Here is a 72,089-nt window from a genome sequence, read left to right on the forward strand (position 1 = left end):
CCAAACCAGAGTGGCTGGACACGGGACTCCCTAAAAACACACCACTTCGATACAGCTACAACCGGAAGTGAGTTTTCATAGCAGGTTAGGAGGGCATTTTCGCAACACTAACCTAATTCTCCTAACCTGCTACAAAAAAGTAACTTCCGGTCATAGCTGTATCAAAGTGTTTTTTAGGAAATATCGGCTAGACACACCCTTCCTTTTATCAACTCCAAACAGGAAATTGCCTCAGATTAGCCTTGAGAGTATAGCTACTGCCATCTACTGGTATGGAGAGTGATGGTGTGGTAGTGCTATCTTAACTAATTGCACTCAAAACTGCCAAGCTAGGCATACATCAGACTACACAAGATACAACAAACATTTCTGGCATGTCAGAAACATAATCGGGACCTAACATGCGGATTGGGAAAATGCAAGACCCATTATCGCACGTCTTTCACCCGCTCACTTTATGCGACCTATGACGTCTTGGTCGGCGCCTACGACCGACGTTAGGATTTAAGTCGGCTGCACACTACACAATTTTGGCCCCGATTTAGCTGTCCCAGACACATTTTGGAGATTGGAGACAAAATCCCCATGTCGTTGCCTACCCGTCACCGACAATCGTTTTATGTGAGCGGGTCAGAGCATTTGAGCAGTCCCAGACATCCCTATATTTTCAAACATGTTTGATGTTGTCAGCACAAAATCTGCAATACTCTTGTAGTGTGATGTGCAACGACAAGATTTGAGAACGATGATCAGCAATAGCCAATGAGAGCTCGCCAGAGAAGAAACCAGTGAGCTGATGACGTCTTTTCGCATCACGCAGAATGTGTAGACAAGGGATGGGCAACTTTGATGATATGAACTCATCATGAGGGGCCGCAGTGGCTTCCGGGTCTGCGTTCCCACATCCATACCACACCCCCCACCCCCACTCCCCTACCGAGTGAGCATAAAAATGTAGTGACCCCCCTCTTGACAGCAGAGACATTTGTTTGGGGGTTTTTCATGCAATTCTACATACACATTTTGACATGGGGCATAGAGAAAATGTTGCCGTTTTAAAGCACATTTGCTGCAATTCTACACATTTTGCCATGTGGCGGAGAGAAGATTTTGCAATTTTATAACTCATTTCATGTAATTCTACTCGGCGGAGAGGGAAATTAGTAGTTTTACAGCTAATTTCCTGCAATTATACACGTTTGTTATATGCTATTTACATTTACGTCATTTAGCAGACGCTCTTATCCAGAGCGACTTACAAATTGGTGCATTCACCACACACTATCTGAGTGAGAGTGACTAACAAAATCAATGGAGAACCCCCCGTTTGGTAATTCGACAATGATTAGGCCTGATACAATTTTCGATAGCTGGCCGCTAGACTAATTTACCTATCTCCTAAAAATGTTTAGCTGACATGGGCTAATTGAGTGACTATCAGTGACTGACTGATGCACAACCAAATTTCGAAATTGCATCTTGTGTATTGTACTATTCTAACTCGCAACAGTAAGTTGAGACCCTGACTGCGTCTGTGGGCCGCCAGTTGCCCATGCCTGGTGTACTCTCGAACAATGACTACTATTAGTATGCGTTTGTTCTTGCCTTTATCCAAAGCGTCAAATCATTACAGCTCTGAAGTTCACAAGCAATGTTATTCAATTCAAAATGTTGGCTAGATATTTCAACTCTGTATGGCAAGTGTGAATGTCTGACTGAAAACATTTGAGGCACATCATTGTTTTCGCGAGACAGCGTGGTATCGAATATCTTCACAATCAATCAAGAATCTTATAGTGTGTGACACCCTGTCTGTGCCAGATCTTTTAGTGTGCACACCACCACGTCGTCAAGACAACAAATTACAGGAAAGAAGGTTGTTTAATATGAGAGGCTCAGCGATGTTAGGATTTTGAAAGTCGTGTAGTGTACACCCGGCATTACATGCAAGCCCAGAAATGTGTGATGAATCCCAAATCACAGTTTAAAATAGTGTAATGTATGGCCACACAACATTCAGATCTAAGGCTGCGTTTACACAGGCAGCCCAATTCGGATTTTTTCCACTAATTGGTATTTTGACCAATCACATCAGATCTTTCAGAACTGATCTGATTGGTCAAAATTCCAATTAGTGAAACAAATATTAGAATTGAGCTGCATGTGTATTACATTTCAAACATTCTGAACGTTTCATAGTCTATATTTCATATACTATTGGCTAATCTGCAAACAAAAAGGAAAATTTAAACTAGCTGGATGACTTCAGGTGGAAATTAAAATGCATTCTGCCTGTTACAGTTAAATGTATATAAAGGTTTCCCTATACATCTTTATTAAACAAGTTCACACAGATTAACACCACATCTTCTGGTCTGTTCTTCTCAATTTGTCAGATATCAGAAATGATTAATGATAACATGTTTTGTGGAAGGAAAAGGCTTGTCATTAATTATAGGTGTTCATCAAGGCTACCAAGAAATCTCAGGTGTTGCAGTACATCCACACCTCAGAAAGGTGCAGCACATGGGTGATCTTTAGTGGACTTCAGCATCATTTCCATCTACAGGGAAAACCCAACTTGATATCTTCAGTAACCACGTTTCCATTCACAGTTTTTATACAAGTAAAGTCACTCGTTATAAAAAAAAAAAGATAATGACAGCTGTGATGGAAACCTCCTGTAGCTCAGTTGGTAGAGCATGGCGCTTACAACGCCAGTGTTGTGGGTTCGATTCCCATGGGGGGCCAGTACGAAAAAATGTATGCACTCATTAACTGTAAGTCGCTCTGGATAAGAGCGTCTGCTAAATGACTAAAATGTTTTAAAAAATTTCATAACATTTGTAGTCCCGTGTAGCTCAGTTGGTAGAGCATGGCGTTTGCAACGCCAGGGTTGTGGGTTCGTTTCCCATGGGGGACCAGTATGCAAAAAAGTATGCACTCACTAACTGTAAGTCGCTCTGGATAAGAGCGTCTGCTAAATGACTCAAATATAATGGAAACATTATGCAATAAATGGTGGTGGGAACACCTTTATGTGCAAATAATGATATAACCATCATATCGAAGTAAACTTGGAGTCACGTGATGATATTGTGTGTGTGGTCCTCCCACTATGACTTGGGAAACCATGCAGTTTATTAGGCTACAGATGAAATAACTTATGAACTTCTCAGGGTAGTGAAAGGTGATCTTGATGCTCCTTTCCAATAAATATCGAAGGTCTTAGTCTGGTGACGTGACGATTGATGCTTGACTGCCATTTGACAAGTACAAATATTCTCACTTTTATCCATAATAATCTCATCACGTAGACAAGCCTAACCGCACTGTATCTGGGAGCTGTTGGCTAGAGCGCACGTGCCAAGACCAGAGTAGGCACATTTCCTATTTAATGCTAAATAAATTGTGACAAAACTATTGGTAGAGTTGAAAATGTGATGGAAACGCACCACTGGTGGGAAAATTCACATTTTCCTTACGCAGATTTTAGAATATTTGCATGAAAATCTGTTGCCAATTGGATGGAAACATTGCTGGTGAGAATTAACGATGCACTCTGAAACTTTAGTATAATTTCAGCCAGTAGTTTTGAAAGTGGTGCTCAGGAGCCAAAAGTGGTCCCTCTTTTTTGTGTAGTATGTCAAATTGTGTACTAAGTCATCCATATCGTAAATTACATCCAGAATAAAATTGTTACTCTTTTTTTTTTTGCAATTCGGGTGATTTGTTACGAATCGAATTCGTACGATATGTTACGAATTTGTTGTGCTTAAGATCCTGGAGTGCATCTTTAAGAGGTTTATCTTGATGTGTTCTTTTGAATGGCTCATGGAAAATAAGTATCTCTTTATCACCATTGCACTGCAAATTAGTCTGGTGGGGCTTGATACTGATGTAAAAAGCTTCTCTGAAACAGTAGTTTTGAACAAGACTACAGGCATCAACATCCATTTAAAACAGAGGAATCTCCATTTCCAGAGTTAAGACAACATACTTTACATTTATTTACAGTCATCTTTTGTACCATGTTCATAGGAGCGGGACAAGGTGCCAAAGCAAGGCATTCAGTCACACCTAATAGACCTCCAATGAATACAAGTACAGTTTTACATACACTTTATCAAGGCATCTTGATGTGCTTAAAAAGAAAATACAGGTTTACATGAAGAATATAATATTGTGACAGAAATAAACATAAGAATACTACATAGATCTGCAATACCAAAAGTTTTACGAAACTAACTTAAGGCAAATTATCGTATTGGTCAACTTCGACCAACTTAGGCTAAACCAATGAAAAATAATGAACTGAGATTCAATGAAGGAAACTACAACACAATTTTTTTTTGCAGTTTTAAAGTTAATTTCGTGCAATTCTACACATTTTGCCAAGGAGCTGAGAGAAAATGTTGCAGTTTTAAAGATGATTTCCAGGGATTCTACATATTCTGCCATGTGGCTGAGAGAACATTTAGCAGTTTTAAAGATAATTTCCTGCAATGCTATGCATTTGGCCATGGATAATACGGTCTTATTTTGCTGAAACTTAATAACAAAATCAATACTGTTAAATTAATTGTTTTGGTAATTTTAAATTCCCCTGACTGTTCAGCGTTTATTTTGATGATTGTTAGTTCTCAAAGATTTATTTGTTTTTTGCTGTTTAAGTTTACAATGAAAGAGTATTTCCATTCAGAAAATGTATTATATATAGTACCAGTCAAAAGTTTGGACACACCTACTCATTCAAGGGTTTCTTTATTTTTCACTATTTTCTACATTGTAGAATAATAGTGAAGACATCAAAACTATGAAATAACACATCTGGAATCATGTAGTAACCAAAAAAGTGTTGAACAAATCAAAATCTATTTTATATTTTAGATTCTACAAAGTAGCCACCCTCAGAAATTTACCAGCCTCAGAAATTGCAGCCCAAATAAATGCTTCAGAGTTCAAGTAACAAACAAATCTCAACATCAACTCTTCACAGGATGCGTGAATCTGGCCTTCATGGTTGCTGCAAAGAAACCACTACTAAAGGACACCAATAAGAAGAAGAGACCTGCTTGGGCCAAGAAACACGAGCAATGGACATTAGACTGGTGGAACTTCGGTCTGGAGTCCAAATTGGGGATTTTTGGTTCCAACTGCCGTGTCTTTGTGAGACACAGTGTAGGTGAACAGATGATCTCTGCATGTGTATTTCCCACCGTGAAGCATGGAGGAGGTGGTGTGATGGTGCTTTGCTGGTAACACTGTAGGTGATTTATTTAGAATTCAAGGCACACAACCAGCATGGCTACCACAGCATTCTGCAGCGATATGCCATCCCATCTGGTTTGGGCTTAGTGGGACTATCATTTGTTTTTCAACAGGACAATGACCCAACACACCTCCAGGCTGTGTAAGGGTTATTTTACCAAGAAGGAGAGTGATGGAGTGCTGCATCAGATGACCTGGCCTCCACAATCACCTGACCTCTAACCAATTGAGATGGTTTGGATGAGTCGGACGGCAGAGTGAAGGAAAAGTAGCAAACAAGTGCTCAGCACATGTGGGAACTCCTTCAAGACTGTTGGAAAAGCATTCCAGGTGAAGATGGTTGAGAGAATGCCAAGAGTGTGCAAAGCTGTCATCAAGTCAAAGGGTGGCTACTTTGAAGAATCTAAAATAGATGTCGTTTTTTTTTTTTTACACTTTTTTGGTTACTACATGATTCCATATCTGTCATTTCATAGTTCTGATGTCTTCACTATTATTCTACAAGGTAGAAAATAGTACAAATAAAGAAAAACCCTTGAATGAATAGGTGTGTACAAACTTTTGATAGGTTATATCATCCCACTTTGTTACTTTACAGCCTTATTCTAAAACTGATTAAAAAAAAAAAATCCTCAGCAATCTACACACAATACCCTGTAATGACAAAGCGAAAACAGGTATTTAGAATGTTGTACACATTTTTTAAAAACATCTAAAACAGAAATACCTTATTTACATAAGTATTCAGACCCTTTGCTATGAGACTTAAAATTGAGCTCAGGTGCATCCTGTTTCCATTGATCATCCTTGAGATGTTTCTACAACTTGATTGGAAAATTACATTGATTGGACATGATTTGGAAAGGCATACACACCTGTCTATATAAGGTCCCACAGTTGACAGTGCTTGTCAGAGCAAAAACCAAGCCATGAGGTCGAAGGAATTGTCCATAGAGCTCCGAAACACAGATCTGGGGAAGGGTACCAAAACATTGCAGCATTGAAGGTCCCCAAGAACACAGAGGCCTCCATCATTCTTAAATGGAAGAAGTTTGGAACCACCAAGACTCTTCCTAGAGCTGGCCGCCTGGCCAATCGGGGGAGAAGGGCCTTGGTCAGGGAGGTGACCAAGAACCCGATGGTCACTCTGACAGAGCTCTAGAGTTCCTCTGTGGAGATGGGAGAACCTTCCAGAAGGAAAACCATCTCTGCAGCACTCCACCAATTAGGCCTTTATGGTAGTATGGCCAGACGGAAGCCACTCCTCAGTAAAAGGCACATGACAGCCCGCGTAGAGTTTGTCAAAAGGCACCTAGAAACTCTCAGAGAAACAAGATTCTCTGTTTTGATGAAACCAATAATATAATAATATAATATGCCATTTAGCAGACACTTTTATCCAAAGCGACTTACAGTCATGTGTGCATACATTTTTACGAATGGGTGGTCCCGGGGATCGAACCCACTACCCTGGCGTTACAAGCGCCATGCTCTACCAAGATTGAACTCTTTGGCCTGAATGCCAAGCGTCAAGTCTGGAGGAAACCTGGCACCATCCCTACGGTGAAACGTGGTGGCAGCATCATGCTGTGGAGACTAGTCAAGATCGAGGCAAAGATGAACAGAGAAAAGTACAGAGCGATCCTTGATGAAAACCTGCTCCAGAGCGCTCAGGACCTTAGACTGGGGTAAAGGTTCACCTTCCAACAGGACAACAACCCTAAGCACACAGCCAAGACAACGTAGGAGTGGCTTTGGGACAAGTCTCTGAATGTCCTTGAGTGGCCCAGCCAGAGCCCGGACTTGAACACGATCGAACATCTCTGGAAAAACCTGAAAATAGCTGTGCAGCAACGCTCCCCATCCAACTTGACAAGAGCTTGAGAGGATCTGCAAAGAAGAATGGGAGAAACTTCCCAAATACAGGTGTGCCAAGCTTGTAGCGTCATACCCAAGAAGACTCAGTGCTGTAATCGCTGCCAAAGGTGCTTCAACAAAGTACTGAGTAAAGGGTCTGAATACTTATGTAAATGTGATATTTCAGTTTTTTATTTAAATAAATTAGCAAACATTTATAATAACCTGTTTTTGCTTTGTTATTATGGGGTATTGTGTGTAGATTGATGAGGGGAAAAAACTACTTAATTTTAGAATAAGGCTGTAACGTAACAAAATGTGGACTAAGTCAAGGGGTCTGAATACTTTCCGAAGGCACTGTGTGTGTGTGTATATATATATATATATACTTTTAAAAAATACAGTTTGGACTTAGGCATCCCGAAAAAACAGAAAAGTCCGTGGCAGCTACGAGTGTGCTGCTGTTAAACATACAAAATATCAACAAAAAGCCTCCTAGTATATCCTCGGTAAGAAAAGTAAAATGGTGCATAAAAAAGCACGTTTATCAAATTGTAAACTTTTTGGGGGGTATTTCAATTCTCATGGGTATTCCACCCTACAAGGTATAGGTTTGTTTCAGGGCAGATATGAATGAGATCATTTTGTCTTGAAATCATATTGCAATTGATTGAATGAAGGCAATTGTCTGTGTTGAAGCTTTGGTTTCAATTGGGTAGCAGATGAAACTTCGCAACAGAATTTCAACAAACGCCATGGAAGCGGAAAGGAAAAACAAACAACCAAACAAAAACAAACTCAGACGACAAACTTGTTCTTGGTGGTGGAACCACTCTTGGTGGCAGTGTCCGCGTGCGATTGGTATCCTATGATCACCTTGTGTGGCACGCCTAACCTCTCCTTCCACCCTTGTCTACAGAGAAGGGAAAATACAGTCTAGTAAACAATATCTGGATATGGATAAAAACAAGAGATGCTCAACATCTTTCAGGGATAACTAAATGGTACTGCGACGCCGGCTCACCCTATGTGTGTAATGGCATCCTTGTTCTCATAGTCTGTTGTCCATATCGCAAGTTTGTCTCCTTTTGTTCGGATGTTTACTACTGCCCCGCATACATCATCACTGTGGTCATCGAAGGCTTCGCCCACAAGGCACAGGAGCTGCAACGCACATGGAGAGCCAAATGTTTTAACACTTTAATGACAGCTAAACATAGTCAACTTTCTGAGACATGTAATGCTTTTGTAGATGTCCTTCTGGGAAAAAGTGCGCATTTAGGCTGTGTGAGTATATCTAAGAATTATTTTGTGTTTGTGTGTGTGAGAGAGAGAGTTCACTAGATAGCAGAGTTATGTCCCACACACTTTAACATGAGTTAAATACACAAGCTTTTACAGAGTATGGTTACATACAAATAGTTAATATATCTTAGTGTAGTTCTTCCCTTTGTGCGTGTAATCAGACCTGTAGGGTTGGGGTACTAACCGTTTCCAGCCAGAAGCGGTCGAGGTCAGCCCTGCGCTGCTGTTTGGACAGTGTGATGAGCCACCTGCCGCCACGCTTGTTCCTCTCGTCCTCCCACATGGGCTCGATTCCATCCTGCAGTACAAAAACAGACCCGGCTCAGGGGGCAAAGGTAAAGTCCCTAACTTTTTTTTTTTTTTTTTTTCCTCTACACAGTGTTTGCCATTATAGGTCAGGGGTTGCTTGTCTGCACAGATCAGGCTGTAGGGGCAGAAGCCTCGACAATTGCTTGTTTTGGTTGCAGAACTTGAACATGATAGACGGGCTTTGGATTAAACTGGTTTTCAGATAAAGGGATTAAGCTGTACCGAAGAACAACTCTGTTCTCAGTTTCTGTATGTTTGGCTGTTACTTAAAGGGGAATACATGAAACCTAAATCTGAAATCTAGTTCGACATTAGGAACGGAACTGAAAGCGGACTGAAGTGAAAAGCAGCCAACCAATACTGGTAGAATATCATGACATTGAATTATGACTGATATAGGCTGTTCAACAGTCTGAGTAGTGGTCTATTTAGGGCAGACTGACCTCCTTGGGAGGGGTCATAACCCTTGCAGTGAAAGCTAAAGCCACAGGCTGAAACGAGACCTTGGGAGATGTGACAACTCCCTGTCATAGTGTAGCCCTGTCTAAAAGGCACTGAGCAAGTCAATAACTCAACTGAATTTCAGTGAATTAACATACTTTTTTATGGACAATTCATTGGTTGTTGCTACAGGCCACAACCTGAACAGACAAACATGTGCTGTTATGGATGTAGAAAAGTGTATGGAAGAAAAAAGAGCATGTGTGAGATTACAGATATGGAAAATCATCCTTACCTTGAAAAGTGAGTAGTCACAGCCGGAGATCAAGTTACTTGATAGTTGGATGTGATTATACAGACTGGGGAAACAGGAAGCAGTAAGACCCTCAGAGTCTGAATATATGTAGGATGTTGTAGGTGACTTTCTACAATAAAATACTTACGCCCAGAAGTCTTCCACTGTGTCAAACTTGGAGATGAGACGGAGGTTTGCTTGCCATGTTTTCATTTTGTCATTCTTGAAGAACCACAGAGCCCATCTGCATTGCAAACAAAATACAAAGACTGTCAACACTATAGACGGATTGGCTGACAACGTCACGAAAATAATGTGCGCCCATCGATGTGGCCGGAAGCAGTGATTTGTTATGATTCTGAACGGTCAGATAGCTAGCAACAATGACAAGAAGCTGCCATGTGGGGAATCATAGGTGGCTCGTTTCAGCTAGTTTTATCTTGCGCTTGATACCATGTCTTGTTTTGACTGATTTCATGTCAATGCTAATATAGCAAGAATTGACTAGCTAGCTAACCAACAACGATGTATTTGAAAGACAAGTGCTTATTGTGCAAATGTATTTGTTTTCAATAAACATTTGGAGTCTAAATATAGTTTACATGTCAACAGTCTAAGCCAACCCTGTCTGTTTTGCCCCACAGTTGCGCACGTGTCGGTTTTGTTGCTGAACAACCAACCTGTCTATAGCCTATAAGCGTATATTGACAATGCATCAGGCAAAGCACACTCCCAGTCAACCTTATGACAGTTCAGCGTACTATGTATGTTTCTTACAGATTGTGTAGCGATTGAGGGGGAAGATGTTGGTCCTGTGTGGCTTAGTCGGTAAAGCATGGCGCTTGCAACGTCAAAGGTTGTGTGTTCGAGTCCAGCTGGGGCCACCCATATGTAAAATGTATTCACACATGACTAAGTCAAAGCAAGGGCAAGTGGATAGTGGTGCAGATCAGAGGCCACAGTATACTTTTAGTGCTTCCTGTAAATATTTTTACCCATGCCTGTCAAGACTGGTAGAAATCATATTCAGGCATTAACATTAGTGCATACTGATATAGCTAGCTATGTATTTTCATGTGTAACTAGCTAGGTTAAGCAGCTACAGTATTTACCTATTTTGTAGTGGGTGTTTGATGTAATCTTCAGGATTCACAACTTCTTGACCAGTTGTTTCACTTTTTTCTTCCTCGGAATTTGGGGGATTCAAAGTTGATTCCTGGAGAGATGGGGAAGAGAGGTTAATAAGCGACCTAGCATTTAAGATCAGCTTTTCCTTTACGCCCAACTGGCGCAACTTGCCCCTGGAAAGCACCAAGAAGGTAATCTCGCTAGCTACTTTTCTTGAAGGGGCGGTGGCGAGCATGCCTGTTGGGTGTTCCTAGTACTGTTAACACTGCTGGGCATGGATATGTTTCACCTTCAATACTTATGAAGTTATAGTGACTAACATTGAGACGTCTTGTGACTTGTTATATGCCCAACTCCAGCATGCACATGCTATATGCCCAGTATGCACAACTCCAGCATGCACAATCGATTAGCTAGCTAGCTGTGGTTAATTTAGGAGCCCTCGAAGTCGAACATTCCAACAATCATTCTCACATTTGCTGTGGTCATGCACTCGCAGCAACACCCCCATACATTTGAATCACCAGCTAATATATCTCATTTCATAGATTTGAGATTAACTGTAACCTAAAACTGCCCATTGTTATACAAAATGTAGAGTTAATGCAATCTCTCACCGACTCAGCTGTCGCCATCTTCTGATGATCTGATTCACAATTCTGTAATGTGAAACATATAAACGGATTGGATTGCGCTTTCCAACGTGACAACCAACTACGGTAAACCTAACTGCGCATGCTCACAGATGTGAGCGCTTCAACTTCAAAATTGCATGACACACTTGTAAAGTACAGTAATTAAGTCTATGACCACTTTATTTATTTTGTGAATATATTTATTTTTACACTAGTTTAAGGCATTAGGTTTTACCCACCTTTTTACTACCACTTCATCTGTACACAATGCAGACATTTTATTTATAATAATAATAATATGCCATTTAGCAGACGCTTTTATATTTAGTCTCCATTACACAACAGTGCATGCATTTTCATGTGCTTTGATACCAGGGTTACTCAGTGACAATCTTACTACATTAGTCTATGTCAAAACATGCCGATACTCTGCTCAAAATAGTGCCTAAGTCGTTTTGCTCCATCATCTTTTACCTGTAAAGTCCCTATCAATGATGTATCCATGATCAATCAAATCAATGTCGCATAAGTAAACCATTTGGCTGTGTAGCTCTGAATGATTGCCAGACTTCAATAGGATTAAATGTCTGTTTAGTATGGAAAGTCCTTTGTTCTAATTTCTCAGTCATCCACTCCATACTATAGCAACATAGTCATTGTGATCAATGTGAAATGGAAAAATAAGTATATTTTCAAAAGTATAGCTGGTACCTATGACACATTTAACTTCAAACTGGAAAGAAAACATAAGAGAGGACTACTGCTTTTTGACACATTTTATTGATTCTAATTGACATGGACAGTGCCACATATGTACACAACTGGACTGGAGATCTAATTCTGAAAGTTGAATGACATTAAGTGCTACAGTGTATGAAAGGTGATTGTTTTATAAGGGCCGGAGCTGAGTGTGAGGCTCAACATGGCAGGGAGGGACTTCAGAACTTCAGGACGGTACGGATACTGGAAAGGACAAATTAAAATATGGTGATTAGCATACAGCTTTAAAGACCTTTAATATACTTTGTGTTGGAATTTATATATATTTTTTAAAATAAACTAACATCACTTATTGATGTAATATGATGCAACACCTGCTCTATTTACCTCTTTCCAGCGTGCATGAGGTCAAAGCCCTCGTTGATCTGGTCAAAGGGCAAGGTGTGGGTCACAAACTCATCCACCTTCAGCTTCTTGTTCATGTAGTCAGTCACTAGTTTGGGGACGCTCTCCACACTCTTCCAGCCTGGGACAGAGGAACAGGAAAACATCATGAGGAATATATGCATTATCATACTTCCATAAAAAATAAGTATCATAACTAGTGCCACATTGCTGCTCATTTATCCCCAAAATATAGGTGACTATACAGAGTAAAATATGTTGACGTCAGAAAAGGCAAGGATCCTCATGAAAATCATCCACGACATTTACCTCCAAATGCTGTGCCCCTCCACACACGGCCGGTAACCAGCTGGAATGGACGTGTGGAGATCTCCTGTCCCGCGCCTGCCACCCCGATGATGATGCTCTCGCCCCAGCCTTTGTGGCACGCCTCCAGAGCTGCCCTCTGAAACAACAAATTGAGCATCATCAGAAGATAGCTTCCCTAAATACTCATCTGCTTAGCAAAGTGACATGTATTTTGCTGTTGTGGACAAAGCCTGAAGTACCACCTACAGTGACCTCTGGTGGTGAAGAGTATAACACCTTCCATATCTGAGAGCAAAAAAGGGGCCACTGTTCAATTACTTTCCCAGTTTCCTGCCTCACCATCTTAGCAGGAGTTATGGAGGGTTCATGGGTAGCAGGGGTGTGTTCAGTGAGCGAAAACATTCAGAACGTTGCAGACAGAATTGCAATGAATAGAACTGATCCGATTCCCTATTCTATATGACAGAATCTGAACTGTTCTACTCCACACATTTCTATCGTTGCACCCTTCTGAACAGCCCCCATGAGCTCAGTACTGAACTAGCGCTGCAGGCTCTAGCATTAGCTCAAGCTACTTTCACCACTCCCCTGTGGTCCCCTGGCCAGTGTGCCTTTGCTGGACATAGCCTTTATTTTGTTTGACAACCATAAGAACTGAGGACAATGTACATAACAATAGACAGACAGACACGATACAACAAGACAGTTATCAGCAATGCCATGGTGTAGCATAATACAAAAATAAATAAGGACAAAACATTGTTAGCTTACATTCCATGGCATATGGAACATTTTGCCCTTATAATAACACACAGTATATATGCTTTAATTAACATTGTTTAATAGAACTCTAGTCAACTTAGTCAAATAAATATGCCTAAAGAGTTACCCAACACTCCACCTTTCTTTGATGCTGTTGAATTTTGTGATTTCTAATAGTAATTGTACTTTCAAGGATGAATATGTGTCTTCACAAATTGTTTAAAAAGGTTGGGTGTTTTGAATATGAATATTTAACCTAGCAGAAATATTGTGTTGTTAATTGAAGCACTATGGACATTGAGGTCACCAAAGACGATAAACTTAGGGTTAATATGTAGTTTGATGGAGTGATGGGAAAGCCAGCCTTGAAACTGTAGCAAGGACGGCATACAGTTCTGTTGTGTTTTTCTTTCTTCATCTTAAACTTTCCATGTGGGGGGTATAGCAGACACCAACTGAACATATGTAGGAGTCCCCATAGGTTCTACACAATGTTCCAAAATCAAACAACTTTCCATCCTTGTCCACAATGTCATTTAGAAAATAAATGTGTTTTACAATAAAAAGGTTGCCAACAAAGAGGTTGTCCATCAATTTCAATATTTGAGTTATACCAAATAAGTTGCTGAAGAATTTTCTCAGGGGTTTCAGGTAGATAGAATTGTAAGTGTAACCATGATTTTATTGCCTCCTGGAGGAATGGAGATGCATTGCTGAAAATACTGTTGTTTTGGTAGAGAAATGTTTAAGTTGAAGAAACAAGGTGGTTTTGTGTAAAAATCAGAATGGCGCATTTAGTTAATTTAGCTGAAATCCAGTTTGGATTAGAATATAGTTTCTGTATCCAGGACACCTTCAAGGTGGCATCCAGGGCCTATAAACTAGTCAGTCAATCTTAGCCCACCCTCTTGAAATCAGTAATACAGTGGCTTGCGAAAGTATTCACCACCCTTGGCATTTTTCCTATTTTGTTGCCTTACAACCTAGAATTAAAATGGATTTTTTGGGGGGTTTGTATCATTTCATTTACACAACATGCCTACCTCAAGATGCAAAATATGTTTTATGTGTGAAACAAACAAGAAATAAGACAAATAAAACAGAAAACTTGAGCGTGCATAACTATTCACCCCCCCCCCCCCCCCCCCCCCCCCCACCCCCCCAAGGTCAATATCTAGCCCCTGGGATTTTTTCCCATTCTTCAAGGCAAAACTGCTCCAGCTCCTTCAAATTGGATGGGTTCCACTGGTGTACAGCAATCTTTAAGTCATACCACAGATTCTCAATTGGATTGAGGTCTGGGCTTTGACTAGGCCATTCCAAGACATTTAAATGTTTCCCCTTAAACCACTTGAGTGTTGCTTTAGCAGTATGCTTAGAGTCATTGTCCTGCTGGAAGGTGAACCTCCGTCCCAGTCTCAAATCTCTGGAAGACTGAAACAGGTTTCCCTCAAGAATTTCCCTGTATTTAGCGCCATCCATCACTCCTTCAATTCTGACCAGTTTCCCAGTCCCTGCCAATGAAAAACATCCCCACAGCATGATGCTGCCACCACCATGCTTCACTGTGGGGATGATGTTCTCGGGGTGATTTACATTTACATTTTAGTCATTTAGCAGACACTCTTATCCAGAGCGACTCACAGTTAGTGTATACATTATTATTTTTTATTTTTTCATACTGGCCCCCATGGGAATCGAACCCACAACATGCTCTACCAACTGAGCTACATCCCTGCCGGCCATTCCCTCCCCTACCCTGGACGACGCTGGGCCAATTGTGTGCCGCCCCATGGGTCTCCCGGTCACGGCCGGCTACGACAGAGCCTGGATTCGAACCAGGTTCTCTAGTGGCACAGCTAGTACTGCGATGCAGTGCCTTAGACCACTGTGCCACTCAGGAGGTTATGATGAGAGGTGTTGGGTTTGCGCCAGACATAGCATTTTCCTTGATGGCCAAACGCTCTATTTTAGTCTCATCTGACCAGAGTACCTTCTTCCATATGTTTGGGGAGTCTCCCACATGCCTTTTGGCGAACACCAAACGTGTTTGCTTATTTTTTTCTTTAAGCAATGGCTTTTTTCTGGCCACTCTTCAGTAAAGCTCAGCTCTGTGGAGTGTACGGCTTTAAGTGGTCCTATGGACAGATACTCCAATCTCCGCTGTGGAGCTTTGCAGCTCCTTCATGGTTATCTTTGGTCTCTTTGTTGCCTCTCTGATGAATGCCCTCCTTGCCTGGTCCGTGAGTTTTGGTGGTCGGCCCTCTCTTGGCAGGTTTGTTGTGGTGCCATATTCTTTCCATTTTTTGATAATGGATTTAATGGTGCTCCTTGGGATGCTCAATGTTTCTGATATTTTTTTTATAACCCTGATCTGTACTTCTCCACAACTTTGTCCCTGACCTGTTTGGAGAGCTCCTTGGTCTTCATGGTGCCGCTTCCTTGGTGGTGCCCCTTGCTTAGTGGTGTTGCAGACTCTGGGGCCTTTCAGAACAGGTGTATATATACACACTGAGATCATGTGACACTTAGATTGCACACAGGTGGACTTTATTTAACTAATTATGTGACTTCTGAAGGTAATTGGTTGCACCAGATCTTATTTAGGGGCTTCATAGCAAAGGGGGTGAATATACAGTGCGGAGAACAAGTATTTGATACACTGCCGATTTTGCAGGTTTTCCTACTTACAAAGCATGTAGAGGTCTGTAATTTTTATCATAGGTACACTTCAACTGTGAGAGACGGAATCTAAAACAAAAATCATTGTATGATTTTTAAGTAATTAATTTGCGTTTTATTGCATGACATAAGTATTTGATCACCTACCAACCAGTAAGAATTCCGGCTCTCACAGACCTGTTCGTTTTTATTTAAGAAGCCCTCCTGTTCTCCACTCATTACCTGTATTAACTGCACCTGTTTGAACTCGTTACCTGTATAAAAGACACCTGTCCACACACTCAATCAAACAGACTCCAACCTCTCCACAATGGCCAAGACCAGAGAGCTGTGTAAGGACATCAGGGATAAAATTGTAGACCTGCACAAGGCTGGGATGGGCTACAGGACAATAGGCAAGCAGCTTGGTGAGAAGGCAACAACTGTTGGCGCAATTATTAGAAAATGGAAGAAGTTCAAGATGACGGTCAATCACCCTCGGTCTGGGGCTCCATGCAAGATCTCACCTCGTGGGGCATCAATGATCATGAGGAAGGTGAGGGATCAGCCCAGAACTACACGGCAGGACCTGGTCAATGACCTGAAGAGAGCTGGGACCACAGTCTCAAAGAAAACCATTAGTAACACACTACGCCGTCATGGATTAAAATCCTGTAACGCACGCAAGGTCCCCCTGCTCAAGCCAGCGCATGTCCAGGCCTGTCTGAAGTTTGCCAATGACCATCTGGATGATCCAGAGGAGGAATGGGAGAAGGTCATGTGGTCTGATGAGACAAAAATTGAGCTTTTTGGTCTAAACTTCACTCGCCGTGTTTGGAGGAAGAAGAAGGATGAGTACAACCCCAAGAACACCATCCCAACCGTGAAGCATGGAGGTGGAAACATCATTTTTTGGGGATGCTTTTCTGCAAAGGTGACAGGACGACTGCACCGTATTGAGGGGAGGATGGATGGGGCCATGTATCGTGAGATCTTGGCCAACAACCTCCTTCCCTCAGTAAGAGCATTGAAGATGGGTCGTGGCTGGGTCTTCCAGCATAACAACGACCCGAAACAAAAAGTCAGGGCAACTAAGGAATGGCTCTGTAAGAAGCATCTCAAGGTCCTGGAGTGGCCTAGCCAGTCTCCAGACCTGAACCCAATAGAAAATCTTTGGAGGGAGCTGAAAGTCCGTATTGCCCAGCGACAGCCCCGAAACCTGAAGGATCTGGAGAAGGTCTGTATGGAGGAGTGGGCCAAAATCCCTGCTGCAGTGTGTGCAAACCTGGTCAAGACCTACAGGAAACGTATGATCTCTGTAATTGCAAACAAAGGTTTCTGTACCAAATATTAAGTTCTGCTTTTCTGATGTATCAAATACTTATGTCATGCAATAAAATGCAAATTAATTACTTAAAAATCATACAATGTGATTTTCTGGATTTTTGTTTTAGATTCCGTCTCTCACAGTTGAAGTGTACCTATGATAAAAATTACAGACCTCTACATGCTTTGTAAGTAGGAAAACCTGCAAAATCGGCTGTGTATCATACTTGTTCTCCCCACTGTGTATGCACGCACCACTTTTCCGTTATTTATTTTTCGAAACTTTATTTTTTTCATTTCACTTCACCAATTTGGACTATTTTGTGTATGTCCATTACATGAAATCCAAATAAAAATCTATTTAAATTACAGGTTGTAATGCAACAAAAGAGGAAAAACGCCAAGGGGGATGAATATTTTTGCAAGGCACTGTACATATATTTTACTACAATTTACTCAGGTTTATTGTTCCATATAAATATTTTCTGTTCATATTGTTTGAAAAAAGTTATCTGGCGAAGGAAGAGACATAAGAAGATAATTGAATTGAGAGACGGCTAAAGAATGTATTAATGTGACATTATTAACTTTATTATGGACAGTCTTACCATGATGCCCACGTTGCCGATGCATTCAAAGGAGTAGTCCACCCCACCGTCGGTCATCTCCACCAGCACCTCCTGGATGGGCTTGCTGTGGTCCTTGGGGTTCACAAACTCGGTGGCCCCGAACTCTTTGCCCTTGTCAAACCTGTCTGGGTTTATGTCTACGCCGATGATCCTGGTCGCCCCGGCAACCTTGCAGCCCATGATGACGGCAAGGCCGACGGCTCCCAGGCCGAAAATGGCACAGGTGGAGCCAGGCTCAACCTGCAGGTAGGTTGGGAACGCAAGAGTTACAGAATGGCTTTTGTCAGTAAAACAATGTGATACAATTTTTGTGTCAGATGTGTTATTATGATCATTGCCAATTAATTTGCTTTCCTAAATTTGAAACCAGTGGTCATATTTACTAAGTATTTACACCAGTGGAAAGTTAATTTACAGAGGATATAAAACAAAGTGATACAACCAAATGACACAAGCTGTGTGCGACTCTTCGCTTGTGCTTTCCACTTCTAGACGAGGTACTTTGTATTCCATCCTGGCGTCACCCACCAACCTTGGCAGTATTGAGGGCAGCGCCGTAGCCCGTGGAGATGCCGCAGCCCAGCAAGCACACCTTGTCCAGGGGGGCCTTCTCATCCACCTTGGCCACAGAGATGTCGGCCACCACTGTGTACTCAGAGAAGGTGCTAGTCCCCATGAAGTGGTAAAGCTGCTTGCCCTTGCAGGTGAACCGCGAGGTGTTGTCAGGCATCAGACCCCGGCCCTGGGTTATCCTGGAGAGAGGGCAAATAATTATCAGTAACAGCCAGTTGTAATAGTAGAATGCACAAGGTGCAATTTCGAAATTGGGTAGAGCAACATTAGTTGCTCGTCATGTTAGTCATTGCATACCTTAGAGAGCTATTTATAACTTATCAGAAATGTCCAGATCAACTAGCCCATGTCAGCTAACGTTTTATATTTAGGTTTTTTAGCCCACAGATAGTTGCAATTTTTTTGTCACCCAAATATCACATGAATACACATTAGGCATTGCAAAATGTATAGAATTGAAAGAAATGTTGCTTTAAAACTACATTTTCTTTGCACCCCCATGACAAAACACGTAGAATTGCAGGAAATAAACTTTAAACCTGCAAAATTCTCTCCACCAACAAGAGGGGTGTAAACAGTTTGTGTCATGAACAGTGCTTGTGCCCATAGAAATAGACGTGGTGCGTGCGCACACTCGCAGGATGTTCATTACAGATATGCTCAGTCCTTCACTGCCTACCTGGCTGACTTTGAAAATAGAATGAGCTTGACCTCAACCTTCCAAGCAATAATTGACGCATCCTGCGCTAATGACAGGCCAGATTCCATTCTAATTACCTGATCTTCTGGCAGAGGTTGGTCTTGGGGTTTTTGCAGAATTTGCACTCACCACACTGTGGCACATACAGTGGAAGGACGGTGTCACCTTGTGAGAGAAAAATGACATCTAATGAGGAGACAGTTCAGGAGGACGATTTCATTCAAACCTAGTCCTGGGGACTGACTCCGTGTACGGGGTTTTGTTCCAGCCCAGAACTTAAACATCTGTAAGTCGCTCTGGATAAGAGCGTCTGCTAAATGACCAATTTATTATTATATTATTATTATTATCTGATTCAACGGATTCATCTGTTTCAACTGATTATCTGATTCAACTGATTATCTGATTCAACTGATTAAGTCCTTGTATTATTTGATTCTGGCATGTTAGTTCTGGGCTAAAATAAATAAAAATATATGTTTTATTGTCACATACATCAATCCACATTTTGTTGTGTTACAGCCTGTATTTAAAATGGCATACATTTAGATGTTGCGTCACTGGCCTACACACACACACACAATACCCCATAATGTCAAAGTGGAATTATGTTTTTAGAAATGTTAACAAGTTAATGAAAATGAAAATATGAAATGGCTTGAGTCAATACGTATTCAACCCCTTTGTTATGGCAAGCCTAAATAAGTTCAGGAGTAAACATCTGCTCAACAAGTCACATAATAAGGTGCATGGACTCACTGGACTCACTCTGTGTGCAATAATAGAGTTTAACATTATTTTTGAATGACTACCTCATCTCTGTACCCAACACATACAGATAATTGTAAGGTCCCTCAGTCAAGCAGTGAATTTCAAACACAGATTCAACCACAAAGACCAGGGAGGTTTTCCAATGCCTCGCAAAGGGCGGCATCTTTTGGAAGATGGGTAAACATTTAAAAAGTAGCCATTGAATATCCCTTTGAGCATGGTAAAGTTATTAATTACACTTTGGATGGTGTATCTATACACCAAGTCTCTACAAAGATACAGGCGTCCTTCCTAACTCAGTTGCCGGAGAGGAAGGAAACCGCTCAGGGATTTCACCACAAAGCCAATGGTGACTTTAAAACAGTTAAAGAGTTTAATGGCTGTGATAGGAGAAAACTAAGGATGGATTAACAACATTGTAGTTACTCCACAATACTAACCTAAATGACAGTGAAAAGAAGAAAGCCTGTACAGAAAAACATGCATCCTGTTTGCAATAAGGCACTAAAGTAATAATGCAAAAAAAATTGCCAAAAAAATGTACTTGTCCTGAATACAAAGCCTTATGTTTGGGGCAAATCCAACACAACACAGAGTACCACTCCTCATACTTTCAAGCATGGTGGTGGATGCATCATGTTATGGGTATGCTTGAAATCGGCAAGGACTAGGGAGTTGTTTTAGCATAAAGATAAACGGAATAGAGCTAAGCACAGGCAAAATCCTAGCGGAAAACCTGGTTCAGTCTGCTTTCCAACATACACTAGGAGACAAATTCACCTTTCTGCAAGACAATAACCTAGTTACAGTTTTGACTTAAATCAGCTTAAATGTATGGCAAGACTTGAAAATGGCTGTCTAGCAATGATCAACAACCAACTTGACAGAGCTTGAATAATTTTTTTAAGAATAATGTACACATATTGTACAATCCAGGTGTGCAAAGCTTTTAGAGATTTACCCAGAAAGACTCACAGCTGTAATCGCAGTGAAAAGTGATTCTAACATGTAGACTCAGGGGTGTGAATACTTATGTAAATGAGGAAAAAAATCTATTAAATCAATTTTGAATTCAGGCTGTAACACAACAATATATGGAATAAGTCAAGGGGTATGAATACTTTCTGAATGCAGTGAAATGTATTGTTGACAGGGTCAGCCATAGTAGTACGGCGCCCCTGGTGCAAATTAGGGTTAAGTGCCTTTCTCAAATACACAGACAGATTTTTCACCTTGTTGGCTCGGGGATTCGAACTAGTGACCTTTCGGTTACTGGCACAACGCTCTAACCTCTGTTTTAGGGAGAATACATTTGTTGATATTCACAGTCTCTCACCTGGTTTGAACTTGGTGACTCCCTCTCCCACGCTCTCGACTGTCCCTGCGCCCTCATGACCCAGGATGACAGGGAAAAGTCCCTCGGGGTCACTGCCACTCAAGGTGTAGGCATCTGTGTGACACACCCCTGTCGCAAAGACCTGAAAGACAACATTGCCATTAGTTAATTCATTCATCACCACCAGTAGGCTATGAAGCATGTGTGCCAACTAGCCTAAAACATCCCTAATTGTTGAACCACATCCCAACCCTCTAGGACTATTCCTACAGTACAATACCAACTACTGCACCTGCTATGTTGATCATAGAAAATATCACATGGTTGTGTCTCAATGGTGCAAGACAGACAGCTAGTATAATAGAGGAATGTGGTAAAATACTTATAGAGTATACCATGATGACGTTCTCTAGTCTAAACACTGGGCCAGATAGGCCCTGTTGAACATATTCCAAAGATGTCTTCCTCACAGCTGGCCCACCAAATCTATTTGGGCAGGGAGACAGGAAAACACAGGACGCTCCCCACAGTATTCCAGCTGCTGAACAGTTCATCCCCGCCGAAGAGCGGCCTGCCTCAAACAGTATGTCTTTTTGTTTTACAGATCGAGAGCTCACTGACATTGTTCTAGGAGGAAGATATATTGTATCACACACACAAACCAAAGATAGAGCAGTCTGCTGCAGGCTGGGGTTGTTGGTTATGTTGTTGCTGGACATGTAATGCAAGTGCAAGTACAATACAGGAGCATTAGTCTTAGACATTTTTGGCAAAGGGAAGGGTTACCTTGATGCGCACTTCGTTGGCCTTCGGTGGGGCCACCTCCACCTCCTCAATGGACAGAGGTTTCCCAGCCTCCCAGGCTACTGCTGCCTTGCACTTGATCACCTGGAAGAAAGAAGCTCAATGTGTCAACAGTCAACTTCATACACATAAATTATGAATTGGAAGATTGATTGGGGTGTCTGTGGTGAGTGCAGTTGAAGAGAGGAGGGTGGTCAGTGATTGAATATGGAATGTGCAGTGACTGGGCCTCTTAACAGTTGGAAGGACTTTAATCTGTAGTCTAGTGTAGTCTAAAGCCAGTATAACATCTCTTTAGTTTAATCTGGAGGGGACTGGTTCACACATTAGACAACTTGAAACAGCAACAAACCCTTCGCGATTCTAGCTGATATTACTCTACTGAGGCCAATGCGACGTAGTCTCTACTACTCTCTATTTCAGTTATGTCACAAAAATACCCATAATAAATTATAGTATACTGAACAAAAATATAAATGCAACATGCAACACTTTCAATGGTTTTACTGAGTTACAGTTCATATAAAGAAAATCAGTCAATTGAAATAAACTCATTAGGCCCTAATCTATGGATTTCACGACTGGGAATACAGATATGTATATGTTGGTAACAGATACCTTTGGACCTCACGATGGATCTCGTCTTTGTATTTTTGTGCATTCAAATTGCCATCGATAAAAAGCAATTGTGTTCATTGTCCGTAGCTTATGCCTGCCCATACCATAACCCCACTCTGTTCACAAAGTTGACATCAGCAAACCGCTTGCCCAAACAACAGCATCCACGTGGTCTGCGGTTGTGAGGCCGGTTGGACGTACTGCCAAATTCTCTAAAACGACATTGGAAGCGGCTTATGGTAGAGAAATTAACATTCAATTCTCTGGCAACAGCTCTGGTGGATAATAAGTTATATAGGATGAGCCATGACTAGAATACAGTATATACATATAAAGTGGGTGAAACAGTATGTAAGCATTATTAAAAAGTGACCAGTGTTTAATGTCTATGTACCAGAGGAGGCTGGTGGGAGGAGCTATAGGAGGACAGGCTCATTGTAATGGCTGGAATATAATCAATGGAACGCTTTGTTTCCATGTGTTTTAATTGGTACCATTCCGTTGAATTCATTCCAGCCATTACAATTAGCCCTTCCTCCTATAGCTCCTCCCACCTGCCTCCTCTGCTATGTACATAGGAGAGCAGTCTCTAAGGTGCAGGGTAGAGTACCAGGTGGTAGCAGGCTAGTAACAGTGACTAAGTTCAGGGTAGGGTACTGGACGGAAGCTGGCTATTGGTGAATATTTAACAGTCTGATGGCCTGGAGATAGAAGCTGTTTTTCAGACTTTCAGCCCCAGCTTTGATGCACCTGTACTGTCTCCGCCTTCTAGATGGTAGCGGGGTGAACAGGCCGTGGCTCGGTTGGCTGAGGTGATGATCTTCTTGGCCTTCCACTGACACCAGGTGCTGTAGATATCCTGGAGGGAAGGCAGTGTGTGTTGCCGACGGTGTGGTGATAGTCTCCCGAGTGGCGCAGTGGTCTAAGGCACTGCATCGCAGTACTAGCTGTGCCACTAGAGACCCATGGGGCGGCGCACAATTGGCCCAGCGTCGTCCAGGGTAGGGGAGGGAATGGCCGGCAGGGATGTAGCTCAGTTGGAAGAGCATGGCGTTTGCAACGCCAGGGTTGTGGGTTCGATTCCCATGGGGTGCCAGTATGAAAAATAAAATAATGTATGCACTCACACAACTCTGGATAAGAGCGTCTGCTAAATGACTAAAATGTAAATGTGATACAGCCCGATAGTTTGCTCTCAATGGTGCATTTGTAGAAGCGTCTTAGGGGCCAAGCCACATTTCTTCAGCCTTCTGAGGGCGCTGTTGCGCCTTCTCCACGCAGTATGTGTGAAGGGACCATTTCAGGTTGTCAGTGATGTGCACACCGAGGAACTTGAAGCTTTTGACCCTCTCCACTGTAAACTGTCAATGTGGGTGGGGGCGTGTTCTTTCTGCTAAATCCTGAAGTCCTTTTTTTGGGGGGGGGGAGAGAGAGAAACCTCCTCCCTGTAGTCAGTCTCATCGTTGTTAGGAATCAGGCCTACCACTGTTTTGTCGTCAGCAAACTTGATGATTGAGTTGGAGACATGAATCGCCATATTGAACGTCTACTGTCAACACATTATGGTTCAATTGCGGGCTATATGTGGGTGCTGAAATCAATCGTTTTTAATAAAAACGTAATTGTATGTGACATCGGAGCTCCAGTCTGCACACACTAGTCGCAGCTCAACCGTATCGTAAATCGTGGAGTTGAGTCGGCTATTGCCTACCTAGATTCATTCAAATCCGACGACCCCTCTAATTACATAAAGTAATTTTACTTCATTCACTGCCACTTAATGAAACAGACTACAATGTTTATTTGAATCGCTCGCTGGCTTTACGTGCAACTTCTATGGCCAGGTCATTGTCCATACAAAATCTGCATTTGCAAGGAAAATACAAGCTTTAATGTTATTTCAACGGCTAAATGTGTGTCAACATTGCACATTTAAAAAGCACAAAGTGTGCAATGTTGATTTTTATGTACTTTGAACTTACCTTCCCAGCTGTCTCCATGTTCTTTCTTCTGCACGAGGGTAAGAGTTATTCTTCTTCAGTGGGGTTTATCGGCGGTTGGCATCCAACATTATGGGGCATTACCGCCACCTACTGTACTGGAGTGTGGGCCAGAGACAGGGAGAAACTAAATCCTACCTGCCAGTCCCGTTGCTCTTAAAAAAGATAACAAAATATTTGAGATTATATCGAATGACGTTCTACTCAATATACTCTTTAAACTAATTTCCTGTGTCCCCTTCTCCCTCATACTAGATATCATCCTCTCTCTTTCCCTCTGATACTGTCCACACATTTTACATTTACATTTACGTCATTTAGCAGACGCTCTTATCCAGAGCGACTTACAGTTAGTGAGTGCATACATTTTCATACTGCCCCCCCGTGGGAAACGAAACCACAACCCTGGCGTTGCAAGCGCCATGCTCTACCAACTGAGTTACAGGGGACACACTGTAGCAATACATGCTCCATGGTCTCTGTTTCCTGACAACAATCACACTTTCCTGTCACATTTAATGTCTTATTCAACTGGCTGTGTCCCACCCTTAATCTAGTAAAAATAGCCTCCTCTCTTCTGTCCCTTCCTGCAGTCCTCCCATCCCCGACTTGTCTCTGTACTTGAAATAAATGCCCTTATTATCTCTATTCCACTGCTCCTGCCATCACTGTATATATCAGTCTTTTTGCCTCTGCCTTGCTCATTGAAACTTCAACATCAACACTACTAAGTGCTTGTTTAGCCTGTTCATCTACTGCCTCGTTCCCCTCCACCCTCACATGGGCTGGGACCCAAGTAAATATTATCTGAATACCCATCTGTTTAATCCTGCCATGGGTTGAGGGAAAGGGGTGGTAGCAGCCGCAGCTCAAGAATTACCATCTCGACCAATCAGGAAAGGTGTTGGCGTCCATGATTTGTGGAAACCAATGATATCCTCAGCCAACCACATGAAATGAATGCACATTGGCATGACTTTTATTGGAGGCTATTATACAAATATAGCAAAACATATCATACAGTATATCACATTGTCGACTGGTACATTTGAAACAAATTGAAGGGGCACTCTCCGCAGATGGTACTCACATATAAGGGGCTTTATTACCCCTTCTCTTGAGAAGCATCCTGCACACAAACTGAACAGGGATATCAGCCCCTGATGTGAGGCATTGACATTTGACACCGCAATGTAATTTCCTCACTGTGGAGTGTATCTCATATGCTGACCACACAGCTGTTATTACAGCAAGGAGAAGTATCTAACATGATTAGTCACAGTAGCCATTTAGAAGACATATTACAGCTTGATATGGGACATCAATGAGCTTTACAGAAATGAGACTGACAAAAATGTATGGCGGAGACATAACTCAAATGATCACATTTCATCCACATAAATAGCTAACAAATTTAGAAGATGAATCATTTTACTTTGATGTGGCCTTTGTCAGAGGGATGGGGCATGCCTTTGCAGAGCGAGCTGCTGGATTATTTGCTTTTGGCCGTGGTACTAGCAACCAATTCTTCTTTCGGTACATGACCAGTTGACAAAAGGTGTTGAAACAAACACAAAATCACCCTGGTTTTGTTCCGATTCTGGAACACATGTTTATTTGCTTGAGCAAAAATAAAAGACCAAGTTAGATGTCCAAATAAAAACTGGATAAACTTCTACAGAGCACTGTTTAATCAAAGGCTTTTCTTTACAAAAGATGGCAGTACTCTGTAACCACATTGGATTTCTGGGGTTAATACAATATTTTCCACTGATTTGTAATGAATACTAATGTCCATCATATCTTTCCACTTACAAAACCAAGCCTTTTCAACATCAGGGTATCATCAATTTCTGTCTCTTATCAACATTGAAATGGCTGTTGCACTCCAACATGCTCATGTTCAACAGCATAATACAGTGACATCCTAAATGTACCCAAAACCATCCAGTGTGAACAATGTTGAAGAGTGACAAAAACTGGGCTATTAATGATAATATTCCCTGTGACAGCAGAGTGCTTTCAAGGTTCACTAAATAAAAATCCATTAATTCCCACATTATTCATCATAGATTGGTATACAAAAACAAAACACAAATTGATAGTTGAGCAGTATAAAAAGATGCAACGTTCGTTCTCCATAAGTCAAGTTCAACAGAGCCAAGCTCCAGCATCGCACTGATTTGCTTCCTGCAGGTATTGACACTTGGTGAGGATCCCACGAGGCATACAGTGTCATCATCTGCTACCTGGATGATAGAAAAAGGCATCAACATCATGAAATCTAAAACAGAAAATGGTCTATTCACAGTCACTTGGATTCCTTTTCCAGGATTTGGACTCACCTCTGAATCCTCGTCCGCCGCCGCCTCCTCTTCCTCTGAATCCTCCTCCTCCCCGCCCACCACCGAAACCGCCTCTGCCAAATCCGCCACGGTCACCACCACCCCTGCCACCACGGAATCCACCTGGAAAGAGGACAAATTCATTTTGTTTGAATATCAATGGAATAACATTCCTCAACTTTTATTCACAAGAGAATAAACACCCATGGGGCTGTGGGGGTGAGCGGTTGACATTTCGCTCTTACCTCCGCGGGGACCTCCTCTTCCACCTCTACCTCCTCTGCCTCCCCTTGGGGGACCCTTCTCACCCGGGGGTCTGGGAAGGAACCTCTGTAGTGGTAGGAGTTTCATTGGGTCTACGTAGAACTGTGGACCAGAATATGTGTTACACAATACATGTCAGACATTTTTATGCAACAACTAAAGCAGATTTATGGTCAATCCAGTGTCCACGGCACAAAGGTTCCGCAAGGCGATTATGATGCTATTGTGGCGAAAACGGAAGTACACGTTGGCTGTGTGGAGGGGCAGCATGGAGCTCCTTGCCCAATTCTCTGCGTTTGATTCACAGACGATGATTGGTTGACAGGAGAGTTGAGGGAGGTGTTTGTCATTTCCGCTCTGAAAAGCGCAAGAAGCATGAATGCACTGCCATTCTCAGATAACCCCACTGATGCCGGATTGGGTCGCATAGACCATAAAAAGTACTTAAGCAACTAATGTCAAGCTCTGCTACATGTAACAAACTGATAAAGCTTACCTTCTGTAGTTTTTTGAATGAGGATGCCTTCATATTATCAGAGAGTTTGACAGAGAAATACTGTAGCTTTAGGTTAAGGGGCAAACCAGTGTCACAAATGACATGAAACTCAGTGTTAACCAGTTTAAAATAATCCTAGCATGCAACTTTTACATTGAGTGGTATTTTGTATCACCATGAAGAATGTAATTATGAGATAAACCAACCACTTCATTTTACATTTTTGTCATTTAGCAGACGCTCTTATCCAGAGCGACTTACAGTAGTGAGTTCATATATTTTCATACTGGTCCCCCGTGGGAATCAAACCCACAACCCTGGCGTTGCAAGCGCCATGCTCTACCAACTGAGCCACACTGAACTTCAAATCTGATACAGGTTAGACAACGAAACATTGAAAGGATACAAAGTCACGGAGTTGACCGAAGATTTCATCCACCTTCCCGATCTGCTCCTTGTTTTCCAAGTACACGGGTGCGTTGAAGTAGGGAACTTTGTTTTCCTCCGTTACACACTTGCACACAATTTCATCCTCACAGGGGTGCATGAACTCGCCTAGTGCTGAGGAGGAAAGAGCAAGGACATATGGTCAGCACAGAAAAAAACATGGATCATCACATGCAAGTAAACCTACGACAACAGAGGTTGCAACGCCTGGCAAACAACATGGATATTCGTAGACAACTGGTGTAAATTCAGGATGCCAAGCATCAATAATGTCCTCTGCATCACTAGAAAGTGTTTAATCAATATGGGTGCATCATCACGTTGCCAACTCATTCATCTTACCAACAACATATTCTGGAGGGCCATAGTCCTGGAAGCCTCCTCGTCCTCCTCGTCCACCACCTCGGAAACCGCCGCCGCCACCTCGACCCCCATATCCTCCTCCACCACCACTACCACCACCGTATCCTCCTCTTCCCCCTCCACCACGGTTGAATCCACCACCACGGCCCCCTCTTCCACCACCTCCTCGGAAAGACATTTTCTTGTGCGCCTGTGATAGTTAGGAGATTATATTAGCTAAGTGGCATAGCTACAATTCCATGCATTTCATTTTCAAAGAAAATGTTTTTCAAACAATGTCAGTAACAGACTTTTCCACATGCCTGGCAATCCCAATGCCATAATAAAACTAGCTAGCTACGTTAGTGTTTCTCAAAATGGGGTCCCCAGGGGTCCGCAAAGGTACTGCAGGGGGTCTGCGGCCAGATCTCAAAATATTTAGTGAAAACAAAAAATTTAACATTTTTGACAACATTTCACAGTTTTTAAACGAATATTACTAACAGACTACATTTTATCCAAGGGATCCATTTTCACCTTGCAGGCTCAGGAATTCTAACCAGTGCCCTTTCGGTTACTGGCCCAATGCTCTAACAATACAATGGGTTGTTCCATGAAATGTGTGCTTTTTTGCATCCCTTTGATATTTTCAGTAGAATTGTGCACCAATATTGAATTTGAAAAGTATGTTACATTAATTTAAGTACCATTTAATATAGAACACATGGAAAATTCACAAAACATTTTTTTTGAATAAAGGCTTGCTAAAGTGCCAAAACTCAGCATGTTGACTAGCGGACTAAAATTCTCCCAAGGTTAATACTTAAATCCATACTTTTTCAATAACCGTTAATCAAATACAACCCCCAACTTTCTGCTCTTTTCTGTTTCTCGAAGATGGCAACTCAACGCAAATACGCACGTGTCAATTGAATCTCCGATGATGTTTGTATATGAAACCTAGGCTATAAAATGATTGTAATATGTAAAAACACTTATTTCTATGATTTCTCTCTCTCGTTGTTATTTCTCAATATCTCTGTACAGAAAATGTGCAAAGTCAAAGTTATGCGCCAAACTTAGTGTTTACTTCAACCTGTAATGATCTGCAAAATTTGATTAAAAAGATGTTCTTCATATAATTATATTTCTTGAAGAGGGCACTCTTTGCATGGCTATAAGTCTATCTTGCTTTTGCGCTCTACAGCAAGACTGGACACTATACCAACGCAACTATATACATCAGTCAGAGAGGACAGTGAACTACTGTGAACTATGTTACTGCTTCTACGGCGAGTGCTGAGTAGATAGAAGCTTGCCAGGTCAATAAAGTGCAGAAAATGCACACTGGCCATATACTGTTAGGTGAAGCGTCATGGCAGGATGTTGGGTGACGTGACAAACAATGGATGCTATGCCCAAATGTAAAGCAAGTGCCGTGCTAAGAACGTTCAAACTATGTGGTAACTTTACAGCAGTGAAGCACGCGAAATTTGGTGTGTTATATTAGCTTTTTGCAAAGGGTATTCCTCAAGCTCTGTCATTCAAATGTTTTGGGAGACAAAAAAAACAAACACAGCAGGTTACAAAGTAGCGCTTCCTAGCTACGTTTTGATGTTTGGGGTGTCACTTGTCAGGGACTGGTCCAGATTCATGTTTTGCCACCTCCATCTAGCCAGCTAACTAGCTGTGAGAGTACTTGATGCCGTTCACTAAGGGTTAGTGCTATCTGGAATCCTTGGGACGTCCCTACGCTAAACCATACCCTAATCCGAACCTTAACCAATTTAAATGTCAATTTAAATGGGGTAGGGATGACACAAGGATCCGAATAGCAAGGACCGTTCAATGAGGCAACACTTGGGGGCGAGAGGCAGCACCCTGCCAGCGGCGATATTTGTGATTTATGTTTATCCTTTCAAGTGACAACTATGAGGGGGTCCCTGTAGAATGTATCTTAAAAGGGGTCCCTGGCACCTAAAACTTTGAGAACCCCTTAGCTACGTAATTTAGCTAGGTTGCTAGCTAACGTTAACATTAACATTAAATGTATTGCTAACGTAGCTAATTTATTGACTTGATCGATACATTATATCACGTTTCTGATTCATAATAGCTATCTGTACAGCGACTTGTAAGGGCTGTAACGTTTTGGTGACATCTAACAAATTAAACTACTATTGTTACACTGCAACTTTACAGCAGGGATCAACTGAACAAGGTAGCTAACAGTTAGCTAGGGTTATCCAACATGGATTGCTTATTTACATAATATCAAAATAATATCACGTTATGCTTTGCTGAGCACATTGTGGTAGCCTCTTGCAACTAATGAAATACAAAAATATATATATTTGTATAAACATAGCTACCTTCGTACAACAAATAAGTTCAGCTGCAGGAGCGAATTGCGCCAAACACTATTTCCACACGACGCAAACCCATGTGGCTTTTTGGTTGTACCGTAAATCAAAACCAGAACTGAAGCACGGTTTTCACTAGTTACCACATCCACAAAGTCAAAATTGCCTATATCGTAAACATTCATGAAAACAAAAATGAGTTTTTTGGTATTAATTTAAGATTAAGGTTAGGCATACGGTTAGCAGTGTGGTTAGGGTTAATGTTCGGGTTAGGTTTAAAATCTGATTTTAATAAAACAAATTGTAGGAATAGGCGTGGTTTATGACTTTGTAGCCGAGGTAACTAGTGACGAACCTGAATAACAGAAAAGAACTGGACTGTCGTAAAACGCCGATTGTCGTAAAATAGATATTCATTCACGCATAGAAAAGGTTCATTACACACGCACATTGACAGCACTGGAATTGCTATCAAGTCAACAATACTTTTGAGATCATATACATTTATACTTTACATAGAGTAGGCTAATTGAAATGAGACTGTTTAACAATAATGCTTTTTTAAAACTACTTATTGTTGTAAAACTGCAATTTAGAACAGCTCTGGTGGTCCAGGACTTTATGTGCCTCTTGAGCCTCAAGGAACATGTAACAACCTGTACTAGAGCAGTCGTGTGTAATGTGTACATGTTTGACCAAACTGCAACTGTCACGCCTATAAATATTTATATTTATCAGCCTACTTGTTGATGTGAATTTCCCCCTAGACTCACATCTAGAAGAAGTCATAATGAATATTGAGGGTCAGGTAAGCAATGACCACGGGACAGATCGACATTTACAGAATGGTTACCTGGAGGAAATGTTTTTTTTTTCAATTTCAGTCAAGGTGAGGATTTAGTATAATTTTAATCTAGTCCAGGGGAGGGTCATGTCATTTCTAATCAATGAAATTTCTATATTTTAGAATTACTTTCTTATTAGACTATGTATCGATGTTTGCCTGATGCCGCCCCTTGTCCCTGATTCTCCAATGGGCGCTGGGCACTCAATATCAAGTTTGCCTATAGGCTATTAAGTGTGATCTCAATCAAATGATCCATAGCCTATAGGCTTTAGGCTACGAAGTGCATGCTTGGAGAAGCACAGAGCAAAGTTATATTTCTAAGATAGGCCCCGTGTAGCTCAGTTAGTAGAGCATTGTGCTTGCATCGCCAGGGTTGTGGGTTCGATTCCCACGGGTGGCCAGTATGAAAAATAAATACAAATGTATGCACTCACTAACTGTAAGTCACTCTGGATAAGAGCGTCTGCTAAATGACTAAAATGTAATAGCTGCTCGGATAGTGTAAATACAACTAGGCTGCGTTACACACTGCAATGTACAGTTGAATTCGGAAGTTTACATACACCTTAGCCAAATACATTTAAACTCAGTTTTTCACAATTCCTGACATTTAATCCTAGTAAAAAAAAAACAGTCTTAGGTCAGTTAGGATCACCACTTTATTTTAAGAATGTGAAATGTCAGAATAATAGTAGAGATAATTATTTATTTCAGCTTTTAATTCCTTCATCACATTCCCAGTTGGTCAGAAGTTTACATACACTCAATTAGTATTTGGTAGCATTGCCTTTAAATTGTTTAACTTGGGTCAAACGTTTCGGGTAGCCTTCCACAAGCTTCCCACAATAAGTTGGGTGAATTTTGGCCCATTCCTCCTGACAGAGCTGGTGTAACTGAGTCAGGTTTGTAGGCCTCCTTGCTCGCACACGCTTTTTCAGTTCTGCCCACAAATTTTCTATAGGATTGAGGTCAGGGCTTTGTGATGGCCACTACAATACCTTGACTTTGTTGTCCTTAAGCCCTTTTGCCACAACTTTGGAAGTATGCTTGGGGTCATTGTCCATTTGGAAGACCCATTTGCGAACAAGGTTTAACTTCCTGACTGATGTCTTGAGATGTTGCTTCAATATATTTCCTTCCTCATGATGCCATCGATTTTGTGAAGTGCACCAATCCCTCCTGCAGCAAAGCACCCACACAGCATGTTGCTGCCACCCCCGTGCTTCACGGTTGGGATGGTGTTCTTCGGCTTGCAAGCCACCCCCTTTTTCCTCCAAACACAACAATGGTCATTATGGCCAAACAGTTCCATTTTTGTTTCATCAGACCAAAGGACAATTCTCCAAAAAGTACTATCTTTGTCCCCATGTGCAGTTGCAAACCATAGTCTGGCTTTTTTATGGCGGTTTTGGAGCAGTGGCTTCTTCCTTGCTGAGCGGCCCTTCAGGTTATGTCGATATAGGACTTGTTTTACTGTGGATATAGATACTTTTGTACCTGTTTCCTCCAGCATCTTCACAAAGTCCTTTGCTGCTGTTCTGGGATTGATTTGCACTTTTCGCACCAAAGTACGTTCATCTCTAGGAAACAGAACGCGTCTCCTTCCTGAGTGGTATGATGGCTGCGTGGTCCCATGGTGTTTATACTTGCGTACTATTGTTTGTACAGATGAACATGGTACCTTCAGGCATTTGGAAATTGCTCCCAACGATGAACCAGACTCGTGGAGGTCTACAATATTTTGTCTGAGGTCTTGGCTGATTTCTTTTGATTTTTCCATGATGTCAAGCAAAGAGGCACTGCGTTTGAAGGTAGGCCTTGAAATACATCCACAGGTACACCTCCAATGGACTCAAATTATGTCAATTAGCATATCAGAAGCTTCTAAAGCCATTATATAATTTTCTGGAATTTTCCAAGCTGTTTAAAGGCACAGTCAACTTAGTGTTAGTAAACTTCTGACCCACTGGAATTGTCATACAGTGAATTATAAGTGAAATCATCATGTCTGTAAATAATTGTTGGGAAAATTACTTGTGTCATGCACAAAGTAGATGTCCTAACCGACTTGCCAAAACTATAGTTTGTTAACAAGAAATTTGTGGAGTGGTTGAAAAATGAGTTTTAATGACTCCAACCTAAGTGTATGTAAACTTCTGACTTCAACTGTATATTCCAACCCTGAGCCCCCTCCTGCTCTGCTCTTGCTGATCAAAAACGGTTTTGTGTGTTGCTTAACCAATGGCTGTGCGGTGTAGGGTTACGGTGGCAGTTCAGGAGGAGCGTCAAAGGTTTCTTCCAAAAATTATTTTTGATTAGGCCTAGTCCAAAAAAATGCACTATTTTGCGAGGAACTAGCTTATAGCCTATGTGCTGTTCAGTTTGAGAAGGAGAATGAGAGTGCGAAGATGAGGAGGACCGGAGGTCAACTTTGATAGCTTGCTACTACTATATGTTTCTTGCTCATGATGTATTTATCAGAGTTATTGACCTCACAATAAGCCAGATTGCATCACTGCCTGGTATGGCAACAGCTCGGCCTCCGACCGCAAGGCACTACAGAGGGTAGTGCGTACGGCCCAGTACATCACTGGGGCCAAGCTTCCTGCCATCCAATACCTCTATACCAGGCGGTGTCAGAGGAAGGCCCTAAAAATTGTCAAAGACTCCAGACCCTAGTCATAGACTGTTCTCTCTGCTACTGCACAGTAAGCGGTACCGGAGCGCCAAGTCTAGTCCAAGAGGCTTCTAAACAGCTTCTACCCCCAAGCCATAAGACTCCTGAACATCTAATCAAATGGCAACCCAGACTATTTGCATCAATTACCTCAACTAACCGGTGCCCCCGCACATTGACTCAGTACCGGTACCCCCTGTATATAGCCTCGTTATTGTTATTTTTACTGCTGCTCTTTAATCATTTGTTACTTTTATGATTTTTTTGGTATCCTTTCTTAAAAGTGCATTGTTGGTTAAGGGCTTGTAAGTAAGCATTTCACTGTAAGGTCTACACCTGTTGTATTCGGTGCTTGTGACAAATAAAATTTGATTTGATTTGATTTGATTTGAGTAATTCACGTTGTGGTGCTGAAACTTAAAGCAGCACCAGCGACACAATTAATCAGAAATGGACAGCACATGGTGCTGAAAGTAGGCAAATGCAAGTTGACATAATTCATTTAAACCTTTTTCATTTTAATTAGACATTACTAACAACAAGAGGGCTTTGTGTTTGTGCCTATTTCTTCCTATTTAAGAAATAAGAGGTAGGCCTACCTCTTCCACAGACGAAATTAGGCTGTATTCTGCTATATCCATAGTTTGTCGTTAAATTCCTCCACCCACAATGCACTTTTTAAATAACAGCCCTTCACTGACACGGAGGTAGGCTATTCAGATGCGATACGTTTTACTGGGAGAGCTCAGGTAATGTAACTATGTGCACGAGCACAAATCACCACATCCCTAATTTTTGTCCTGTCCCAACCTGCCATGTCAGTAATTTTTAATTGGCAGGAAGGTTATTATCCCAGCACTAAACCCTATTCGGACGGGATTACATTTACTGGGGGATGTCAGGTAATGTAATTATGTGCACGAGCACAAAACACGACATCTAAAATTTTAGTCCCGTCCGAATCTGCCATGGCAGCAGAAGCGGTGCGTGGGTAAAATCACTGGGGAAGTCCAATTTAGTCCAATCAACATAAGCTAAATATGATGTGGCTGTCCATGGTTCTGATTTCTATTTGCGCCCCTGCGTGTGTGTGTGTGTGTGTGTGTGTGTGTGTCTGCATGTGTGTGCGTGTTCGTGCAAGTAGAAAAACATGTTGGCTCACCCTACCTGTAGAGAAACGCCAATGACATCCTGCTCTCTTTCATGTGCGTTGCCAAACCCACTGGCTCCAGGTCATCAATAAATCACTTCTAGGCAAATCCCCGCCTTATCTTAGATCATTGGTCACCATAGCAACACCCACCCGTAGTATGTTCCAGTAGGTATATCTCACTGGTTATCCCCAAAGCCAACACCTCCTTTGGCCACCATTCCTTCCAGACCCCCCTCAGCCCCCAGCTGTGCCCTGGACACCATATGTGAATTGATTGCCCCCCATTTATCCTCAGAGTTTGTACTGCTTGGTGACCTAAATTGGGATATGCTTAATACCCCAGCCATCCTACAATCCAAGCTAGATGCCCTCAACCTCACGCAAATTATCAACGAACCTACCAGGTACAACCCTAAATCCGTAAACATGGGTACCCTCATAGATATCATCCTGACTAACATACCCTCTAAATACACCTCAGCTGTCTTCAACCAGGATCTCAGCGATCACTGCCTTATTGCCTGCGTCCGTAACGGGTCCGCGGTCAAACGACCACCCCTCATCACTGTCAAACGCTCCCTAAAACACTTTAGCGAGGAGGCCTTCCTAATTGACCTGGCCCAGGTATCCTGGATGGATATAGATCTCATTCCGTCAGTAGAGGATGCCTGGTTGTTCCTTAAAAGTAATTTCCTCTCAATCTTAAATAAACATGCCCCATTCAAAAAATACAGAACTAAGAACCGATATAGCCCCTGGTTCTCCTCAGACTTGACTGCCCTTGACCAGCACAAAAACATCCTGTGGCGTACAGCATTAGCATCAAATAGCCCCCGCGATATGCAACTTTTCAGGGAAGTTAGGAACCAATATACACAAGCAGTCAGGAAAGCAAAGGCTAACTTTTTCAAACAGAAATTTGCATCCTGTAGCACTAACTCCAAAAAGTTTTGGGACACTGTAAAGTCCATGGAGAATAAGAGCACTTCCTCCCAGCTGCCCACTGCACTGAGGCTAGGAAACACTATCACCACCGATAAATCTACAATAATCGAGAATTTCAACAAGCATTTTGCTACAGCTGGCCATGCTTTCCATCTGGCTACCACTAACCCGGCCACCAACTCTGCACCCTCTGCTGCAACTTGCCCATGCCCCCCCCCCGCTTCTCCTTCACACAAATTCAGACAGCTGATGTTTTGAAAGCGCTGCAAAATCTGGACCCCTACAAATCAGCTGGGCTAGACAATCTGGACCCTTTCTTTCTAAAACTAGCCGCCGAAATTGTCGCTACCCCTATTACTAGTCTGTTCAACCTCTCTTTCATAACGTCTGAGATCCCCAGAGATTGGAAAGCTGCCGCGGTCATCCCCCTCTTCAAAGGGGGTGACACTCTAGATCCAAATTGCTACAGACCTATATCCATCCTGCCCTGCCTTTCGAAAGTATTCGAAAGCCAAGTTAACAAACAGATCATCGACCATTTCGAATACCACCGTACCTTCTCCGCTATGCAATCCGGTTTCCGAGCTGGTCACGGGTGCACTTCAGCCACGCTCAAGGTCCTAAACGATATTATAACCGCGATTGATAATAGACAGTACTGTGCAGCCGTCTTCATCGACCTGGCCAAGGCTTTCGACTCTGTCAACCACCGCATTCTTATTGGCAGACTAAATAGCCTTGGTTTCTCAAATGACTGCCTCGCCTGGTTCACCAACTACTTCTCAGATAGAGTTCAGTGTGTCAAATCGGAGGGCCTGTTGTCTGGACCTATGGCAGTCTCTATGGGGGTGCCACAGGGTTCAATTCTTGGGCCGACACTTTTCTCTGTGTATATCAATGATGTCGCTCTTGCTGCTGGTGACTCTCAGATCCACCTCTACGCAGACGACACCATTTTGTATACATCTGGCCCTTCATTGGACACTGTGTTAACAAACCTCCAAACGAGCTTCAATGCCATACAACAATCCTCCAGTAGCCTCCAACTGCTCTTAAACACTAGTAAAACTAAATGCATGCTTTTCAATCGAACTCTGCTGGCACCCGCCCACCCGACTAGAATCACCACTCTCGACGGGTCTGACCTAGAGTATGTGGACAACTACAAATACCTAGGTGTCTGGTTAGACTGTAAACTCAACTTCCAGACTCACATAAAGAATCTCCAATCCAAAGTTAAATCTAGAATCGGCTTCCTATTTCGCAACAAAGCCTCCTTCACTCATGCTGCCAAACATGCCCTCGTAAAACTGACTATCCTACCGATCCTTGACTTCGGCGATGTCATTTACAAAATAGCCTCCAACACTCTACTCAGCAAATTGGATGTAGTCTATCACAGTGCCATCCATTTTGTCTCCAAAGCCCCATACACTACCCACCACTGTGACCTGTACGCTCTTGTTGGCTGGTCCTCACTACATGTTCGTCGTCAAACCCACTGGCTCCAGGCCATCTATAAATCACTGCTAGGCAAATCCCCGCCTTATCTTAGCTCATTGGTCACCATAGCAGCACCCACCCGTAGTCTGCGCTCCAGCAGGTATATCTCACTGGTCATTCCCAAAGCCAACACCTCCTTTGGCCGCCATTCCTTCCAGTTCTCTGCTGCCAATGACTGGAACGAATTGCAAAAATCTCTGAAGCTGGAGACTCTTATCTCCCTCAATAACTTTAAGCATCAGTTGTCAGAGCACCTTACCGATCACTGCACCTGTACACAGCCCATCTGAAATTAGCCCACCCAACTACCTCATCCCTATATTGTTATTTATTTTGCTCTTTTGCACATAATCTCTTGCACATCTAGCATTCCAGTGTTAATACTATTGTAATTATTCTGCACTATAGCCTATTTATTGCCTTACCTCCATAACTTGCTTCATTTGCACACACTGTATATATATTTTCTGTTGTATTTCTGACTTTATGTTTTTTACCCCATATGTAACTCTGTGTTGTTTTTTATTGCACTACTTTGCTTTATCTTGGCCAGGTCGCAGTTGTAAATGAGAACCTGTTCTCAACTGGCTTACCTGGTTAAATAAAGGTGAAATAAAAAAATAAAAAATAAAAAATTCTCTGCTGCAAATGACTGGAATGAACTGCAAAAATCTCTGAAGCTGGAGACACTTATCTCCCTCACTAACTTTAAGCATCAGTTGTCAGAGCAGCTTACCGATCTGAAAAGTTGCTAAATCTAGCAACAAAATTGCTAAATTGGCATCACTGAGGCCAAATGCTCGCTGGATTCCCTTCCATTCAATGCTACGGGCAACAACAATGTCATACTCGTTTGGACCAGACAGAATCAGATATATGGCCTACACGTAGAGAGACAGAGGGGCGCTGTTTCGCTCGCTCGGATGCTTTCTCCTGTGAGATACATTCAGCCTCTTGCGTATTGAAGGAAAATTATGAAACACAGAGAGACGAAAGAAACATTATTTTATGTGTTATTATTTATTTTTTGGATACATTTTCCCTTGGCGTCCATGAATACACGCAAGTGCATGGCAGTAATTTTTACATGGCAGGTGAGGAACAATTCCAGACAGAATAACCTACTGTTTTTGGCAAACTCCAAAGTCCTCTGATAGCCATACGAATCCCTTGCGGATCGACATCCCTCTGTTTGGAGAGAAATGTCTGAGTTTGGCAGGTGTTGATCGCGGTTTGAGCAAGAAAACAACTGATTCGATCAATTGGACGAAGTGCTGCGCATAGCCTATATATGAAGGGCCTACATCTATCAACTTTCCCAGTGACTGCTTTTGTTTACATGTTATGTGCGAATGAATTTAAAATTGCCAAATGCATCATAAAACAAATATTGCGCATATTTAATGCAACTCTTGCTGTTAATAGATCGCAAAGCAGCATACAACTGAGGAAAACGTTTGGAAATGACAAGTTCACTTTCTCATTCATAGCCTAAAAATGCATATGAAGTGCAAGTGCGCTGTTTAGCTCAATCTGAAGGCTGGGAGGCATTTAGGAGGTATTCTACTGCGGATCGCTAAAATATGCTAATGATAATGATCACACTTCCTCAATTCAAATATTATGGCGACACTAAACCAAAGATGGTTTTGTATGTTTTATAAACTTGGGAACCATGTGTAGACTGTTATCGCCCGGACTTGTTGAGATATCTTCACGCCTAGAAAAAAAACTCAACGCTTTCGTCACAATTTTCAATTTATTGAGAAAAAAAAAAGAAATAATTACAGGGGGTAGTTTGGAAACTAATCCCGTCTGTTATCGTCCTCTGGGATAACGGACATTCTGGGGTAGTAAATACATAACCAACGTTCTCTAGTTATACTAGTCCCGTGCGAATAGGGCTCTAAAAACCTATGTTTTTCGGCAAACTCCCAGGTCCTCTGATAATACTTATCCCGTGCGAATCGTCATCCCTGGGTTATGGGGGATATTCCAGAGTTTAACAGGTGCTGCACCCAGTTTGGATAAGAACATGGGACTGAAGGCCATTAGGCTATCCCTAGACATATGAAATATCTTCATGCCTAGAAGAGCCTCCAGGCCTACGTCTAAACGGTCAATTTCGAATGAGGAAAACAAATAATTACAGGGTCAGTTTGGTAAAACGAATCCCGTCCGTATCGTCCACTGCAAAAACAGACATGCTATAATTACATAGCCGACGTTCTATAGTAATACTAGTCCCGTGCGAATAGGGCTTTTAAAATCAAGAATCGAATTGAGGGGGTATGAGGGTATGCCATAGGCATACCTTTTATTAAAGAACACAGCACACACATGTCTAATTCAACTGACTGGATGGAATTGACCCCCACTCCAAAGTAGCCTGTCAGTAGTTCAAGTCTTCTTGAGGATGGTGTTCAACACATTTGTCTCTTACAACAACATTGACACTTAATTTTATTTCAGGGATAATTATGGAGCGATTTCAGTGCCAACAGAAATTGTATTAGAATTTTCTAATTTAGAATTTGTATTAAGATAATGAATTTGTATGAAATATTTTTGAATGTTTAATGCACAAATTGAATAATTGAATTCATGTTTTGTACCAGGATGTTGTCTCTGGTTTTGAATCTGAATTTAGAGAACTGAATTTGAAAACTGAATCTAAAGTGCATCTGGTTACGGTGCCGCTGTCAACACTGCAAAGTTAGGAAATTCAGACTTCCATTATACTCATGGGTGTAATCATGACAAACTTAGCCAAAACATTTGTGAGAGAAAAAAAGTATGAATGGCATTAAATAAGGCTTCAAACCCCATGCATTCACACTAAGACAAAACGAAATAAGTATTCCCAGTGCTGTTAATTGCTTAGTGCAGTCTTGTGTCTCAACAGGCTTAAATGGGATGTCAAAATAATTCTAAAGTTCCTTATCCCTCTTCAGGTTGAGCCTAGCTCCACATGTGTAGTGTTCGGGTTGGAGGCCGTGGGCCTAACTACAGTCATGGGCTGCAAGATGGATATCAACCCGGACAAGTTTAACAAGGCTGAGGCGTTTGGGGCCACTGAGTTTGTGAACCCCAAGGGCCACAGCAAGCCTAACCAGAAGGTGCTGGTGGAGATGACCAACGGAGGGGTGGACTTCGCCCTGAAGTGTGGGGAATGTGACTGTCATGGTTGGCGTTCAGCAAGTCACATTTTTATTCCATGAAATGACTAGTTGAGTATCTGGAGCATCAGCAATTGTGGGTTCGATTACAGGCTTAAAATGGCCAGAAACAAATAACTTTCTTCTGAAACTCATCAGTCTATTCTTGTTCTGAGAAATGAAGGCTATTCCATGCGAGAAATTGCCAAGAAACGGAAGATCTCGTACAACGCTGTGTACTACTCCCATTACAGAACAGCGCAAACAGGCTCTAACCAGAATAGAAAGAGGAGTGGGAGGTCCCGGTGCACAACTGAGCAAGAGGACAAATACATTAGAGTGTCTAGTTTGAGAAACAGATGCCTCAGAGCTCCTCAACTGGCAGCTTCATTAATTAGTACCCACAAAACACCAGTCTCAACGTCAACAGTGAAGAGGCGACTCCGGGATGCTGATCTTCTTGACAGAGTTGCAAAGAAAAAGCCATATCTCAGACTGGCCAATAAAAAGAAAATATTAAGATGGGCAAAAGAACACAGACACTGGACAGAGGAAGATTGGAAAAAAGTGTTATGAACAGACTAATCGAAGTTTGAGGTGTTCGGATCACAAAGAAGAACATTTGTGAGACGCAGACCAAATGAAAAGATGCTGGAGGAATGCTTTATGCCATCTGTCAAGCATGGTGGAGGCAATGTGATGGTCTGGGGGTGCTTTGGTGGTGGTAAAGTGGGAGATTTGTACAGGGTCAAAGGGATCTTGAAGAAGGAAGGCTATCACTCCATTTTGCAATGCCATGCCATACCCGGTGGACGGCTCTTGATTGGAGCCAATTTCCTCCTACAACAGGACAATGACCCAAGCACAACTCCAAACTATGCCAGAACTATTTAGGGAAGAAGCAGTCAGCTGGTATTCTGTCTATAATGGAGTGGTCAGCACATTCACAGGATCTCAACACTATTGAGCTGTTGTGGGAGCAGCTTGACCGTATGGTACGTAAGAAGTGCCCATCAAGCCAATCCATTTTGTGGGAGGTGCTTCAGGAAGCATGGGGTGAAATCTCTTCAGATTACCTCAACAAATTGACAACTAGAATGCCAAAGGTCTGCAAGGCTGTAATTGCTGCAAATGAAGGATTCTTTGACGAAAGCAAAGTTTGAAGGACACAATTATTATTTCAATTAAAAATCATTATTTCTAACCTTGTCAATGACTACATTTCCTATTCATTTTGCTATATTTCCTATTCAAACTCATTTAATTTAAGTGACCCCAAACTTTTGAACGGTAGTGTATATTTAAAAACATTAACATGTGGTGTGTGTGTGTGTGTGCATCTATCAGTTACACATACACTGTACATGTCAGTAAATACACACAACAAGTAGGTCACATGGGGCAGAGGTGTTGTGCTGTGAGGTATTGCTTTATTTGTTTTTTGAAACCAGGTTTGCTGTTCACTTGCGCTATATAACATGGAAGGGAGTTCAATTCACTTATGACTCTGTATAATACTGTATGTTTCCTTGAATTTGTTCTGGACCTGGGGACTGTGAAAAGACCCCTGGTGGCATGGCTGGTGGGGTAAACAGACCAGGTGAATCCAGGTGAAAGATATGATCCCTTATTGATCTCAGTTGTTAAATCCACTTCAATCAGTGTAGATGAATGGGAGGAGAAAGGTTAAAGAAGGATGTTTTATCCTTCAGACAATTGAGACATGGATTGTGTATGTGTGCCATTCAGAGTGTGAATGGGCAAGACAAAATATTTAAGTGCCTTTGAACAGGGTATGGTAGTAGGTGCCAGGCGTTTGTGTTTGTGTCAAGAACTTCAACGCTGCTGGGTTTTTCACGCCAAACAGTTTCCCATGTGTATCAAGAATGGTCCACCACCCAAAGGACATCCAGCCAACTTGACACAACTGTGGGAGGCATTGGAGTCAACATGGGCCAGCATCCCTGTTGGGGGTGGGGGTGTTTACTACAAGAGACATATAAAAGCTAGACTAGGTTTAGCTGATCTAAACATTGTTTGTGCCATTGAAGAGCATCCCCAAACTTGTCCCCAAACTCCTGCACAGCGGAAAGAGGTGAGAGTTCTGAAAGTGTGTGTGTGTGTGTGGTCAGTCACTGGATAGCTGAGTTATGTCCCACATACTTAACATGGGATAATTACATCACAGCTTTAGAGCAGGAGTTGTAGAGTGAGATTACTTACAAATAACTCATATTATGTCTTCTTTGTGCCTTTAGTTGTTGGCTAAAGAGGATGGAGTCTTTCAGTGACTGCCTTGTGTCAAGTCATAAGCGAGAACTTCCACATCAATACAATACTGTATGTGGTAACATTACAGGATTAACACATTGTAGTTCTCTCAAATAAATGCTCTTTAGCTCACCTATGGGTTTTTGTTCTTTGAACCCTTTCTCCCCATCCCCCTCTATTATTTGAAAAATCATCAAAATGTGATACTGACAGACCTGAGCCAGCTGAATGAATATGAATTTCATAGGTTGATTATTATCCTGACCATGGACTTCAGATAAGCCATATACTTGTTAAGCTATGTACCTTATAAACTACCTTCTAATTACTACCTAGGCTCCTACGGTTCAAATATTTTAATTACCTCTGCAAAGTGCATTGAAACTTAGGAAATACCCAATACCGACCTCATTATATTTCTATAATTTCACTGTAATGGGAGATTTTAATAGTTTGATATTTGTATCGACATGTGTATTGATTTAGCTGTTATTTAATCAGGTTGTTTTAGTTGTAGGTCTACTCCACTTTATATGAGTGGACAATTGACCTATTAATTAGAGGCCATAATAAGAATTGTGTAATTACTAGTATGGGACAGAAGGATGAAGTTGTTATTTGAAGGGTGAATCAAGATTAAGGTGTGAGGGTCCAGATTATATTATGGGATTCTATTATGGGGAAATGTATCAGATATTTTATAGCATGACTTTAAATACATTTTATAAACTGGGTGGTTGGAGCCCTGAATTCTGATTGGTTGAAAGCCATGGTATATCAGACTGTATACCACAGGTATTACGAAATGTTTAGTTTTACTGCTCTAATTACGTTGGTAACCAGTTTATAATAGTAATAAGGCAACTCTGGGGTTTGCGATATATGGCCAATATACCACAGCTAAGGGCTGTGTCCAGGCACTCTGCGTTGCATCGTGCATAAGAACAGCCCTTAGCCGTGGTATATTGGCCATATACCACACCTCCTCGGGCCTTATTGCGTAACCTCTACGGGATCGGTGTCCCGTATACGGGACGGTTGAGCTAACGTGCACTAATGTGATTAGCATAACTGTTGTCAGTAACAGCAAACTTTCCAGGTTATAGACATGTCTTATATTTGCAGAAAGTTTAAATTCTTGTTAATGTAACTGCCCTGTCCAATTTACAGTAGCTATTACAGTGAAACAATACCATGCAATTGTCTGAGGAGAGGAGTGCACAACAACAAAAAACTTATCACGGCAACTGGTTTGGTACATTCACCTCTGAAGGTAAATAATGTACTTACATTCAGTAATCTTGCTCTGATCCTTCTACACCTCCCCTCCCCCAGTGGTGGTTGTCCCACTGGCTATCCTAAGTTGAATGCACCAATTTGTAAGTCGCTCTGGATAAGACCGTCTGCTAAATGACTTAAATGTAAATGTAAATTTGTCATCCTAAGGGTCCCAGAAATACAATGTAGCATAGTTTTATTTGATAAAATCCATTTTTATATTCAAATGTAGGAACTGGGTTCTACAGTTTGAACCGCTGCTGTCTCTGGCTCCACACCCACCGCGCCCGGCCATCTAGATGTGTGAAAGTTAGTTTATAAGCTAATGATCCATCATATATGACATTCCTGGGAGTGTGTAATTTTTTTTATTACCATATAATTTTTGTTCTCTATAGTTATGTACTTGAAAATGTATCAATTGACCAATTCGGCAAATTTGGGCAGACTTGATACAAAATAGCCCAGTATTGCGATGCTTCATTGGATCAATATGAAACTTTGCACTAACACTGCTGCCATCTAGTGACCAAAATCTAAATTGCACCTAAACTTTATTTTATTTTATTATCTTTTACCAGATCTAATGTGTTATATTATCCTACATTAATTTCACATTTCCTTTCAAATGGTATCAAGAATATGCATATTCTTGCTTCAGGTCCTGAGCTTCAGGTAGTTAGATTTGGGTATGTCATTTTAGGCGAAGATTGATAAAAAGGGTCCGATCCTTAAGAGGTTAAACATGTTCTATGCACAGCTGATTTTTATGTTGCCCCTGCATTGGATATATCTACCAGAAGATGTCAGGCACACCCCACAAAAAGCTCTGACGACACCATCCTCAAGCACAGAATGAATCAAATAGTGACAGATATATTAAACCCTACAGTTACTAAATTGCTTGAGACTCAGTGTTGAGATGTGTAGTATTGTCGCTGGTAGAGAGTTCATTAAATGTGACAATCAATGTTTTTAATCAATCATGGAAAATGATCAACTATTAATTGAGGCGAAAGCTATTAACTTGATATAATCAAATAACTTATATGTAACACATTAATAGAGCTTGCTAGTATGTAATGCTATGCTTGTTTGATGGGAGACACAAGACAAATTTCCCCAAGGGGATTCAATGTCAAATAAATGTTAATATTATATACATTTGCATTGAGGAGAAGGTGGAAGAAGCAGCGAGAATGTTTTGCCATAGAGAGACAAATGGGACAGTGTCACCAGCGGTTGAGAAATATACGCTTCATGTGGCCGGGGTATAGTTTCGACCTTGGTAATGTTTCATATTGACTTAATATAGAGCGCTCTGGCGGGCAAAAATAACAGTTGCAGCCTGTCAGGGCCCAAGACAAAAGGTTGCTTTGGGAATGCCTCCCAATGATGAACTGAAATAGCTGTCTCGAAATGTGCTTTATTGAAGTTCCATTCAGATCAAATGAATACCCTTGGCAGTTTCCCTGCTTTTCCATCTTTATTTAAAATGGAAAATGAACCGGTGCCTCCTCTCTCCGCGTAATCAATCAGAGATCCAAAGCTTCTATTTTTTTTCTTCTCCCTGTCAAAGTTAGCAAAAAAGAGAAGAAGGGAGAGAGAATGGGGTATGGGTACGAGAGAGAGAGAGAGAGAGAGAGGGAGGGGGGAGAGAGGGAGAGAGATCAAAAGGCAAGAGAAGAAAGGAGGAGACAAGTTTTGACAGGTGCTTATGTGACTTGGCACTCTCATTTATAAATGTTGGATGAGCCCACCCTTCCAGATTTATAAGGCTTGCTTTGGGGACAAATGTCTATGTGTCTGTCTCATCTGTTGGAAAATATCCATGTTGAAGTCTAGAAGTCTGTCTTCTTTTTTTTAGGGTGTGTTTGAATTTCTCAACCTTTAGATTGTCACAGTGCTAGGACACTGATACACCAAGGAACTGGTGTTTGGATTACATACATCACTACCGCACATATCTCATTCCCTATTTCATCATTTATCTCTCTGTGTAATATGCTGCGGTGTCAAGTCTCTTAAAGCATCAACCATCTCAACCGCTGATCTTCTTCAATCTGTCCATGGTTTTATCTTATTGTGAATTATGTATTTTTTGTTTTACTAAGAGAATGCGTAGGCAATGTATTGCAATACAAATTATTCCAAAGAACTACCTTTTGCACTACTTGATCAAAACATTCAGTTGTAATAAAATTATGAGTGAACCAATCTACAATGTCTGCCTGTCTCTGATGTAAATCCATCTCATGAGTATAGTAGAAAATGTATTTCAAACTTCAATAGTATTTCCACAGGAGTGACAATCCTGAGGAAGGTACCATTTGGACTCGAGTCTATGTTTAAACATTTTTTAATAAAGAAATGTAATGAAGCTTTTACCCTGCAGTCGAGGTGTTGTTAGTGTTTGCATCATTCCGACAGATTAATTAGAGACTCATAAGGAACATTTACAAACAACAGAAATGCCAGCGTCGGTAAATACTGCATGGTGAACAAACAGACCCAAAAAATGTCAAAGGGCTGCATTGTCTTCCACAATATTTAGATTGGGATCAAGAGATTTCCTCCTTAATTATAATATTCTTGTCGATATGACACAGACAGATGGTGGCACAAACTAACCAGGTTCGAGAACTCAAAACCATGCTGGAGGTAAATAAAATGGGCACTTGACATGATTTCGAGTAGAAATGTAAAATGAAGACTGAGCACTGTGCATTTATCGCATTCTTAGTGTGGGTTAGTCAGTGTGTGAGACTCTACTGATACCAATGATTGCGTGTGTGAGATGTGCACATTCCCAGGATGTGCAAAACTCCATAGGACCCATTTACTATGCTATTCTACCTTCCGGCCTGCTGCTCTTTTAAAGACGAGATGTTGGCAATTTAATGCCACATTCCATAAAAACTGCACCTTTTTAATGAATGGGCAAAGTATGAAAGATGATTAATGACTGACCAGACAGTGGTGATTGCACAGCTGGCACTGAAGCATGGCAATGAATTCAAGAGCATCCCATAGCGTAGCATAATCAAGAGGAAGCACTGTAGGCAGTTTGTTATGGTTGACATGTAGACACACCGTAGTTATTTCTCTTCTGATCAATGTCTTTGGCTATTTTCTACTATTATGTAAGTTAAAGATAAAGTCACAGTCATTCACATGGTTGTCATGGTTGTGACCCTATATGGTAAAAGATTGCATGCAAATTCAGACATGGGTACGTAAAGAAAATGGATTGTTCAGTCTTCAGATTGGATTGGATTAGGAAAATAAATCCATGGTAGTAAAATATCATCCATTTTGCCTTGAGATGATGGGCCTTGTGCTTTTGATGTTTTTTTTTTTTGGGGGGGGGGGGGGTAGATCAGCTTTAATATTGCAGATAGATTGTAACTTCCATCAATGTAATTGTCTGCATCAATTCCAATCCCCCATATGTTTTTTTCTCTAGCAAAAAAAATAAAAAAATAATAATAATAATATATATATATATATATATATATACATACATAAACATACATATACACATACATACATACATATATATATATATATACATATCCTTTAAAAAATATATATTTCCCTTTATTACTTTCCAACCCCACCACCCCTTCCCTAATTGGAGTAAACTAGTGAACAACAATGCTTAGGCCTCTACTTCCAGCTTATACATACTATATACATTTTATGGACACAGTCAATTTTACAATAATTCTATTTTGTTTGTTTTTACTCATGAAATTCCTCTACCCTCAACCTCTCTGATCATTTTCATCTATATGCCATATCTTTCTAACTGTGCTCTTTCACAAAAGCTCTCAACCTATAACCTATATACTTATTATGGACACAGTATGCTTTACATTAGTTATCTTGTTGTTATTAGTTGTTGTTAGTTGTTATTAGTCCCATCCTTCAACTCCATTCAACACCACCCATCTATCTCATAACACCGTCCATATTGGATTTCTATTTGCCATATATTTTTCAACTGTACTGTGATGTTTTACAAAAGTTCTGAACCTTTCTATTCTCATTGTTTCTACAGATCGTAAATTGAAAATATTTTTTTTTGCTAAAAGTATTATTATATTATTGATCGATTGACTATGACTTTTCAGATCACCCAGTAGTGCTATCTGCAGGGTTAGCTCCAGGTAAATATTGCAATCCTTTAGCAATCCATTCCTGGACCTGTATCCAAAAACAAGCTACAAATGGACAGTACCAAAACAAATGATCTAATGATTCTGTCTCTTCACAGAAAATATGCAGAGCTGGGAAGATTGTATCCCCCATATAAATAACATTCTATTGGTAGCAAGAATTTTATATAATAATTTAAATTGAAAAATTATATTTTTCGCATCAGTTCATAAACACTATGCCATGGAATCGGTACGTCAAAAATCTCTTCCCAACTATTTTGCAATCTATATGGGATGACTGTCAATCCTTTGGTCCTGAAATGAAACTGGTATACTTTTTTATTTATCACAAGCTTCTTTAACCAATTATGTTCTTTAATGCAGGGCCGACAGACAAGTTCCTTACTTTTTCCCCCTTCCACTTTCCTCTTCCATTTTTGCAGTAATGCTGCAATTATTTGGTTGTAATTTGGGGTAGAGCAGACATTTCCATATGTTTTTGTTAGCTGCATGTGCGACATAACTCCACCAGTCCTACCTATGATATCATTTACGAAGATTATACCTTTTTTTTTTTTTTTATTAAAAAAATAATGGTTTTTTATCAATTAGTATATTTGAGTTTAACCACAATATTTGTTGCATTATTTATTCTGTCGTTTCTGGAGGAATAAATTGAAATTGCAACCAACTTTCTATGGCTTGTTTTAGAAATAGTGATATTTGGGAGATTATTTCCTTTTCAAATAACTGAAAGTGAGTTGTTGTAATCTGAATAAAGGGAAAAAGGCCATTCTTGAACATTGGGTGAGACAATCTTACCAATTTGCTAGAGAACCAATTCAGATTTAAGTATAACTTTTGTATGACTGAAGCTTTTAGTGATAGGTCTAATGCTTTAATATTTAATAATTTATGTCCTCCGAATTCATATTCATTATATAAATAGGCCCGTTTAATTTTGTCTGGCTTCCCATTCCAAATAAAATGGAATACTTTTTCTCATATAATGAAAACAACTGTTCGCTAGGCGTAGGCAAAACCATAAGCAAATAGGTAAACTGGGATAATACTAGAGTTAATCAGGGCGATTTTTCCACTAATTGACAGGTATTTACCTTTCCATGGTAGCAAGATCTTATATATTTTAACTTTCTATTAAAATGTATTGGAGTGAGATAATTTATTTCATTTGGGATATGTATTCCGAGTATATCCATATCACCATCAGACAATTTTATTGGTAAACTACATGGTAATGTAAACATTGTATTTTTTAGTGATCCAATACATAACATAGTACATTTATCATAATTTGGTTGTACCTTTAGGCTTAAACCCACAAAGTAAACCAACAAATGTGCCATGTTTTCATGAACATGGAGTAGAGCATACTCACTGAGCTCTCACCCTTAATCGTCATAAAGGAGGAAATACATGTACCTGGATGAGAGAGTCTCTTAAAGAAAGAGAAAGGAAAGTGAGAGAGAGAGATAGTGGGATGGACACAAAGCCGCGACTGCTATGGAAGAACACATCGCTTAAGTCACTAAAGACTAGCAGTGGAGGCCCCTGTTTTATCAGCAGATCCTGGCCATTACTGCTAAGGCCAGGCATAGCCTGTGACATCCCCAGCCTTGCTCTGACACTGCTACAAGGCTTTAACTTCTGTGTCACTGGCACACTGCATCAATGGAGGAAACCCCAGGCCCGAGCATAGAAATAGAATTATAGAATATAGAATATAATCCTATATTCTAGAATATAATTATAATTAAATGGACCCAAGCCTCTCTGTGTCATGCGAGGTCAAGCCGCTGGATTGTTTTGAAGATGTGGACATTGGAGGAGTGTTTTTCTTGTCATATCTATTCTGTTTAGTCATTTATGTTGTTAGTCAGAATACAGCTTTATCCTATTGTGCATGGATCTCACTCTTGATACACCTATTTCAGACTGTCAGCTTCTTATTATGAGTCAGCAAAGGATAGACAACAAAGGCCTTAAACAGAATTATAGCAACCCACACTTGGTTCACAATGCACAGTCTTTCTCCATCCATGCACACACACACACACACACACACACACACACACACACACACACACACACACACACACACACACACACACACACACACACACACACACACACACACACACACACACACACACACACACACACACACACACACACACACACACACACACTTTTCTGCATGACAGGCTAAGCTGTTGTTGTGTCTGTCAACAACAGTAACGTAGTAATTGTGAGATTACTACTGTATGTCCGTGCCACACCTCTGTCTGGTTTTATCCCCATCCCTCGCTGTAACTTAAGTAGTAAATAATGAGTCACTTGAAGACATTGGGGCTTGATGTCAATATGGTCTGTGATAGGCTACTCCCCCTTTTTGTTACAATGGGGACATTTTTTCATTTTTGTGGAAAATTCAAATATGAAGTAATATTTACTTCCTTTTACCATTTTAAAAACAGAAGTTATAGGTAAAACACAAAATGACAGACTGTATTAAACTTTTTACCTGATTTGGTGAAATGTTTTTAACTAGCTAGATCCCAATATGGTCTGGCTATGCTAAGCTAAAGCCAGCTAGCTAGCCACCGTAGGCCTTTTTCTATTTAGTATTTGTTTTAATTTAAAATTCAACTCTCCCTTGGCCTTGTAAACTAAGAGATGGACAGCTGTATGGAGTTGAAGTTGCTTAGAGCTGTTTGAAAGTTTCTAAAAGTAGGCCTAGTGTTCTCAGAACACTCTGAAAACTGGAGAAAGAAAGAGACTTTAGAAGAGCATTATCCCCAAACCCAATCCTAAACATTCTGGGAGCCACAATCTATCTTCTCATTTGTGTAATATTCACCTGAAAGGCTAGAAGATGAGAGAGGGAGTCTATGATGATGGCCTATAGGACTACTCAGTAAACCCCTCTTCTCAACTGTTCACTCAACATCATCATAGCATGTGGTTGGGAGATGGAGTGGGATAAGACAGCTTTCTCAGCCTTCCGTGTTTACCCCCTAATCCTGGGGAAGAACTTCACAAGCCAGGGGAATACTGGGTTTCTTTAGATCCCAAAACCAGGCATGCCCCTTTTATAATGGCGAGCAGGTATGTGGTTAATTACTGGGAATGTTTCTTAGGATCATTAGTGGGAATTTACATTCTAGTCTCTCTTATCCAGAGCCAATTACAGGAGCAATTAGGGTTAAGTGCCTTGCACAAGGGCACATACATTTTCACCTAGTCGGCTCGGGGATTCAAACCAGTGACCTTTCGTTTACTGGTCCAACACTCTTAACCGGTAGGCTTCCTGTCGCCCTGATTTGTGTGTGTGTGTATGTGTGTGTGTGCAAGCATTACAGTTGCCTTTTTGAAATATGCTTTGCACTTGAGACACTCAAATTGGTAACATTCATCACAAATTAATTTCAGGGTTGTGGTACGACAAAACAAATATTGAGATGAGTAGATCATGAGTAAATTGATTTCTCGCTGACAGCTCAGTGTAGTCCAAAGATGAGCTTCCCAAAACACTATTCCTTGGCCTTTTGCCAGTCCACAAAATGGATTAGTGCCCGTCCCAAAATACGGTTGCAACTGAATACAGTTTAAATGTTACTTTGGCTCGTGGTCATGGTAAAAAGAAAACAAAACCCAAATGATACGCTACAGAGGCTTGTGGCCATCACTCACTGTCTGCCTCCCACAGATTTAAATTATACATAGACTAAACAGAACAATTACACAATTTACACCATCAATACGTTGTTCAATTGAGCTTGTCCTCAGGTCAAATAGGTGTCTTAAGCTAAAGGTAGGCCTAAACACCAGTTTTATGTCTCTGTTGTTGATCTGTTGTTATCGTTGCATGGCATTTCTTTTCAGGAACTAGGCCTTCATTACAGCCAGGCCCACTTAGCTTTGATTAGTTTTTGAGAAGAAAACAGCAGAAAGATTGAATTACTTTTGGAAGATGGTTTGTTTCAGGCAAAGCACAAAAAGGACGGTCAATTTGAGTTATGTTAAAACACAAACACATATAACCTTAAAATAAGGATTTAATAAGGATCTTGAATGTGAAATTCTGGCAGGGGACATTAGGACGTGGAGAGTATTCTTACCACATACAGTGAAAACCAACAACCCACCCAGCCTCTACCCGAGCTACGTTGTTTCTGCGAAAGCGGATCCGCTCCTTGAGTGAGCTGGAACCTCTCCTGTTCATGTTTGCTTATACGTTTAGATTCCCGCTTAGAGCAAACATAAGCATTGGCAGATTTGTTTAATATCATCCTGGGCACAAGATACACAGATATGAAATGTCATCCCAGTCCCGAGGTACAGAGTCAAAATCAAAAAGTCAAACAAGCAGTTTGTGAGAAGAACCGTATAGGCTGGAAGTTAGACAAGATAGGTGAACACAAACACACGTTCCTCCATGCACCCGCCCCTTCCTCCCCTCATCCCCCTTCACTTCACCAACACAACTCCATCTTTCCTGGCTGGATTAGTTAGAGTGAAAGCCTCTCATATTAAAGAAACGTCCTTTGGTAAATTGATCATATTTGAGGTTAACATAAATTAGCACTGCTACGCAGACAGCATAGCCAATGAGGCCCCTGAAAAGGAAGGAAGCTCCTCAGATGGGCGCTAAAGCTAATAAGGAGGCCAATCACTAATCTTGTAAACAAACTCACTATGTGGCCCTCTCCTCTCTAACCTCATAAATAATGTATATTTTGCCAGCCCCCCAATGTCTCTTTTGACTTTTGATTTGCCGTTAGAGTTCAATCTGTTCTCCAAACACATCTATTTTTACGTCCCCCCTCCTCTTTCTTACTCCTATTGGTTTACTTTAATTAGTGATATAGAAGGGGGAATGGGGTTTGGGAGGAGGGCAAATTCTGAAAACAAACACTGCCTTGAATGGTAGGATGCCGGTGGATGCAGCCAGTGCCATTTCACAGACGGCGGGGACACATGGTGTAAGTAAACACTACTAATTACATTAGATCCCCCTGGCACATGGGGTAATTTTTCCTTCGTCCCATGGTACAATAGGACTGATCCTTTTTTTACCCAAAGCATTGTCTCTTGAATGATTTTAACAATCTATTCGTAATGGAGATAAGGGCCACCACTATCTAGGAACTGTACTGGGTGAATATGTATGTGTGGGAGATGTTGTGTCTGTATATGCACAGGAGTTCTTGAGCGTGTGTGCGCGTCATGCACATCCCGTTAAACAGTTGTCCTGTTTGATATTTCAGTCCCCAGCCCACATGTCTGGGGAGTATGAGCAAACACATTTGGTTGAGAGGATGTTCCTCAAGCAAACATTGAGAAAATCTGGCCTTGATATGAATGTCAGCCTCTGTCATTGATAATTGGGAGGGTATGAATATTTTACTCCATCTTTTATAGAAATATCTCACACACAGGTCCTTTCCTAGCTTTACATTACTTCCATCCCATTTTGATATTACATTTTTGTAAAATCTCTGAAAAAGTCATCTGAATTTAAACACTATACCTGTAGGGACTGTAGCACCCACTAGAGGGCAATATTATATCCAGAAGCCTATAGCTTACTTTTGTATTGTATTAGTCCATTACTTTTTCCCATTTTGACTTCTAGCATTTATAAAGACTGTTCTGTGAGTGACAGACACCAGCGTCCAAATCGAGACACCATTATCCAAAGGGATGGCCTAACTCAAACTGGTGGATCTCTAGTGGCAAATCCTTTAATTTAGTGTGGTCCCAGGGTTAGTGTGATAGAAAATAAACAGGACTCCCCTCCTTCAAGTGATTAGGACTTAATTAAGTACGACAAAGTCAAAAGAGCAGGTTTTGTTTATGTCTGCAGGAAGATCCCAAATGCTAGGAATAGAGCTAATAATAACAATACCACCAAAATCAATTTGACCCTCAAACCAATTATTAGTTATTTACACATTTAATTCGTTTATTTTGTTTAATTTGAAAGTATATAAAGTGTAGATCAATCCTTTTATTGAAAGATCATGGTCACACGCACACGCACACACACACACACACACACACACACACACACACACACACACACACACACACACACACACACACACACACACACACACACACACACACACACACACACACACACACACACACACACACACACAACCATACTAACCATACCCCATTGAAACAAACAAAAAACCAACAGCTAAATAAAAAAGTAACGCAGCAAGAACACCCATGCTGATTGCTGATGCTTTTAAGTCAAATCCCCTAATCCGGGCACCACCACACCTCCTTCATTCCACTCCTCTCATCACCGTCTCACCTAAAATCAACCCAGCCCACAGGCAAATAGACAGACAGGCCTATGCCTAATCCCCATCCTCGCTGAGCCCTGGGACCACCATCCCAGCAATCCCCGCCCCAGAGCTTTCCTCTCCTGCCCTAACAGGCTACACACCCTCCGACCAAGATGGGAACACCCACAGTCACTGCCATCTGAAAAGGTTACCTGCTCCTCCAAACAACCCCATCAACTCCATTCAAAATCCGGGATGCCGCATTTCACTCATTATGTTGTGTGGGAGGTGGGGTTTGGGACTATGATTGTGGAGAGTCAGGAGAGTCTGTGGGTGGCAAGGTGGCCAACTCTAGGCTTGCCCTGCGGTAAAGGCCTACATCCATCCATTCCATTTAGGAAGCTTTTGTACCTGTCTCACCCTGCCATTCTGCCATGCAAAGAGGCTGCTATAGTCATCTCTCGGTCTCGGCTCATTAACAAAGGAGGTTTATCGGCTTCAGAACGAAGAGCTGAGGGATCAGAGCTCCCACGGATAATTGAGCTATTTGGAGGAGAGTGAAAAAAATATATATATTGCGTAATGGCGGGTTTCTATGTTGCGCAATCTTTGAAAAGAGGTTTTGAAAGCAATGTTTTATGGAGAAAAATATGTTTAATGGAAAGACACCCAATGAGGTGAAGATATGATTTGTAGCCTAGTACTGGATCATTTTATCTGACCATTATGACAGATATAAATGACAGCCTTTACTCATGATGTCAGGCTGGTGTATAATATAAGTTAAATTATGAGGTAAATATTTATAAAATGATGCAATGCCAGGACAGGCAAGACTAAGTACCAGATTGGTGGTAGTACTAGTATTAGTAGAAGTATGAGTTATACTATAGAAGGTTTTTACTGTTCCCAAAACCAATCTGTGATAGTATTTTATCATTATTTGACCATTATTTGACCATTACTGTGTAAATACTATAATTAAATAAATGCAGGTTGGATGGAATTGAGCCTCAGCTCTTTGCTCAGCTCAGTGCCAATGTGTCAATGCTAATTTAACACCACTAGAGGGAGCACTGATGTACCAAATCATACCAGCCATTGCACTGGTGTTGTAGAAATCGCTGACTGACTAATACAATTGAATATGTACTGCAGACAGTACTGCGTTTTTGTAGCAGTTAAACAGCGCAAACAATGCTAGGGAATGTTTCATGGAATTCCATGAACAGTTCAGTAAGTATAAACACTATAGGCTATGTTAATGAGATTCAATACAGGCATATAGGGCCTGCTTAAAAGCCAAGGAGCATAGAAATGTTCAGAGATTAAATTGTATACCAAAAGATAGGACTTGGGACCATTAGGTATGTTCTGTATAGGAGTCAGTTAGTCTACTTAATGGCACTGCAATGCAGCATCACAACTCAGTAGCAGTGATAGTATGGAGTATGAAGTTAGAAAATGTCTACTTCCACACACAATCCCCTACTAATGCAGGCTATAAAAGTAGAGTTCTTCACCAGACAGTTTGCTCTCTGTCTCTCTCTCTTATCAGTAGACTCCATAATCATTAATCTTAGGCCCTGGTCAAGCCTTTTAATATTATCTGAACCTTTGTGTGCTTCACCGTTTGTTTGAATAACACGGAAAACCAAGATAAAAAATGGAAATTGCAACATCATTAAATATGTGGCTTGTACATTTTTCCACGGTAGAGAGTAGACCATCTGTCATGATTAGGACAAGAGACTTAAGACTCCTGATCCAAATGCTTTCTCTCTGACGATCTTGTCCCGACTGTACGTGTGCGTCCATCATAACGTGGTGAGGTAAAGAGATAAGGAGCTAGTGGTGGTGGACACACTACAGAACAAACTGTAATCTCTCCCTGTCGTTTGAGCTCAGCTAAAGTCCAAGAGATGTGAACTGCTATAGCTGATGTTTAGTAGCTATTGAATACTGTTGGGGAATAATAAATCTGTGACTCACTCACACTGTAGGCCTGACTAAAGATTGCAACCCCCTGAAAAAACCCAAACCAGAACCAAATATTCAAGACAGGCAGCGATGGAAGTGCCGTTATATTTCACGTAGGAGCAGGTTCAGATTAATGCTTTGAAACGCTGCCTCAGTAAATTACGACCAGAAGTGAGTTATATCTCTGTGGTCTGGTAAAGATGTGCTTTAAAAAATTCACCCCTAAAATCATAAAATGTTATGACATCAAGGTGTGGGTCCAATGAAAGCATAATAATTCTTGGATCTCCTCCAGCTATACAGGCCCATTCCTTGACCATATGACTTCATTGTCAGTCTGAGATGTTCTCAATAATGCTGTCTGACCTCACAGTGGTGTTAGGACACCTCACTTTGCTCCCTCAGCAGGAGATGTGGATGTGGGGTCCAGGTTTTCTTCCATGGCCTCCTCCCTCCCTGGGCCTGTATTCACACAGTGCTGATCTCGGATCAGGTCCCCCTGTCTATTATATCATCCTATTCATTATCATCTAAAATGCTAAACTGATCCTAGATCAGCACTCCTACTCTGAGACTGTTTGTGAATACGGGCCGTAGTTCAAATCAATCAAATGTTTTAATTTAATATATCCCTTTTCACATCAGGAGCTGCTCCAAAGTGCTTTCCAACGCCCGGCCTCAACCCCAAAGAGCCAGCAGAAGCAGAAGTATAGCGGCCAGGAGAACTGGAGGAAGAAACCTAGAGAGGAACCAGGCGATGGGTAAGTGGGGTCATTCCCGTTGTTCTAACATTTCTGTGAACCTTGGCGATACAACGTGACCCCAGAAAAGGGGTTTTCCTGTGACAACATAGGGAAGCGTGTAGTAACCTGGAGTGGTGAGAGGCTAAACGTTCAAAGGGTTCTGTCAATGGTAGTGTATAATTAGGGATATCTGGGGGCTTATGGGTAAAAATCAACACTGTTTGTCTACTGTACTTAGAGTGAGGTTACTGTTTACTGTTTAGTCAACAACAACAATGAAGTTAGCCTGTGTAATCAATGGATTCTTTACTTTGACTCAAAATAACCGATTGATCAAGAGTGTTAGAGATAAATGCTCTTGATGTAATTACACAAAGAAGATGTAAAAAAAGCTTTTCTATTAAAAATATTCAATACTAGTACATGTTTATTTTGCCAGTCCACACAGTTTTTAGTTATAACTTCAATAACACTATAGTAAAGTTGACCAGAACTGAATGAAACAACATGATCTGTAATCTGTATGAGACACTACAATTTCACATGGCCTAATAAAGACATGCAGCCATCACCCCTACCAAACCATTTCAGTCATTTTGTTTTGTTCCCCACTCTCCCCGTGCACTTGTCATCATAGTGAGCACACAGCACCGCCAAACATCTTAACAGTCACTCGCTCACTCACTCACTCACTCACTCACTCACACTGCAATCAGAGGGTGCTCAGTATTACATGCCGCTGGCCATGTTAAGATATACAACAGGTTTGTGCTAAGGTCAGGGCTCCAGCCACAGTCTGGGAATAGCCAGGCTCAGGCCCCTGTTGATTGAAGGATAGTGAGTGTAATGAGATGTTGTGGCCAAACCTCAAGGTGTGGAGATGGAGATAAATTGCTCTGGAGCTCTGGAGCTCTGGCCCTCCTCTGCATTTCTCTCGGTACGGAGTGCGAAGGGGGAGTCAGTACTCGAGGTGAGAGGAACCCTTCTCACCCAACTGGGCGTGGTGGTACTATGTGTGTGTGTGTGTGTGTGTGTGTGTGTGTGTGTGTGTGTGTGTGTGTGTGTGTGTGTGTGTGTGTGTGTGTGTGTGTGTGTGTGAAAAGAGAGCATGTACAGTGAGGGAAAAAAGTATTTGATCCCCTGCTAATTTTGTACGTTTACCCACTGACAAAGAAATGATCAGTCTATAAGTGTAATGGTAGGTTTATTTGAACAGTGAGAGACAGAATAACAACAACAAAAATCCAGAAAAACGCATGTCAAAAATGTTATAAATTGATTTGCATTTTAATGAGGGAAATAAGTATTTGACCCCCTCTCAATCAGAAAGATTTCTGGCTCCCAGGTGTCTTTTATACAGGTAACGAGCTGAGATTAGGAGCACACTCTTAAAGGGAGTGCTCCTAATCTCAGCTTGTTACCTGTATAAAAGACACCTGTCCACAGAAGCAATCAATCAATCAGATTCCAAACTCTCCACCATGGCCAAGACCAAAGAGCTCTCCAAGGATGTCAGGGACAAGATTGTAGACCTACACAAGGCTGGAATGGGCTACAAGACCATCACCAAGCAGCTTGGTGAGAAGGTGACAACAGTTGGTGCGATTATTCGCAAATGGAAGAAACACAAAAGTACTGTCAATCTCCCTCGGCCTGGGGCTCCATGCAAGATCTCACCTCGTGGAGTTGCAATGATCATGAGAACGGTGAGGGATCTTGTCAATGATCTCAAGGCAGCTGGGACCATAGTCACCAAGAAAACAATTGGTAACACACTATGCCGTGAAGGACTGAAATCCTGCAGCGCCCGCAAGGTCCTCCTGCTCAAGAAAGCACATATACATGCCCGTCTGAAGTTTGCCAATGAACATCTGAATGATTCAGAGGAGAACTGAGTGAAAGTGTTGTGGTCAGATGAGACCAAAAATGGAGCTCTTTGGCATTAACTCAACTCGCCATGTTTGGAGGAGGAGGATTGCTGCCTATGACCCCAAGAATACCATCCCCACCGTCAAACATGGAGGTGGAAACATTATGCTTTGGGGACAGGACAACTTCACCACATCAAAGGGACGATGGATGGGGCCATGTACCGTCAAATCTTGGGCGAGAACCTCCTTCCCTCAGCCAGGACATTGAAAATGGGTCGTGGATTGGTATTCCAGCATGACAATGACCCAAAACACACGGCCAAGGCAACAAAGGAGTGGCTCAAGAAGAAGCACATTAAGGTCCTGGAGTGGCCTAGCCAGTCTCCAGACCTTAATCCCATAGAAAATCTGTGGAGGGAGCTGAAGGTTCGAGTTGCCAAACGTCAGGCTCAAAACCTTAATGACTTGGAGAAGATCTGCAAAGAGGAGTGGGACAAAATCCCTCCCGAGATGTGTGCAAACCTGGTGGACAACTACAAGAAATGTCTGACCTCTGTGATTGCCAACAAGGGTTTTGCCACCAAGTACTAAGTCATGTTTTGCAGAGGGGTCAAATACTTATTTCCCTCATTTTTTGTTGTTATTCTGTCTCTCACTGTTCAAATAAACCTACCATTAAAATTATAGACTGATCATTTCTTTGTCAGTGGGCAAACGTACAAAATCAGCAGGGGAGCAAATACTTTTTTCCCTCACTGTATGTGTGTGTGCATTTGGCGAAACCGCCTCGACGACAGGTAAAAGACACAGCTGACACAACCTGTCACCCAACCCATCCAATCCCAGAGTGCACTAGGGCTGGATTTGCAAAATTGGCACGACTTCTATTGCCGTCCCCTAGTCTAATAGTGGGAGGTAGTGGACCCTCTAAGCTCCCCAGTAATGCTGAGAAGGGAGTATATGTGGTGGTAATGAAGCCCTAATGAGACTGACACACTCTTTACACTGTTAGGACATTAATAAGGCTCTGTTGTCAGGCTAGTCCATGCCAAAGGGACTCATATGGCCAAGGTGCTGATCCAGGAGAGCTGAGATATCAATACAATTCACAGCTTATAATAGTTTACACAAAGTATAATGTCAGGATTTTTTTTCTTCCAATAGCGCAGAATCTGCAAGTATTGCACAGAAAGCTATCCTTGTTTTGTTGTCACTTATAGGAGTGTTATTTTGAACATATCCAATGTTTTCTTGTCAATATCATGGCACAAATAACCATATATAGCCCTATATACTGTGATATGGATATACAGTGCCTTCAGAAAGTATTCATACCCCTTGACCACATTCTGTTGTGTTACAGCCTGAATTCAAAACGGATTCAACTGATGTTTTCTCTCACCCATCTACAGACAATACTCCATAATGACAAAGTGAAAACATGTTTTTAGAAATGTTAGCACATTTACAGAAATATCTAATTTACATAAGTATTCACACCCCTGAGTCAATACTTTGTAGAAACACCTTTGGCAGCGATTATAGCTGTGAGTCTTTCTGGGTATGTCTGTAAGAGCTTTCCACACCTGAATTGTGCAACATTTGCCAATTATTCTTTTAGAGTTCTTCAAGCCTTGTCAAATTGATTGTTGATCATTGCTAGACAACCATTTTCAGGTCTTGTCATAGAATTTCAAATAGATTTAAGTCAAAACTGTAACTCAGCCAGTCAGGAACAATCACTGTCTTTTTGGTAAGCAACTACAGTGTAGATTTGGCCTTGTGTTTTAGGTTATTGTCCTGCTGAAGGGTGAATTCATCTCCCAGTGTCTGGTGGAAAACAGACTGAACCAGGTTTTCCTCTAGGATTTTGCCTGTGCTTAGCTCCATTCCATTTCTTTGGTATCCTTAAAAACTCCCCAGTCCTTAACGATTACAAGCATACCCATAACATGATGCAGCCACCACTATGCTTGAAAATGTGGAGAGTGGTACTCAGTAATGTGTTGTATTGGATTTGCCCCAAACATAACACTTTGCATTCAGTACAAAAAGTTAAATATTTGCCACATTTTTTTCAGTATTACTTTAGTGCCTTGTTGCAAACAGGATCCATGTTTGGGAATATTTGTATTCTGTACAGGTTTCATCTTTTCACTCAGTTAATTAGGTTATTATTGTGGAGTAACTACAATGTTGTTGATCCATCCTCAGTTTTCTCCTATCACAGTCATTAAACTCTGTAACTGTTTTAAAGTCACCATTGACCTCATGGTGAAATCCCTGAGTGGTTTCCTTCCTCTCCGGCAACGGAGTTAGGGAGGACGCCTGCATCTTTGTAGTGACTGGGCGTATTGATACACCACCCAAAGTGTAATTAATAACTTACCCATGCTCAAAGGGATATTCAATGTCTTTTTCTTTTTTTTCTTAACTCATCTACCAATAGGAGCCCTTCTTTGCGAGGCATTGGAAAACCTCCCTGGTCTTTGTGGTTGAATCTGTGTTTGAAATTCACGGCTTGACTGAGGCACCTTTCAGATAACTGTATATGTGGGATACAGAGATGAGGTAGTCATTCCAAAATCATGTTAAACAGTATTATTGCACACAGAGTGAGTCCATGCAACTTATTACGTGACTTGTTAAGCAGATTTTTACACCTGAACTTATTTAGGTTTGTCATACAAAGGGGTTGAATACTTATTGACTCAGCTTTTCATTTTTTATTAATTTGTAAAAATCTCGACACAGTTCTACTTTGGCATTATTGTGTATTGCTTTTAGGCCAGCGACAACACATTTTCTCCATTTAATCCATTTAAAATTAATTCTGTATTGCAACAAAATGTGGAAAACGTCAAGGGGTATGAATACTACTGAAGGCACTGTATGTATAATGTATGCACTCACTAACTGTAAGTCGATCTGGATAAGAGCGTCTGCTAAATGACTAAAATGTAAAATGTAAAATGTAAATGTATAGAAATACATAAAACCACTGTAACTCCATAAAACCATAATGCAATCCCTGTAGGTTTATATTCCATCTTGCCATCCTGCTGGTACTTCTCAGAGGGAGGGAATTCATTCATTCAACAACAGATTCCTCCTGTAGAGAATAATAGCATTGTTCTGCTAGCTATGCTGCCGGTTGGACAGATGTCCCACTGATGTCCTCGACCCGGGGAGGGGGCCCATGTGACCCTGGCAGCGTGGCCCTGCAGGGCCCGAAGATAATATGACATGATGAATCTGGTGGAGTAACTGAAACCAGCGGCCCCTGTCGGCCCCAGTCGTCCCCTGTCGTCCACTGATCAGGTTCCATAATGTGTCTGGGAGCGCAACAAAGGTTCCCCACGTGTTTGCTTTGATTCTCCCGAGGAGATGCTGAGAGCTGGAAGGGAGAGGGGGGAAGGCAAGGAAAAGAGAGAGAGGGAGAGAGAGAGTTGATGTCCACAAAAACAGAATGTATCAGTCTATAATACATGTTATTAATGAGCCATTATAAATCCCTATTAAAATGTATGCTTCTGCTATACATTAGTAACATGTATAGATTTCTACAGAACGCACCACAAACAATATTTGGCAGTAGCTGCAGGTTTCAACAAAAAGAAAATGATGAAAAATTATAGAAATGAATTATTCATTATTTAAACAAACACAAAGGTAGAGTATGTTGAAGTCTTATCCAATTACATTGGCGACAACTTTGTAGTCCACAACAATATGTGAGGCTTTGTGAAAGCGTTTAATTCAGCTGTGGTAACAGTTAGCACTCTCGGATTTAAACTCTGCAATTCCCGATCCAAGGTTTATCTTTTGCAAATAACTGTGAAATTGCTTGGCACAAAGTCCTCCTCACACTCAATAAGCTAAAATGAGATGTCAAGTGCTCGAGCCGTTCGGTTGTACCAAACGCAGCTGGATGAATTTGTACAGGGATTCCAATGAGGTCTGCCAGTTGGAGACTAGAAACATGCTTGAGGTGGATTAAAGGAGACCCCTCACCCCCAAGCGCATGCTTACCTTTTTTACACACACAAATGATTACACACATGCACACACTTACATGCATACACACACACATTAATATGTTTGCACACACACACACACACACCGTCAAACAGACATAATATTTTTACCTTAGACACTAAACATAGAGAGCATAGCATAGGTGATGACGACTCACAACATAAAATAGCCAGGCAAATATACCTATTTCTGACTGCTGTGAATACAGTAGCCTACACCGTGTCTATACAAAAGACCTACAGTATATGTATGATAGGCTTCAGTATGGTATCTTTGCAGCTTATATCTCTATCTCCACATTGGGCTATCTGTTAACTGAGTAGGCTAAACAGTGAAGGCAAGATGTGGAGAACTCATATCAATGTTCCATCAGCAACCTTGCCAGATCCCGATGACTTTTTTGGACCTCTAGTGCTTTTCCCAATCATCAGTGAATACTGTCGAGCTTGATGATCACCATCATACTGTACTGTATAGTGCTTGAGGGGAGTCTGGTAGAGATGGGAGTCAGTGGACTGTCCTTTTTTGACAATTGGTCCAATATGGTGGAGAGGTTAAACCCCCCAAGGTTGATGTCCGCTCCCCTGTGGAAATTGGATTTGCATAATACAAAGATCCACATAAAAATCTGTCAGTTTAAGCTAGAGATTTGTTTTTTTGCATTGGATCCGTCTCAAACCACCGCATCCGCCTATGTAACACTTCCACATCTGCGGTGAAAGGTGACAGAGCTAGAGCGGTGTTTGTCAGACCATGAGATCTTCTCACAAAATCATCTGTAGCGATCGAACGGTTTGGCCTACAAACTATTATCTAAAGGTGAGACTCTCACGAACACGTACATGTCGGTTGTCTTGCTTCACAAGACTCGTCTTAAGATCTCCTGGTACCAGTTGAAAAAATGAATGGAAGTATATATGGAGACTGTTTAGTGCCAAAAATATGGGGCTAGATACATGTCAGAAAAACTAATAAATGTTTCCTGATCGTTCTTATATCTCTCAGATATAGGACAGACACTTCACTTCCTTTAACATTTTGGTATTTGTTTAATTTGTCTACTGTTGATACAGTCCCAAAATGTTTGTCATGTCAGCAGTCAAGTATTCAAGAGATAAATATGTTTTTGAGTGTATTTTCTCTTTAAGGGGAATACATAATCAGTGGAGCACCAATGTGAATGAATGACACACCACCTCTTCCAGTGAAAGGTCCCTCAATCACCTTGTTTTCATCAATTTCATTCAAGAGAGAAAGCATGTGTGATAACTTTGCAGCAGTTATTATTGGGAAAAGTCCAAGGGAAAAGTAATAATTTGAGTGATTTCCATTTAAATTTAAGTAACTGTATATTGCCAATGCCACCAATTGGTTATGGTTGACTTATGTAGGATTTCATGTTCTGTAACATTATTTAAAAAATTTGATGTCTGGTCTACTTTCAAAGAAATCCCCTTATGTTAAATGCATATGTTGATCAAAGGGTATAAAGGACACATTTTAAGAAATCTAAATATCAATTAGTTCTTTCTCATTGAAACAAAATGGCTAGTCCTCTCCAACTCTCCAAGGAATGCTGAAACCTAAAAACAAAACAGTCATGAGGATGATCATTGATCCCCATCTAAGCTGCGTTCAATCACACTTAAATGGGATGGCTCTTCCTACCAGAGGAACAGGCAAAAACCTTTAAGTCTGCAGCTAATGCCCGGTTTAGTCCACTCCCTCGAACCTCGGTCGCGCTACAACTTAATACCAGACGAACTCACGCTGGGAGGCTAAGTCGGAATCAAGGCCGGGGTCCAGACGCCGAGCGCCGCTCATAGTTCCCCATTTTGTCGCCCCCATTCTCTGTCCCGCGCTCCCCTTTGTGGGTCACCATACCTTGGGACAAAGCCCCCCGTCCTCCCCCGCCCATGGGCCTTACAGAGCCAAGCCTAATACAACCACCACACCACACACAGGCCAACACTGAAAGATGACATTTCCTCACCCCACTCTCCCCATGCCCTCACCCGCCCACCCCCTTCTCATAATCCAATCAGCAAGGTCTTAGCTTTTCTAATATAGTGGTGGTCTCACTCTAACCTTATCCCTGCAGCTGTGCCGGTCTGCTCATTGGCAAGATTAGGGGCTCCTGCAACTCCTATGATCATGCATTTCAATATGAATAGGACCAATAAGGGGGTGGATTACGCCTTGGTTACTTTGGATATCCCACGCCATCCTTTGATGCCCTCGGGTTTGAACAGCGAGGTTGGAGCCTGCCAGGTCACATAGTGCGGCGGCACCACCACCTGGCAGCGCGCTCTTTCCTCATATGTGCTTATTAAACACGCCACACTGGCACCAGGGCCCATGGGCAGCGAACAGGCCAATCCTGGGCCACCGGCGGGACCAGATGGCGCTGCCGCCATCTTCGTGCCTAGCCAGGTGGGGCCTTCGCTGTGAGAGAGCGGCTTGCTGGGCCGGGTCCCACTGCGAGTGGCCAGGCACAGACAGGAGGGTGGCCAGAATGCGGTGCCAAGCCAGGGAGTAAAGCAAACAATGCCACATTCCAGTCCTCTCTCTCTCTCTCATACACACACACTGACACTCACACACACACATACATACACAGACGTGTGTGAATATGCTTGCACCAGTATACACAAAAACATAGACAGATTGTTACACACTCATCCATAGACCACCTTATTCATATAGAACCACATGGACACACACTCATCCATAGACCACCTTATTCATATAGAACCACATGGACACACACTCATCCATAGACTGCCTTATTCATATACATCCACATGGACACACACTCATCCATATGTAACAGTTTTGCTTCCATCCCTCTACTCGCCCCTACCTGGGCTTGAACCAGGGACCCTCTGCACACATCGACAACAGTCACCCTCGAAGCACCTTGACCCGTCGCTCGACAAAAGCCGCGGCCCTTGCAGAGCAAGGGAAACAACTACTTCAAGGTCTCAGAGCGAGTGACGTCACCGATTGAAATGCTACAAGCGCGCACCGCTAACTAGCTAGCCATTTCACACCGGTTACACATAGACCACCTTATTCATATAGAACCACATGGACACACACTCATCCATAGACCACATGATTCATATACATCCACATGGACACACACTCATCCATAGACCACCTTATTCATAAACATCCACATGGACACATGCAGTGCCTTCGGAAAGTATTCAAACCCCTTGACTTTTTCCACATTTTGTTAGGTTACAGCTTTATTCAAAAATGGATATGAAAAATAAAAACATCTACACACAATACCCCATAATGACGAAGTGAAAACAGTTTTTAGCAATTTAAGCAAATTCAATAAAAAAAAAAAGTATTCAGACCCTTTGCTATGAGACTTGAAATTGAGCTCAGGTGCATCCTGTTTCCATTGATCATCCTTGAGATGTTTCTACAAATTGATTGGAGTCCACCTGTGGTAAATTCAATTGATTGGACATGATTTGGAAAGGCATACACCTGTCTATATAAGGTCCCACAGTTGACAGTGCATGTCAGAGCAAAAACCAAGCCATGAGGTCGAAGGAATGGTCCGTAGAGCTCTGAGACAGCATTGTGTCGAGGCACAGATCTGGGGAAGGGTACCAAAAAATGTCTGCAGCATTGAAGGTCCCCAAGAACACAGTGGCCTCCATCATTCTTAAATGGAAGAAGTTTCGAACTACCACGACTCTTCCTGGAGCTTGCTGCCCTGGCAAACTGAGCAATCGGGTGAGAAGGGCTTTGGTCAGGGAGGTGACCAAGAACCCGATGGTCACTCTGACAGAGCTCCAGAGTTCCTCTGTAGAGATGGGAGAACCTTCCAGAAGGACAACCATCTCTGCAGCACTCCACCAATCAGGCCTTTATGGTGGAGTGGCCAGACGGAAGCCACTCCTCAGTAAAAGACACATGACAGCCCACTTGGAGTTTGCCAAAAGACACCTAAAGACTCTCAGACCATGAGAAACAAGATTCTCTGGTCTGATGAAACCAAGATTGAACTCTTTGGCCTGAATGCCAAGTGTCACATCTGGAGAAAACCTGGCACCATCCGTATGGTGAAGCATGGTGGTGGCAGCATCATGCTGTGGGGATGTTTTTCAGCGGCAGAGACTGGGAGACTAGTCAGGATCGAGGCAAAGCTGAACGGAGGAAAGTACAAAGAGATCCTTGATGAAAACCTGCTCCAGAGCGTTCAGGTCCTCAGACTGGGGTGAAGGTTCACCTTCCAACAGGACATCAACCCTAAGCACACAGCCAAAACAATGCAGGAGTGGCTTCAGACAAGTCTCTGAATGTCCTTGAGTGGCCCAGCCAGAGCACGGACTTGAACCCGATCGAACATCTCTGGAGAGACCTGGAAATAGCTGTACAGCAACGCTCCCCATCCAACCTGACAGAGCTTGAGAAGATCTGATGAGAAGAATGTGAGAAACTCCCCAAATACAGGTGTGCTAAGCTTGTAGTGTCATACCCAAGAAGAATCAATGCTGTAATCGCTGCCAAAGGTGCTTCAACAAAGTACTGGAGTAAAGGGTCTGAATACTTATGTAAATATAATATTTCCGTTTATTATATATTTGTTTTTATAAATTATCAACATTTTCGAAAAACCTGTTTTTGCTATGTCATCATGGGGTATTGTGTGTAGATTTAGAATAAGGCTGTAATGTAACAAAATGTGGAAAAAGTCAAGGGGTCTGAATACTTTCCGAAGGCACTGTACATAGTGAACCTACAGTATTAAGGAGTGTAAACATATGCCGCACACCACACACAAAACACTCGTAACCACACACAGACAGCCGTCCACAGGCTCCACTAGTATTTCATTAGTCCCCTTGACCTGTGTTGTCTGCCCCACTGGCCCTCCTGACAACTCCAGGGGCCCGGGCCCATTGTGTGTGTAGTACTAGAGGTGATTAATATTTGTTTTTCCTCCTTTGTGGGAGAGGAAGACCCAGCTGATCCACTGTGACCCCCTTAATCCCTACTGGGTCGACGCACTCTCTCTCTCTCTCTCTCTCTCTCTCTCTCTCTCTCTCTCTCTCTCTCTCTCTCTCTCTCTCTCTCTCTCTCTCTCTCTCTCTCTCTCTCTCTCTCTCTCTCTCTCTCTCTCTCTCTCTCTCTCTTTCTTACCCTAGATGGTAGGCTAATGCTACCCCATGATGGGTTTGGTTGTATTGCAGTTAGGGGGGACTGAGGACCAGAGCCATTTGCGGTCACTCTAAGTTACAGCCTATGGCCCCGATGACAAGTCTTTTTATGAGGGTCAATGCTTTTATTCAGCCTGTAGCTCTTCCATGAAATGACACTTAAATAATGTTGTTAAAGTACATAGCTTTAGTATACCGCATAGCTTGACGTTCTGTACCTTGATGTTCCTGTACAAAACATACCAAAATACATAGATTTGCCTATGCTCGTGTTTGTTAACTTTGTGAAATGTCACTTCTCCAGCATAAAGCAGCATGGAAAATAATTATTATATTTTTGTTAAATTGAATATATAAAACCAAATGCCACAACGTGAGGGATTTGCTAAACAGATTTTGAATGTCAAAACATTACAAAAACAGCCACTGAATCTGTCCTGAACATCACAACACATCCGGACTGTGCTCCTTTGATGTTTTGATGGTTTTGACAGGTGAAGGGTAACGTCTTTCTTTGGGTCAATTTAGGGAATATCCCATCTGAATTGGCTAAGATGGCCAGGTTGAGAGATTGTGCGGGGGTGGAAGGGGTGTTTGAGCGATTGACTGGCTTGCAGGGTCTATTGAGGGCTTGGTCTTGTTGACAGATATACTGCTCCCTTTGTGACCACCGCTGTGATGGAAATGGCAGGTGGAATATGTGTAGCCGGCATGAAAACAATCTTCCACAGCTGTTTTGGGCTTTGTGAACTCGCTACGGCGCTTGGTTTCCAATTCTCTCCCGCTCCTTGTTGCCTTGTTGATGTAGTCTCTAAACTCGCAAACATGGTCTTATGGACTTAGCTCTTTATAACAACCTTTGGTCCCAGAAAATTCCAGGCCACTATTAACACTCAGCACTGTTGGATGAGAGCTCTCAGCAACTGGTTTAGACATCTTTCCAGAGTAACAGATAGCAATGGGAACTGGTTTAGACCTCTTTCGAGGGTAATGGATAGCAATGGGAACTGGTTTAGACCTCTTTCCATGGTAATGGATAGCAATGGGAACTGGTTTAGACCTCTTTCCAGGGTAATGGATAGCAATGGGAACTGGTTTAGACCTCTTTCCAGGGTAATGGATAGCAATGGGAACTGGTTTAGACCTCTTTCCATGGTAATGGATAGCAATGGGAACTGGTTTAGACCTCTTTCCAGAGTAACGGATAGCAATTGGAACCTTCTAGTCCTTTAACACCTAGAAACACAAGATACTAGCTGGAGAATATCTCTATCAAAGCTTAACCGCATGAGGGTCTTTGAAAGGATGTTGAGGAGTCCTCTCGAACTGTGTAGAACACGATTATAATTAAGCTTGATAAATAAATAAATGAACATTCTGAACAGGGGTTGAGTGTACAAATCTCAAGTAGGGTTTATATTTTTGTGCAAAATGATTAATTCATCATATTATACAAGCCAATTTAATGGGTGATACATGAAACACTTTTTTATACAACACATTTAATAAATAAGTTGATCATGTGATCATTAATTAGCAAATTAGAGGGTAAGACGCTTGAGCGGAGGAATGTATTGAATTTCCAAAAAGTGTACATTCATCCTCAAGCAAAGCACAGTTTATGGTAGTGAGGTTTTCAACCCGATAACAAATGTGGTTTAAAGTCATGGGTGACCTGGCAGCGTGTGTGTGTAGTGTGTGTGTGTGTGTGTACAGAAGGAGCAGGCAGGGGTGCGGTGCCTGACACGGACCAGTCAGGTTTGCGTGGGAGGGGGTAGTCCGGAAGACTGGAGATTTTAGCTCTCCATAAAGTTGTCTTATGAATGGCGCCACCCGTCATAACACTTCCACAAATTACCTACCTCTACAGCCAAACCCTGATTTCCTTTTACACTTCCCTGTCAACATTGGAAGGCGGCACCATCTTTTTGGACTATCACTATACAAACCATAGATTGTCATTATACGTTTTCAATAATCATGGCATTACTACATGATGAAGAAATGTGCTGTACTCCTATAACCATATGTTTTATATCCTTCTGATGCACCAGAAATGGTTAACACACCAACACAGAAACGATTAACACACAACACAGAAACGATTAACACACCAACACAGATACGGTTAACACACCAACACAGAAACGATTAACACACCAACACAGGAACTATTAACACACCAACACAGAAACGATTAACATACCGACACAGAAATGATTAACACACCAACACAGAAACTAACACACCGACACAGAAACTAACACACCAACACAGAAACTAACACACTAACACAGAAACTATTAGCCCCCAAAGACAATTTGAGTGTTTAGTTATCTTCTTGAAGCTTCTAAATGAAAGACTGGCAGTAAGTGTTCAATGTTTTTTTCTCTCCGTGTTTTGGTGTTTTGTTTCTGTTCGCTCACTGCAAACCTCACAGTAAATTCAACATACCAACACACCTGTACATCCCATTCAACCAGCTCAACATACCGTAAAACTTGAATTAATAGCCTGGGTGTTTATTCGCTTAAATCACTGAATACAACAGGCACTTATTAGAGATAGGCTTCTATTTCAGCCAGGCGTCTATTTCCTTAATGCACACAGCTTTTGCTAATTTGCATAGTTCATTGTTTAATTCCAGCATTCACTTCCAGTATTTTAATCAATTTCTTCATTTCCTGCACTAATGTGTTATCATTTACACACTGTCTCACATTTCTTTGTCTTAAATACGTTTCTGTGAAAGTATAATTATTCTCCGCTTTGACAGTGCATTTTCGTCAGTTCTTACTTTTGCCACTAGAGGGCGATATGCTGATTTCAAGGGGTCTC

The 72,089-nt window shown here is 41.6% G+C and overlaps 3 protein-coding genes across 3 annotated transcripts; all 3 read right to left on the bottom strand.

Moving 5' to 3' along the window:
- Window positions 1-3,986: 3,986 nt before the first annotated feature.
- On the bottom strand, window positions 3,987-11,304 carry LOC311107912 (eukaryotic translation initiation factor 4E-1A). Its single transcript, XM_084150513.1, has 7 exons — window positions 11,224-11,304; window positions 10,591-10,694; window positions 9,627-9,722; window positions 9,479-9,542; window positions 8,618-8,731; window positions 8,153-8,292; window positions 3,987-8,041 (listed from the first exon to the last, which is right to left on the bottom strand). Exons 1-7 carry the CDS (start codon window positions 11,239-11,241, stop codon window positions 7,927-7,929), a joined length of 651 nt encoding a protein of 216 aa, XP_084006639.1. The 5' UTR covers window positions 11,242-11,304; the 3' UTR covers window positions 3,987-7,926.
- Window positions 11,305-12,002: 698 nt separating this feature from the next.
- LOC311107613 (alcohol dehydrogenase class-3) lies at window positions 12,003-24,920 on the bottom strand. The gene is made up of 9 exons (XM_084150134.1): window positions 24,838-24,920; window positions 22,220-22,321; window positions 21,434-21,575; window positions 19,404-19,491; window positions 18,586-18,805; window positions 18,033-18,293; window positions 12,676-12,811; window positions 12,349-12,487; window positions 12,003-12,204 (listed from the first exon to the last, which is right to left on the bottom strand). The coding sequence occupies exons 1-9, from the start codon at window positions 24,853-24,855 to the stop codon at window positions 12,180-12,182; spliced, it is 1,131 nt and encodes a 376-aa protein (XP_084006260.1). The 5' UTR covers window positions 24,856-24,920; the 3' UTR covers window positions 12,003-12,179.
- A 1,518-nt stretch (window positions 24,921-26,438) lies between these two features.
- Window positions 26,439-31,210, bottom strand: LOC311107313 (H/ACA ribonucleoprotein complex subunit 1-like). Its single transcript, XM_084149798.1, has 7 exons — window positions 31,122-31,210; window positions 28,750-28,960; window positions 28,367-28,521; window positions 27,961-28,020; window positions 27,446-27,566; window positions 27,201-27,323; window positions 26,439-27,104 (listed from the first exon to the last, which is right to left on the bottom strand). The coding sequence occupies exons 2-7, from the start codon at window positions 28,946-28,948 to the stop codon at window positions 27,094-27,096; spliced, it is 669 nt and encodes a 222-aa protein (XP_084005924.1). The 5' UTR covers window positions 28,949-28,960; window positions 31,122-31,210; the 3' UTR covers window positions 26,439-27,093.
- Window positions 31,211-72,089: the final 40,879 nt, after the last annotated feature.

Source organism: Coregonus lavaretus, assembly GCF_964263955.1.
Source record: "Coregonus lavaretus genome assembly, chromosome: 32".
Lineage (NCBI taxonomy): Eukaryota > Metazoa > Chordata > Actinopteri > Salmoniformes > Salmonidae > Coregonus > Coregonus lavaretus.

Bases quoted from the DNA above. Each gene is read 5' to 3' on its own strand.
- LOC311107912 (XM_084150513.1), bottom strand. The intron at 9,723-10,590 runs GTAAATACTGTA...TTTGCAATGCAG, and splicing joins AAACACCCACTACAAAATAG to ATGGGCTCTGTGGTTCTTCA. The intron at 8,293-8,617 runs GTTAGTACCCCA...TGTGCGTTGCAG, and splicing joins ACCGCTTCTGGCTGGAAACG to CTCCTGTGCCTTGTGGGCGA.
- LOC311107613 (XM_084150134.1), bottom strand. The intron at 18,294-18,585 runs GTTGGTGGGTGA...ACCTACCTGCAG, and splicing joins CTGCCCTCAATACTGCCAAG to GTTGAGCCTGGCTCCACCTG. The intron at 12,488-12,675 runs GTAAATGTCGTG...CCTCTGTCCCAG, and splicing joins GAGGGGCACAGCATTTGGAG to GCTGGAAGAGTGTGGAGAGC.
- LOC311107313 (XM_084149798.1), bottom strand. From the start codon at position 28,948: ATGTCTTTCCGAGGAGGTGGTGGAAGAGGGGGCCGTGGTGGTGGATTC. The intron at 28,522-28,749 runs GTAAGATGAATG...TTTCCTCCTCAG, and splicing joins CCCTCCAGAATATGTTGTTG to CACTAGGCGAGTTCATGCAC. The intron at 28,021-28,366 runs GTATCCTTTCAA...CTAAAGCTACAG, and splicing joins TCGGTCAACTCCGTGACTTT to TATTTCTCTGTCAAACTCTC.